At 33.4% G+C, this 51759-nt stretch overlaps 6 protein-coding genes and 1 pseudogene across 6 annotated transcripts; 4 read left to right on the top strand and 3 right to left on the bottom strand.

The window, feature by feature from the left end:
• Positions 1–6134: 6134 nt before the first annotated feature.
• LOC110010351 (rust resistance kinase Lr10) lies at positions 6135–8500 on the bottom strand. The gene is made up of 2 exons (XM_089716567.1): positions 7733–8500; positions 6135–7383 (listed from the first exon to the last, which is right to left on the bottom strand). The coding sequence occupies exon 2, from the start codon at positions 7119–7121 to the stop codon at positions 6240–6242; it is 882 nt and encodes a 293-aa protein (XP_089572693.1). The 5' UTR covers positions 7122–7383; positions 7733–8500; the 3' UTR covers positions 6135–6239.
• Positions 8501–11454: 2954 nt separating this feature from the next.
• LOC149499246 (uncharacterized) lies at positions 11455–13061 on the bottom strand. Its single transcript, XM_089716632.1, has 2 exons — positions 11754–13061; positions 11455–11646 (listed from the first exon to the last, which is right to left on the bottom strand). Exons 1-2 carry the CDS (start codon positions 12580–12582, stop codon positions 11618–11620), a joined length of 858 nt encoding a protein of 285 aa, XP_089572758.1. The 5' UTR covers positions 12583–13061; the 3' UTR covers positions 11455–11617.
• A 906-nt stretch (positions 13062–13967) lies between these two features.
• Positions 13968–16294, bottom strand: LOC149499245 (LEAF RUST 10 DISEASE-RESISTANCE LOCUS RECEPTOR-LIKE PROTEIN KINASE-like 2.5). The gene is made up of 4 exons (XM_089716605.1): positions 15400–16294; positions 15144–15221; positions 14793–14819; positions 13968–14377 (listed from the first exon to the last, which is right to left on the bottom strand). Exons 1-4 carry the CDS (start codon positions 16181–16183, stop codon positions 14307–14309), a joined length of 960 nt encoding a protein of 319 aa, XP_089572731.1. The 5' UTR covers positions 16184–16294; the 3' UTR covers positions 13968–14306.
• Positions 16295–21612: 5318 nt separating this feature from the next.
• Positions 21613–23732, top strand: LOC105641813 (rust resistance kinase Lr10-like; annotated as a pseudogene).
• A 2138-nt stretch (positions 23733–25870) lies between these two features.
• Positions 25871–30368, top strand: MCM10 (minichromosome maintenance 10). The gene is made up of 11 exons (XM_012226381.4): positions 25871–26078; positions 26393–26570; positions 26878–26952; positions 27142–27379; positions 27484–27605; positions 28926–28959; positions 29051–29097; positions 29238–29378; positions 29487–29551; positions 29639–29711; positions 29812–30368. The coding sequence occupies exons 1-11, from the start codon at positions 25958–25960 to the stop codon at positions 29972–29974; spliced, it is 1257 nt and encodes a 418-aa protein (XP_012081771.2). The 5' UTR covers positions 25871–25957; the 3' UTR covers positions 29975–30368.
• An 8697-nt stretch (positions 30369–39065) lies between these two features.
• On the top strand, positions 39066–45958 carry LOC105641783 (rac-like GTP-binding protein 5). Its single transcript, XM_012226382.4, has 7 exons — positions 39066–39335; positions 42339–42426; positions 42510–42619; positions 42723–42786; positions 45096–45160; positions 45272–45337; positions 45435–45958. Exons 1-7 carry the CDS (start codon positions 39237–39239, stop codon positions 45537–45539), a joined length of 597 nt encoding a protein of 198 aa, XP_012081772.1. The 5' UTR covers positions 39066–39236; the 3' UTR covers positions 45540–45958.
• A 1207-nt stretch (positions 45959–47165) lies between these two features.
• Positions 47166–48589, top strand: LOC105641785 (ubiquitin-conjugating enzyme E2 28). Its single transcript, XM_012226383.4, has 4 exons — positions 47166–47341; positions 47449–47576; positions 47712–47816; positions 48324–48589. The coding sequence occupies exons 1-4, from the start codon at positions 47272–47274 to the stop codon at positions 48465–48467; spliced, it is 447 nt and encodes a 148-aa protein (XP_012081773.1). The 5' UTR covers positions 47166–47271; the 3' UTR covers positions 48468–48589.
• The last annotated feature ends 3170 nt before the right edge of the window (positions 48590–51759 follow it).

The following is a 51759-nucleotide window of genomic DNA, read 5'->3' as shown; positions in this document are numbered from 1 at the left end:
CAAAACAAAAACGTGTTTTATATTTTTTTTTTCTTTTCAAATGTGTGTGGGTCCCACACGTCGGAGGGACCCCACAACAATTCTCCCCCTCCCGACTACATGGTGGGACACTCCATCCCCGCTGCTTTGACACATAGCTCGAACTTCTCCTTCAGAACGACATTTGTCAATATATCTGCAACATTTCTGTCTGTGTGGATCTTTCGCAACTGAAACTGCTTCTCTTCAATGGCAAGTCTAAGCCAATGATATCTTACATCAATGTGCTTCGTCCGTGCATGATACATAGTATTTTTGGTCAAGTCTAACGCACTTTGACTATCACAATAAACTATATATATTCTTCTTGCTGCACACCCAATTCTTGAAAAAATCGTTTTAACCAAAGCATTTCCTTTCCTGCTTCTGTTGCTGCAACGTACTTTACTTCGGTAGTTGATAACGAAACACATTTTTGTAATCTTGATTGCCATGAAATAGCTCCCCTAAGAATGTAAATAGGTATCCTGATGTAGATTTTCTTTCATTAAGATCACTGGCCATATCTACATCTGTGTAACCAACAAGTGCAGCCTTTTCACCTCCAAAAGTTAAACATAACTTTGAAGTTCCTCTCAGGTATCTGAAGATCCACTTCACTGCTTCCCAACGTGTCTTTTGGGGATTTGATAGAAATCGACTCACAACACCAACTGCATGAGCGATATCTAGTCTTGTACACACCATTGCGTACATTAAACTTCCGACCACTGAAGAATATGGAACATTTGACATATCTCCTTTTTCTTTCTCTATTGATGGGTAGGATTTCTTACTCAACTTGAAGTGAGCGGCAAGCGGAGTGCTAACTGGTTTAGCATTCTTCATATTGAACCTCTCTAGAACTCGTTCAATATATTTTTCCTGTGATAACCATAACCTGTAGGACTTTCTGTCTCGAATAATCTCCATTCCAAGAATTCGCCTTGCCGATCCCAAATCCTTCATGTCAAATGCTTTTGACAAATCACTCTTTAACTTGCTAATCATGTGTGCATCTGGTCCAACGATTAGCATATCATCAACATATAAGAGAAGGATGATAAATTTACCATCAGGGAATTTCTGAACATATACACAAGGATCTGCATCTGTCCTTTTGTATCCTTGAATCACCTTGAAAGAATCAAACTTTTTATACCACTGTCGCGGTGCTTGTTTCAACCTGTACAAGCTCTTCTTCAAGCGACAAACCATGTCCTCTTTTCCCTTGACCTTGAACCTTCTGGTTGTTCCATATAGATTTCTTCCTCTAGATCCCCATGCAAGAATGCGGTCTTTACATCAAGCTGCTCTAACTCAAGATTCAAATTGGCTACAAGACCTAGTACAACTCGAATAGAACTCATTTTCACAACTGGTGAAAAAATCTCATCAAAGTCAATACCTTTCTTTTGAGTAAAGCCTTTGACGACCAATCGAGCTTTGTATCTCACTAGGTTGCCATCATCTTTCTTCAGTTTGTACACCCATTTGTTCTTGAGTGTTCTCTTCCCTTTTGGAAGTTTCACCAGCTCATACGTGTCATTCTTTTTCAAAGAATTCATCTCTTCTTGCATGGCCTTTGTTCAATAATCTCTATCTTTGCAAGATTGCACATCTTGGAAGCTCTCTGGCTCCCCCTCGTCAGTAATCAAAATGTAATCAGAACTAGGGTACCTTGTAGATGGTTGGCGCTCTCTGGTTGACCTTCTCAACTGAAGTTCAACTCCTTCTGGTGTAATGGGGTTCTCTGGCTCCCCCTGCTCAACACCCTCTGCATCACTGTTATCATCTACAATTGTCTCTTGATCCCCTACGACTGGCTCTTCTTCTTCTTCTTATTCTGATTTTGGCATTCCTCCTCCTGTGGCATCATCTGTAGGAATGCTTCCTAGTGTAATATCAATAACACCATCACTTGTGGATTCTTCACAAGTTGTATCTGCCACGATCTCATTCTCGTGGAATACTACGTCTCGGCTCCGGACAACTTTCTTTTTCACTGGGTCCCACAACCTGTAGCCAAACTCTTCATCTCCATAACCAACAAAAATGCAAGGAACTGACTTGTCATCAAGCTTTAATCTCTGCTCCTTTGGAACATGCATAAATGTCTTGCAGCCAAATACCCTCAGGTGAGAGTATGAAATATTTCTACCTGTCCAGACCTTCTCCGGGATATCAAAATCCAATGGTGCTGAAGGTAGTCGGTTGATTAGGTAGATAGCAGTATTGACAGCTTCTCCCCAAAATGGCTTAGGTAAGTTGGCCATTTTAAGCATGGATCTGACTCTGTGATTCATCCGTTCAACAACGCCGTTGTGTTGAGGCGTACCAAGAACTGTCTTTTCATGCCTGATACCGTGCTGACTACAATAATCTCTAAACTCCTTAGAGATATACTCACCACCATTATCCGTGCGTAAACACTTCAAGACCACTCTAGTCTCCCTTTCCACCATAGCATGGAATTGTTGAAAGTGCTTGAATACTTGGTCTTTTGTGCGCAACAAATATATCCATGTTATCCGTGAGAAATCATCAATTATTGTAAGAAAATACCTACTTCCTCCAAGTGATTCTACCTCCATGGGACCACATAAGTCAGAGTGTACCAACTCCAATTTGTTGTCTCTCCTTTTAGAGCTTTTCAAAAATGAGACCCGATGTTACTTCCCAAATAAACAATAATCACAAGGGTTTATTTTACCTTTGGCTAATGGTATGAAGGACTTCTTAGCCAACATATTCAACCCTTTCTCACTAACGTGCGCCAGCCGCCTATGCCACAAATTTGGTGAAGCATCATCTGCAACTGTATTTAGTTGTTTCGCACATATTATTGCATGCGTCTTATATAGCGAGCAACATAATTTTCCTCTCGCCATCACCAAAGACCCTTTGGTGAGTTTCCAATTACCGCCACCTCTATGATGGTGATAGCCTTCCTTGTCCAGTACGCTCACAGATAACAGGTTCAACCGAAGATCGGGAATATGTCTCACATTTTTAAGTGTTAATGTGCACCCGACACTTGTCTTTATACAGATATCACCGATTCCCACCACTTGCGAGACACTATTATTTCCCATTTTAATAGTGCCAAAGTCTCCTGCTTTATAATTGGAAAAATATTCCCTTTTTGGAACACAGTGGTATGAAGCACCGGAGTCTACTATCCACTCGGTATCTGCATCTCCAACATGACAGCAATCTGCATCATGAGTGACTAAAGTCACCTCACCATCTTCTCCTGAGACTGTAGCAGATGTATTTCTGTCATTCTCCTGTCTTCGGTCTGCATTATCCTGTTTGAGTAAATGACAATTTCTTTTGAGATGACCCTCCTTACCGCAATGGTAATATTTTCTCATCTCTCTAGACTTGGATCTACCACCTGACCTTACATGTCTTGGACCTCTACTCTTGCTCCGGCCCTATTCTCTGCGACAAGGGCTTGTGAACTGGTACTGGCAACATCTCTTCTTTGTAGTTCTACATTAAGTAGTCTATTCTTTACCATAGACATCGTTACCACACCATTTGGAGCTGAGTTACTCAATGATACCATAAGAGTATCCCAGCTATCCGGTAGAGATCCCAACAGTAGGCATGCTTGCATATCGTCTTCTAAGGACATACCGCTAACTGCTAACTCAGTTACGAGTCCTTCAAAATCGTTCAAGTGTTGTGTAATTGATCGTCCCTCTGACAGCTTCAAGTTCATGACTTTACGCATCATGAAGACTTTTCCTTGAGCATTCGTAGCCTCGTACATATTCTCTAATTTCTTCCAGAGAACTTGGGGATCTTTTTCATTTCTCACATGGTTGTACAGGCTAGCATCTATCCATTGGCGTATTGTATCCAATGTCTGCTTTTTTAATTTCTCCCACTGCCTTTCTTTCATTTCTTCCGGCTTTACACTGTCACCTTCAATTGGATCATACAGATCTTTGCAATTGAGGGAGTCCTCCATTCTGGATTTCCACATTGAATGGTTCGAATCGGTCAATTTGATCATTGCCCCGTCGTTAGCCATGCTGAATTCTGAATCTGACAAAATTTCACTATTCACGAAATTCACTATTCACGTGAATAGTAACTTTGACAGAATTTACCAACCAAAGACTCTAATACCAGTTGTTAGGATTATAACTGATCCTGAGTGGGGCCCACGGAAAAATACCGATGGTAAAAGTAAAATAAAATTACTATTACCACATATACCTCCAATAATTAAATATTGACGATCGAATCCACCAGAAATAATAATCACGGTAAAAATTAAATAATTACCGTAAATGCCAAATAAAAAAAAATAAGAACACCGAGATTTACGTGGTTCACCCTTCAACTGTTATGGGCTACGTCCACGGTACAAAAACTCCGAATAATTCTTCTACTAAAAATAGTAGGTACAAAAGAGATTACAAAAAATAGTGGTACTCTAAGTGTTTAACAAAAACACCCCAAAATTTCAATCCTCACTATTTTCTCTCTTTCTCAATTTTAGGAACACTTTCCTAAAATTTTACACACTCAATAGTGTATTCCTATTCTATATATTTTGTTTTTGTACACATTAATGAAGGAAAACCTTCCCCTTTTTATAGGAAAAGGGGACGCAGTGGACGCGTTAATCACGTGTCCACTTTTCCTTTTTTTTTTTTCTTTCTTTCTTTGGCATCGTCCTTTGAATAACAAAATGACGTGCTTTTTTTTTTCTTCTTTGTTCAGCAGTCTCTCTTTGACTGCCATCAAAACAAAAACGTGTTTTATATTTTTTTCTTTTCAAATGTGTGTGGGTCCCACACGTCGGAGTGACCCCACAACAATTGCAATCTATCATCCTTGAAACAGACTCAATAACTCTTGCCCAGCATGTCTCGACTCAAATCATCCCTGAAACAGAGTATGTCACTCGAGTGTTGGACATCCTAGCTATGGCCAACAGCGTTCCATCCTTCCAGTGCTATGATATCCGACGAGATCTTATTGGGGTTGCTCATGAATTAGCAAAGCTTTCTATTTCTAGTATTCTAGACGAAGCTATTCGGGTAGTATTTACACAACTTCCGCGTGTATTAAAATTTTCGGTAATTATTTTAATAAATATTGTATAAATTGCTAGCTATTTAAATTAAAAGTGTTCGATCAAAACAACAGTTTAATTAGTAGTTTAACCTAGAACGATGATAAAAAGGTATTAAATTTTTAATTGGCTGAATTCGGAGAAAAAATAACGGGCTTAATTATCAAAAAAAAAAATTTTAATTAATCTCTGTAAAATATTAAATGTTTGAATGCTAAAGTTATTACGTATATAATTGATGAAGACAGGTCAAAACACTGAAAAACTAGCTCAAACCCATTTCATGTGTACTGAAACTTTGTCTTGTGTGTAACCCAATATCATTGAAGAATGAAACGTTTCAAAAACGATGCTCTGATCTGTTGTAATTTCCATTTTCATTTCCCTCCAAAAGATTCAACATTCCATCCACAAAATCACAAACATTTTTCTGGTTCTGTAAAAATTCATTTTTCTAACTCCATGTAACACAAGCACAAATCTACAAAGCCAAGCTATCAAGAGGATCTCGACGTCGTCTTCTCTCTTCAAGATCGAGTCTTGGAAACCCTTCCTGCACTTCCACCATTCCATTCAGGTAATATACGTATTCGTTGGTTACATATATTGGACACTGTTGATAGAGTTTATAATTTCCTTATTAGTTTACTGATTTTTGCTTCTATTGAGTATTTGTTGAATCTTAATGTGGGTATCTTTTAGTTTCGTGTAATTATTTCTGTAATTGTACATGGCTATTGTTTGAAAGCTGGATATGACCTTGATTTGTAGTGACAAGTAATACAAATGCTGAAATTTTTACACCAAAATAGCTTTAGAATCTTAGTTATGAAAAACTAAATCATGAAGTTCAGTATTTTTTTTTTTTTTTTTGAATTTTCGCCTCATCTATTATTTGTAACAATTCAGCAAATGAATTTTCAAAGTTGTATAAATTTTAGCCTTTAGCCACTTTAACAACCATTGAATCCCTTTCAAAAAAAAGAAAAAAAACAAAAACAACCATTGAAGGAAAAAGGAAAAAAAATACAAAAGGAATTATATTGGCATTCTTACCTCAAATATATATATATAATCGTTTTGTAGTGTTGCTAACATTTTTAGATAATACATATTATGTAGTTTAGCGTCCATTTACCATCCAAGAGATTGAATCTAAATAACTCTTTGGTATATTTGTTAATCCACCACTTGCCTTGATCTCAAAATCTTCTTTTGGCATCTCATGTGGTGAGAAAGAAGGCTTTGGAGGCATTTCTATGCTTTCAATTTCACTTTCAAGCATTTCTACCACTTTATGCATTGAAGGACGATCATTAGGCTTCAATTGTACACACCATAGTGCTACAAATATCATCTTTTTTGTTATTTTCCTTTCTTCCTCTGTTACATCTCCTAATTCAATATCTCTTCCTTCATTAATTTGCTCATAAACCCATGAAGGATAGTATATTCGGCTCATATGCTCTTCAGATACATTTGTATTCTTTCTTCTTACAGCCATTTCCATCAACAATTTTCCAAAACTATAAACATCAGCTTTGTACGAGACATTTCCGATACTTTTGAATACTAACTCTGGAGCCATGTAACCTAATGTTCCTCTTGCTGCAGTGAGAGACACAATACTATTGTCGGTCGGATATAGCTTTGCAAGTCCGAAATCTGAAACTTTTGGAATGAAATTTTCATCGAGAAGAATGTTGTGAGGTTTTATATCAAAATGCAAAATTTGCATGTTACAACCTCGATGTAAATATTCAATTCCACGAGCTATTCCAAGAGAAATCTCATACATTTTCTCAATGCTTATTGTGGTGTTAGCTTCATGAGAAAATATGTACTTTTCAAGAGATCCATTAGGCATGAATTCATAAATAAGAGCTCGCTTAGATCCTTCTGCACAAAACCCAATAAGTCTGACCACATTAACATGGTAAATTCTTCCAATTGTTGCAACTTCATTGATAAATTCCTGACCATTAGCTTTGGATTTCCCTAGCATCTCTTTATTGCAGCAAAATATCCACTACGAAGTTTTCCTTTATACACAGAGCCAAAACCTCCTTCACCCAACTTGTCCTTGAAACCTTTAGTTATCTTCTTAATATCTGAGTAAGAGTACCTAATTGGCATGAGATTATTATGGCTTTGCAAAAATTCTTCAATTGTACCATACTCTGATAAATGCCTCCTTCGCCATTTATTAATAAAAAATATGATTCCACAAAGAACTGCACCTAGAAAGAACGGACTACGGAACAACACTGTAAAGAAAAATATAAAAGCAAAAATATAATAAGAATCATCCATTGTAGTTTGGCTATCAGCAGCAATAAGGATATGTGATTTTGTTGTAGTTCATTGAAGCTCGAGTACATGTACGTACCAGATACAAATGCTATTTCATAAAAATATTAAATGAGGTCCATTTCTTAAAAAGTAAATCATTCTCTAGAAAATTTTGCACTGATATGGTTGAAACAATGTTCAATAATAATATAATAATGTGGAGAAACTCTTGTAAAGAATTAATCTCAAATAATTCAATAATAACCTAGATCGTGCAAACCACTAGATTCAACAAAATAGATTGAATAAAAAAAGGTTGCGTACCTGACATCGTTGTTCGTCGATCTTGATGTATAGAATTAGGTTTGCAGCCTTCCAGAGAATTGAAGAATCGATTTTGCGGAAGCAGTATGAAAGGAACGTAAAACTGAATCGTATTCAACTCCTCTGGGGACCACGACCTTTATATACCTGTAGGGTTAGTACAATTCCTATTTCGGTCCTTTAACGAAATAGGAATTATATAATGGTCTCTACACTTAATATCTATAATTAGTTGATACCTCAATAGTCAATTATTCACAATCAAGACCACATTTGAAATTGACTTTACAATTGGACTGCTGTACATATTTAATTTTACATATTAAGCCCACAATAGAAAATTAAATCCAACAATCTCCCACTTGGGCGAACATATGTTAAATAAAATACATACACCAAAATGAGCTCAACAAACGCAGTCATACAAGGTATCCAAAAACAATCTCGTCCATTAGTTATATTGATAAAGAGCTGAAGAAACATTTGCCATAGATCTCATGACTAAGTTCATCATCAACTACATTACCAATACCCCTAAATGACATAGATTCATTATAGAAGTGTAGCATGAAAACTACATGTAATGTGATCATCATGTCTGTTTCCAACTGGTCACCAACAAAAGTGAGATCAAGCAAAACAATAATAATAATACAGAGTGTAACCATCAACCAAAATGAGTACTCAACAAAATTTCATAATAAAACATATCCAAAATAAAATAGAGCATTCAAAAACATAATGTATGCATAAAGAGCAAACTCCCACTAAAACTAGACAGTCTCAAACAAAACGATACCCATATGAGCGGTGTGCTCATGGAAAACTTTCGGTATCACTGCCTTTGTAAGCGGATCCGCAATCATAGAGTTTGTTCCAATATGCTCTAAGGATATCTGTCCACTCTGTACCCTCTCCTTCACAGCCAAGAACTTAATCTCAATGTGTTTTGATCGAGAAGAGCTCCTGTTGTTGTTGGAGAATAAAACGGCTGACTTGCTGTCACAATACAACTTCAGTGGTCTTTCTATTCCACCTACTACACGCAGCCCAGTGACAAGGTTTCTCAGCCAAATAGCTTGATTGGATGCCTCATAAGATGCTACAAATTCAGCTTCCATGGTGGAGGTTGCCACTAGAGTTTGTTTCACACTCTTCCAAGAAATAGCACCGCCAGCCAATAGAAAAACGTAGCCAGATGTGGATTTTCTACTATCTTGGCATCCAGCGAAATCAGAATCAGTATACCCAATGATCTCAAGCTGATCTGATCTCCTATATGTGAGCATATGTCCCTTAGTCCTCTGAAGATATCTCATGACTCTTTTGGCTGCTTTCCAATGATCCATTCCTGGATTGCTGAGATATCTACCTAACATGCCAACTATAAAAGAAATGTCTGGACGAGTACAAACTTGAACATACATAAGACTTCCTACAGCTGACGCATAAGGAACCTTTTGCATTTCCTGAATTTCAAGTTCACTCTTTGGACATTGTTGATTACTAAATTTATCACCTTTTGCAATAGGGGTATCCAATGGTCTAGAATTCTGCATACTAAATCTCTTGAGCACTTTATCAATATAGCTCTTTTGTGATAATCCAAGAATACCTCGAGAACGGTCTCGATGTATCTGAATCCCTAAAACAAAAGAAGCTTCACCTAAATCTTTCATCTCAAAATGCTTTGAAAGAAAAACTTTGGTTTCATGCAACAAGACTTTACAATTAGTAGCAAGAAGTATGTCATCCACATATAAGACCAAAAAGATAAACCTACTCCCACTGAACTTATGGTACACACAATTTTCAACAACATTTGCCTCAAAGCCAAACGAGACAATTACTTGGTTGAACTTAAAGTACCATTGACGAGAAGCTTGCTTGAGTCCATAAATGGATTTCTTTAATTTGCATACCAGATGTTTTGGATCTCCAATTACAAAATTTTCTGGTTGCACCATATATATTGTTTCATCAATGTCGCCATTGAGAAACGCAGTCTTAACATCCATTTGATGAAGCTCAAGATCAAGATTTGCAACTAAGGCCATGATTGTCCTAAAAGAATCCTTCGAAGAAACTGGAGAGAAGGTTTCTTTATAGTCAATCCCTTCCTTTTGAGTAAAGCCTTTTGCTACAAGACGTGCTTTATATCTTTCCACATTACCTTGAGAATCCCTTTTGGTTTTAAATATCCATTTGCAACCAATGGGTTTCTTTCCTTCAGGTAATTGAACAAGATCCCAAACTTGATTGTCTTGCATAGACTTATACTCTTCGTTCATTGCCTCAATCCACTTATGAGAGTCAGAACTCTGCATGGCATGATAGAAACTAACTGGATCATCATCTATCATGTCTACAGTATCCTCATGTTCCTGAAGAAACACTATATAATCATCTGGAATAGCACTTCTTCTCTCCCTAGTAGATCTCCTCAAAGGCATTTGAACAGGCTCTAATTCTTGAGGTTGTTGAATTTGTTCTTGAGGAAGAATAGCATTGTCTTGAATTGGATCTTGAATAGTTACAGGAGCAACTGGAGTCTGTACGCTATCAGAAACAACAAAAGGAATGAGAACCGAATCATCCTTACTTGGTTCCTCTTCAAAGACAATGTTTCTTTCTTTATTTCTCCCTCCAAAATCAACATCCTCAAAAAATGTTGCAATTCTCGTTTCAAAAAAAGTTCTAGAAGTAGGATTATAAAACTTGTAACCCTTAGACCGCTCAGAATATCCAACAAAGTAGCTGCTGATAGTTTTGGAGTCCAGTTTTGTTTCATTCGGCTTGTAAGGCCTTGCTTCAGCTGGACATCCCCAAACATGAAGATGCTTTAGACTAGGCTTACGTCCAGTCCAAAGTTCATAAGGTGTTTTAGCAACTGCTTTAGATGGAATCCTATTGAGAAGATAAGCTGCTGTCTTTAACGCTTCACCCCACAGAGACTCTGGTAAAGTAGAATGACTAATCATACTCCTTACCATATCCATAAGAGTCCTATTACGTCTCTCAGATACACCATTCATGCTGGGAGTACCAGGCATTGTATATTGAGGGACAATTCCACATTCCTGTAGGAAAAGCGCAAAAGGTCCTGGACGTTGTTCGCCTGAACCGTCATATTTACCATAATATTCACCACCACGGTCAGATCGAACAGATTTAATCTTCTTTCCTAGTTGATTTTCAACTTCGGCTTTATAAGATTTGAACACGTCCAAAGACTCAGATTTTTCATGAATGAGATATAAGTAACCATAACGAGAATAGTCATCAATGAATGATATAAAATATCTTTGGCCATTTCTAGCTGCAATATGGAATGGACCGCAAATATCTGTATGAATCAGTTCTAAAACATTGGATGACCGAATGACACCTAGTCTCTTTTGTTTAGTCTGTTTTCCTTTAATACACTCAATACAAGAATCCAAACCTGTGTAATCAAGTGTATCTAAGATACCATCAGAAACAAGACGCTCAATTCTTGATTTGGATACATGACCCAAACGTCTATGCCAAAGTACAGCTGAGTTATCAATATTCAACTTTCTTTTGGTACCTCTTGTAGTAACATGCAGGGATTCATGATAACTAGTATCAATGTCTAACATATATAGATTATCACATTCATTCAAGCAACCAGTACCCAAAACTTTTGAATTCATAGATAAAGTGAATATACTGTCTCCAAAAGAACAATGAAAACCAGATTTGTCCAAAAAGGAAACAGAAATCAAATTCCTTCTAAAAGAGGGAATAACAAAAGTATCTATAAGATCCAAAAAATAGCCAGTACTTAAACATAATCTAAAATGTCCAATTGCCTCTACTTCAACCAGATCGCCATTTCCTACATAGACGTATCTTTCACCGTCAGTTGGCTTTCTGTAGTTGAGGCAGCCCTGCAATGAAACACTTATATGAGCGGTAGCACCAGAATCCATCCAATAAGTGTTTTTAGGAGCTGAAGTTAAATTAACTTCACAACAGACTAAAACAAGGTACTTACCCCTCTTTGCAAGCCAAATAGCAAATTTAGGACAGTCCTTTCTCAAGTGATCCGTCTTTCCACAAAAGAAGCATTTTGGCACATAAGGCTTCTTTTGTACTGGATCTACAGCAGTAGCAGCAGCAGGTTTCTCAATAGCCTTTTCAACAGTCTTTGCAAAAGGCCTCTTTCTTTTCTTGTTCTTGCCCTTCCCAGCTGAAGAAACAAAATGAGCACTCTCTCTTTTGTTAGAATTCATCTTTTCCTCCTCATCAACACAATGAGAAATGAGCTCGTTAAGAGTCCATTTATTCGGCTGACAATTATAGGAAGTCCTAATTTGTCCATACTGAGAAGGAAGAGAATTCATAACCATATGGACTAAAAGGTCATCTGGTAAAGCCATACCCAGCGCCTTCAGTCTCTTTGCAATCTGAGACATGCTAAGAATATGCTCCCGAACACCACCATTGCCAGCAAACTTCATGGAGGTTAATTTTCCTAAAAGTGTTCCCACTTCGGCTTTGTCATTCTTGACATAAGCCCTCTCCAGCTCGGCAAGATAGTTTTGAGCATTGTTCTTTTCAGCTGAGACAGAGTCTCGAACATGTTCTGGGACTCCTTTCTGCATGATCATCAGACCTAAGCGATTAGAACGCTCCCACTTCTCATACTGAACCCTTTGAACATCAGTGCTCGTATCAGTAAGAGGAGCAGGTTCGTCCATCCTGAATGCAAGATCCAAATCCATACAGCCCAGAAAGATCATAATGTCTGATTTCCAAGACTCAAAATTTGATCCCTCAAGTTTAGGGACACAATCAGGATTAAATGACATGTTAGCTGACATCGGAGAAAATAAACAAATAGATAAGTATAAGCTCACAATCCACAAATGAAACAATTCACATAAGTAGAGATCAAAAAATGGAAATAAGATACAGACACAACATTAATATTCTCATCTTTGGATGTAAAACATTAACTTGTAATTAGTATCTCAACGCAGCAATCAAATATTGATAACATAGTCCTGACAAATAATAAATCTTCCTTTGGGCCGATATATCATTGTCATGAAAATAATCAAACAATTATCACATACTTATTGCCAACATGTATTCAAAACTCAGCCAGATAGCAACCTTCCTTTGGGCCGATTAACTATCCGCAACGAATTCTAATACACCTGTCTAATATTCTAAAATAAATCAATTCAAGCAATAGAGGTCACTTTGGTGACTTATTGATCAAATCAATTTATTTTAACAAATATCAAACACAATAGGGACTTAATCACTCCAAAATTTAATCTCAAGTCGATAAATTAATTCATTTAATTGTAATTAAAACAAAACAATTGCAATTAAATGAATTGATTGTCTAAATATTTAATAATCTAAAATTATTTAGCCCAAAAAAAATTATAATCTAGTCTTTAAGTCACTAAATTTGAGACTAAATTATAAAATAGGACTAAATATATATGAATAAATAAAGTTCAGGGTCTAATCGAAAGAAAACAGAAAATTAAAGCCTAATCTGGAGTTACAGAAAATTTAGGGCCTAATCTGAAATTACAGAAAATTTAGGGCCTAATCTGAAATTACAGAAAACTACGGCCCTAATCTGAAGTTACAGAAAATTTAGGGGCTAATCTGAAGTTACAGAAAATTAGGGTCCTAATCTGAAGTTACAGAAAATTAAGGGCCTAATACGAAAAAAAATAAAATTAGGGATCTAATATGAAATTTTCCAGGGACCTAACTGTTATTTTCCATCCCTAACCTAAAAAACAAAACGATAAGGGACGGAAAATAACAGGTTCCAGCCCCTTTCCGCCGCCAACAATGGAGGTTTTTTTTTTTTTTTTTTTTTTTTTTTTTTAACAAGATCCAGCCAGCAAAGAAAAAAAAAAAAATACCAAACGAACAATTAATCGTTAATGGCGTTAGTTCAAAACCTCTAACCTGTTCTTGGGAATCCGAAGAACAGTGAGAACAAAAATATATATATACATTTTTTTTTTTATTAAACAAAACCCTCAATCTATAAACAGTAGGGTAAACAAATAAATAAAAAAAAAATACGAAAATCAATCTAAAATCTAGCAATTATGCACAAGGCTCTGATACCACTTGTAAAGAATTAATCTCAAATAATTCAATAATAACCTAGATCGTGCAAACCACTAGATTCAACAAAATAGATTGAATAAGAAAAGGTTGCGTACCTGACATCGTTGTTCGTCGATCTTGATGTATAGAATTAGGTTTGCAGCCTTCCAGAGAATTGAAGAATCGATTTTGCGGAAGCAGTACAAAAGGAACGTAAAACTGAATCGTATTCAACTCCTCTGGGGACCACGACCTTTATATACCTGTAGGGTTAGTACAATTCCTATTTCGGTCCTTTAACGAAATAGGAATTATATAATGGTCTCTACACTTAATATCTATAATTAGTTGATACCTCAATAGTCAATTATTCACAATCAAGACCACATTTGAAATTGACTTTACAATTGGACTGCTGTACATATTTAATTTTACATATTAAGCCCACAATAGAAAATTAAATCCAACAACTCTTACCAAAGAGAAAAAAAGGATAACGAAGAAGAGCAAGTATATAACCCTGCAAATCTGTAAGATCAAGAAAATAACTTAATTAATGATATCATTAAGTTACCATTTAAGTTTGGGGAGTTGGTAGAATTTCAAATCCTTTCAGCTTACTTGAGACATGCTCCTAATTAAAATCTATATTGAAGCAAGATCTCAGCCCTAATCTCATAGCTGGTTTCAAAGTAAGTTTGGGTCTTTATTCTGTTTGTCTTCATCTCTGGTTTTCTTTTTGTTACTCTTTTTTATCCTTATAAGTCTACTCAAAAAACAGAGTTTGGAATATCGATATGAAATTCCTTCCATTTGCAAAAGAATTTTCATTTATGAAAAAAAAAAAAAAAACAAGGGAGGACATTCTCCTAGAGTACTCAATTTCGGCATCTAAAATAGACTCAATTAAATCTATTCTCAGATCGAAAAAGTTCACACTCACCCAAGTCATAATAGAGTGGTGGATTCCCTGCATTGGCAAAAACAAGTTCAATGTTAGCTTACATTTCTCTCCTTCATTACTTCTTATTTAATTAAATAAAATTACCATAGAATGCATCATCATTTAGAGACAACTTTCAATCAATTTGGTGTGTCATAGGCTAGGAACTAGATCATCCAAAGCCGCAAAAAGAACTTCCAACATAAAGTAAATTGGTTTTGATTACTATTTTATATGACTGGATTTTGATACCTTTGTTTGAACTCAAATGCTTGAGCTCAGTTTATTGACCAAGCTCAACCAAATATGAAAAATATATTTTTTCACAAAGTAAAATCTAGGGGTTCTTACACTTGAGTCGAATGAGTATACGACCGAGGGCAGTTTTTTCTAGTTTGAGAAGGAGAGAACGGAGATAACCATATTGAACTGTGACAAAAACAGAGAAAATTGAAGAGTCACACATGCAGCAAAATATTGAATCCAAGAAATATTAGAAAAAGCAGCACAAAAGAATTATAAAAATGATAGAAATAGACACACTTTCATATTAAACAAAAAATTTTATTTAAAAAGAGGCAGTTAAAAATAATTAGAAACAACATACTGATGGAGATTCCAGTACTGCAGTAGTACTCTGCCATGGTGGCAGCATCAAGTTTGCATCTGTTTTCTGGGTAATACGGACAGCAAGCTGAATAAAAAAATGAAAGCTCAAACCCATACACTAAACTCTGGCGAATATCTGCATAGGAAACGTATTTTACATCTTCTCCAAACAAAGATGTGACGTAAATTCGATTGATAGTGCACAAGGGCTCCAAATCCTTCACATAATCAGGCCCAATCTTGACATAGGAATGGCCTTTCAATTTCAAATTGGAAACTGAAGAAGAAAAAGTAGCATTATACGTAATGTAGCAAGGAGAAGTATTCACATAAAGTGGAGAAATTACTGGTTTCGGACAAGTTAGGAAAACTATGCTCTGATATAAAACCATGGAATTTGGTACCAGCCAAGAATATGAGTCGTAAACCCCAGGAAACAGAAAAGAACAACTGCTGGTTGAAGACTGATTAGGGAGAGAACAGTAGTCATTGCTAAGCACGTTGGTGTGTGAAAGTCGGATGGTGAAGTTATTGTAATTGATTTCTTTGACATAAAATTTCAGTTCAGAAAACTGTACTACTGGGATGTTATCTTCACAAGTAAGTTCAAACTCTTCAAGGCCACAAATGGAAGGATCAGTTTTCAATCGAAAAGGATAACTATTGTCGCGGAGATGGCCACAGGAGGACGGAACGCAGGAATCGTTGTTCGCAGCATAGCAAGTCTGGTGTAGTAATTGCAATAGAAAAAGGAGCATGCCATATGTGGTACTATTTAGCATTCTGAGGAAGAGAGAGAGAGAGATGATACTTGAGCTAAAGAAAAATTTTGTTCAGTTCTTCTATTATGGTTTCAGCACCTTGTTTTTTAGTCAATGGTCAAATTATTTGGCTCTGGCATATAATCTAATAAGTCTCAATTATTCAAAAAAATAATTCGGGTAGACTTTATCGTGTAGAAAAAGTTTAAGTACTAGCAATGAACCTTCTGTATTTGGAACAGAAAGTAACATGGCAAGGCGTGATTACTGGGCTCAGAATTAAAGAATTGAAGGAAACAAATTCAGTCCAAAAAAGTTGACTTTGACCATTGCAAGTTGCAAGCTCTATGTTTATTCCTTGAGCTTTCCATTGAGAAGGAAATGTAAGCTATAAGCGTTACTTCAGTCACAGCCTTCACACATTAAAAACATCACAGCACCATTAACAAATAACCATCACAGCCAAGTACACTTAGCCAAAACCTACAGTTAGTTACGAAAGATAGATCATATATACTTTTGTATAAAACAGTTCCAGAACAAGATGAAGAAAATAACAGTTCAGAGCAGAGGTTGAGAATTAAAAACTCTGCTGCTTCCTTTTCATTCTTTCTACTTTTGGGTTCTCCATGATTGTGATTGTCCATTGTTTTCTCAAGCTTGCCTTGTCCTGTTCATGGTATCAGAGCAGGTAAATTGACTTGTCCTTGGATTTCTACAATTCAAGAGCAATTTTTTTTTAGATCTGGTTGAACATCAATATGATGACTCCAGAAGATGTGGCAAGGCTTATCGCTGCAGTTACTAGCAAGAATCATGATTGTGATCCTTTACACGTAAACAACTCAGAATCTCCCGGATTCCGGTTGGTGAACTCTCCATTAAAAGGACCAGAGAACTATCTTTCGTGGAACAGATCAGTAATGGTAGCTCTCAGGGCAAAGAACAAGCTAGGGTTCATTAATGGAACCATAGCTCAACCTGATCCACAGTCAGAGGAGTTCGAGAGATGGTTACAAGCAGACAGCATGGTAGCCTCGTGGATAATTAACGCTGTGTCCAAAGAAATATCAGATGCATTTGTATTTTGCAAAACTGCAAAAATACTTTGGGATGAGCTAAAACAGAGATATGGAGAGTGTAATGGCCCGATGATATATAAGATTGAGAGAGAAATTGCAAGTTACAAGCAAGGAAACGAGTCCGTAACAAGTTTTTATACAAATCTCAAAAGGAAATGGGATGAATTACTGTGTTTGGCACCTCTGCCTACATGTTGTGGCCAAACAAATGCAATTACAGAGTATGACAACAATAGAAGGCTAATGCAGTTTCTAATGGGACTAGGTGATGAATATGACAATGTAAAGAATCAGATCCTTTTAATGGATACGTTTCCTTCAATTAATAAAGCTTACTCCATGATTTTGAGTGTTGAGAAACAAAGAGAGGTAAACACATTGAATGTGGAATCCAGTGAAAATTCAACAGTACTGTTGGCTAGAAGGAACTATAACGGAAATTACAACAGCTTAGGCGCAACTGGTAACAGGAGACCATACTACAACCAAAAGGAAGATAAGAGAGACAAGTATTGTTCCAAATGCAAAATAAATGGTCACACCATAGACAACTGCTTCAAAATCCATGGATATCCGGACTGGTTTATTGAATTACAAAAGAAAAAAGGAGCCAACATGACTGGAATAAAAACGGTGAATGCAGTTCATATGGATGATACGCCTTTGCAGCAGCAGCCCACACCTCTGCAGCAGCAAACTGATTATCAGATGGAACCAATTAATGCCGACATCAGGAGTGTTCACTTTGCAGGTACCTTACTCAATTCTGTCATTCATAGCATTGATTTTAACTGCAAAAGTAACTGGATATTGTACATAAACTGAACCCTCCCAAAACCATTAGACTACCTGACAACTCTACCAGACAAGTTACTCACATTGGAAACATCAAACTGAATAATAGAATTACTCTGTACAATGTATTGTATGTTCCCTCTTTCAGCTGTAACCTCATCTCAGTCAACATACTCACCAAAACATGTCATCTGTCTGTGCACTCATTTCCTGACTATTGCTTATTCCAGGATTTACAGACTGAGGAATTACTGGCAGTGGGAAAAGTGTATGAAGAACTATACTACATGACAAAAGACTCTTTCATTCCAAATAAGAACCAAAACATGATAGCTCAATGTAATAGCCACAATAAACATCTAGCAATGTTGTGGCACGCTAGATTAGGCCATATCTCTAATAAGAGATTGAAAAATGTGAGTGATGTACATGACTGTGATTTTGTGGATATGGCATGTCCTGTTTGTCCTATTGCTAAACAAACCAGATTACCTTTTTCCACTAGCCAAATTTCCACCTTAAAGCCTTTTGAGATTGTGCATATAGATTTATGGGGACCATATAGAGTTAAATCTGTTACAAATGCAGTGTATATGTTGACCTTGGTGGATGATTACAGCAGATATTGCTGGACCTACATGCTAACAACAAAGATTCAAGTACCATATGCCTTAAAATCCTTTTACCAACTAATTCTTACCCAATTTCAACAACATATCAAGATCTTCAGATCTGATAATGGCTCAGAATTCACGAATTCTGAATGTCAGAAGTTTTTTCTTGACAAAGGCATTATTCACCAAAGAACTTGTGTGTATACCCCTCAGCAGAATGGAGTAGTGGAAAGGAAACACAGAACCTTACTGAATATTGCTAGAGCTATATTTCACCAAGCCAAATTCCCAACCCATTTCTGGTCTGAAACCTTGTTATCTGCCACCTACATATCCAATAGAGTCCCTTCTGAAAATCTTGAATGGAAAACACCCTATGAAAAATTATATCATAAACCGCCCGATTATTCTCACTTTAGAGTAATTGGCTGTTTATGTTACTCAACCAATACCCTGCCACACAAACTGAAGTTTGAGCCCCGAGCACATCCTTGTGTCTTCCTTGGTTATTCTCAACAACATAAAGGGTATAAATTGTACAATCTCAGTACCCAAACCTTATTCCATTCCAGAGATGTGATTTTTATTGAAACCTCCTTCCCTTTTCATCACAAAACACCTGAAACCATAACGAATTTCACACTGCCAGCTTGTATTTCTGATGCATATCTATCTCCAATTTCATTTCCTACAACAACACTTGATGTTTCTCCACACAACCCACTCCAACACACTTCACAAATCACAGAACATGTTCCAGATCCTCCATCTTCAGATTCTAGAACATCTATTCTGTCCCCACAAGAACCATCACAGCCAAATCAACAAATCCACCCAGCCAATACGCACCCCAACATTCCCGACTCATTATCAACAAATCAAACTCAAGCTCCTGTTTTAAGAAGAAGCATAAGGACCAAACATACACCAACCTGGCTACAAGACTTTGTGGTTTCTCACCTCTCCTCCCATCAAACACCAGCTTCCATTTATTTCACACCCTCACATCAAACTTTTGTTGCACATGTTTCTAAAATCAAGGAACCTAGTAGCTATAATCAAGCTAAAAATGATAAAAATTGGGTAGATGCCATGCATATAGAGTTAACTGCTCTTGAAAACAATAATACATGGACACTAACTGATTTACCACCTCATGTAAAACCTGTGGGATGTAAGTGGATATACAGGATAAAGTATAAATCAGATGGAAGCATTGACAGATACAAGGCCCGACTTGTGGCGAAGGGTTACAACCAACTGCTGGGTCTCGATTACAACCAGACCTTCTCTCCTGTGGCCAAGTTAGTAACTGTAAGAGTATTCTTAACTGTGGCAGCAACTAAAACCTTGCCTGTTCACCAACTGGATATCAACAATGCCTACTTGCATGGATCCATTGATGAAACTATTTATATGCAAGTACCTCCAGGTTATGACAAAGCTCACAAAGGTCAAGTATGCAAATTACAGAGGTCTCTCTATGGATTGAAGCAAGCAGGGAGACAATGGAATAAGGAACTTTCTGTCAGCTTACTTTCTCAAGGTTTCCAACAGTCCATGTTTGATAACTGCCTGTTCACAAAGGGCAAAGGAGAATTTTTTCTTGCTATTCTGGTCTATGTTGATGATTGCATTATAACAGGGCCATCCGAAAAGCTCATTCAGGACCTCAAAGACTATCTTCACCATAAATTTACTATAAAAGACTTGGGATACGCGAAATATTTTCTTGGCATTGAAATTGCCAGATCACATGAAGGCATTCTTCTCACTCAACACAAGTTCATCACAGATATTATCACAGATTCTGGATTGCAGAATGCAAAACCAAGCCCTAGTCCTTTCATTCAAGGACTGAAGCTCAGTTCCGACATGGGATCCCCTCTTCAAACTCCAGATGTTTTCCGAAGACTTGTTGGTAGACTTCTCTATTTATCACTAACCAGACCTGATATTAGCTTCGCTGTCCAGCAGCTAAGTCAGTTCATGCAAACACCTGCTCCACAGCACCTTAAGGCTGCCTTACAAGTAATCAAGTATTTGAAGGGCACCAGTTATAGAGGTCTATTCCTGCCATCCCAAAATGACATGAAGTTAAGGGCCTTTTCTGATGCAGACTGGGCGTCATGTACTGATACCAGAAAATCTACCACCGGCTACTGTATTTTCCTAGGCACTGCTTTAGTGTCCTGGAAATCAAAGAAACAACCCACCGTAAGCAGATCTTCTGCAGAATCTGAATACCGATCCATGGCAACAACAGTTTGTGAGATCAAATGGCTTCATTCTCTTCTTTCTGACTTTCACGTTGAAATTCCAAAACCAATACCTCTTCACTGTGACAACAAAGCGGCAATTCATATCGCTGCCAACCCAGTTTTTCATGAAAGGACTAAACACATTGACATTGATTGTCATGTTGTCAGATCCCATGTTCTTTCCGGCTTCATTAGCACTCCTTACCTACCTTCAACAATGCAACTAGCGGATGTTTTCACTAAACCTCTCTCCACAACCATATTCCAGTCTTTTTCTTCCAAGCTTGGGTTGGTTGACTTCTCCCCAACGCCAGCTTGAGGAGGGGGTATAAGCGTTACTTCAGTCACAGCCTTCACACATTAAAAACATCACAGCACCATTAACAAATAACCATCACAGCCAAGTACACTTAGCCAAAACCTACAGTTAGTTACGAAAGATAGATCATATATACTTTTGTGTAAAACAGTTCCAGAACAAGATGAAGAAAATAACAGTTCAGAGCAGAGGCTGAGAATTAAAAACTCTACTGCTTCCTTTTCATTCTTTCTACTTTTGGGTTCTCCATGATTGTGATTGTCCATTGTTTTCTCAAGCTTGCCTTGTCCTGTTCATAAGCAACTGTGGTAACTACAAGTAATAGATTCTGAGGAGAGCTACCATAAGCCAATAAGACTAAACTGTCCAGAGAAATGAATTATTAGAAATGAGCATAGCTAACTTTATCTTATTTGTGCTCGTCCTTGTATACCATGGACAAAGCCTTCCAGATCCTAACTGTTCAGAATCAAGTTGTGGGGCTGGTCCTGTCATCAGATTCCCCTTCCGGCTCAGAGATAAGCAACTCGAGCACTGTGGCTATGCTGGGTTTGATCTGTCTTGCACAGAGAAGAATCAGACATTACTGGAGCTGCCAAATTCAGTGAAGCTATTTGTCAAAACAGTTGACTATCAATCTCAAGTTATTAATGTTTCTCATCCAGATGATTGCTTTCTACGACAAGCTTTAAACATCGATTTTTCTGCCTCTCCTTTCAGTTTCAGATCAGATTCCTTGGATGATTATACGTTATTCAATTGTTCAACATCAATACAGAGAAATAATATAGATGGAAATATAAGTTGCTTAAGTGTTCCTGGCTATGAAGTCTATGCATAAATAATCGTCGTACTAGCGACATTCCCCTCGTATCTTGTACCAAGATGCATGACAATTTCTTAATTCCATTCGAGTACATGGCCCAATATGAATCTCCCTACACATTAACTGGCCCAAATAATATTCAATTGAAATGGTCTGAACCAGCCACTGCATCATGTGAAGCTCATGGCGGAAAATACAGATATCAGTCAAGGGATGATGGTCATGAAGGTGAAACTAAATGCTTCAAGATGACCCAAGATGGCCAGAGAATGAAAGGTACTCTCTATTTATACATAAATATATAGCTTCTATTTTATACTTGCTTGGACCCCACCACATATTTGATGGTGCATGGTAAAGCACAGTTAAGGCTAGAAGTTTCCATTTGTATAAATGTTTAGTGCTAATGAAATATTTTCTTTTACAGGTGCCTCCAAAAAATTAATAATCCCAGGTGTGTATGGTGTCCTAACAGTTGACTTTATTATGTAGAAAGAAGATGGATGTTCTTGATCTTGACTGGTAATATTTTATATGCATGTGCAGGAATAGGTTTAGTTTTGCTAGTTATTGGAGTATTTTTCGCTGGGCTTCGTCATCTCCACAGGTCTAATAAGAAAGAAAAGGAAAATCAAGCGAGGATAGAGACATTCTTGGCAAACTACAAAGCTCTAACACCCACAAGATATTCGTATAATGATTTGAAAAGGATTACAACTCAATTTAAGGATAAATTAGGCCAAGGAGCTTATGGAACAGTGTTTAGAGGAAAGCTTTCTAATGAGATCTTTGTGGCTGTGAAGATCCTGAACAGTTCAACTGGAAATGGAGAAGAATTCATTAACGAAGTTGGAACAATGGGAAGAATACACCATGTGAACGTGATTCGCTTGGTTGGCTTTTGTGCAGAAGGATACCAAAGAGCCTTGGTTTATGAATTCTTACCAAATGAATCATTAGAGAAATTCATATATTCTAATGACGGTGATAATAATAATCATCATTCCCTTGGCTGGGAGAAATTACAAGATATTGCTCTTGGCATTGCTAAAGGAATTGAGTATCTTCACCAAGGGTGCGATCAACGAATCCTACATTTTAATATCAAACCTCATAACATTTTGCTTGATCACAACTTCACCCCAAAAATCTCTGATTTTGGTTTGGCAAAATTATGCTCCAGGGATCAAAGTATTGTATCCATGACTACAGCTAGAGGGAAAATGGGCTATATAGCGCCAGAAGTGTTCTCCAGGAACTTTGGGAACGTGTCGTATAAATCTGATATTTATAGTTTTGGAATGCTATTGCTAGAGATGGTTGGAGGAAAGAAGAAAGTGGAAGTTAATTTTGAGAACACTAGCCAAGTCTCCTTTCCAGAATGGATATATGATCATTTGGATAGAGGAGAGGAGATAAGAATCCGAATTGAGGAAGAAGGCGACACAAAAATAGTAAAGAAACTGACAATTGTTGGATTGTGGTGCATTCAGTGGTTTCCAGTAGACCGTCCTTGTATGACAAGTGTGGTTCAAATGTTGGAAGGAGAAGGAGATGATTTAGCAATGCCTCCTAATCCTTTCAACTCTACAGGCCTTAACAGAATGGAAGCAGCCATGCCTTCAGGGAGTCTTCTTCACCAGCAGTTGGCAGTCATCTCTGAAACTGAATAACTAGAGTCAACGCCACAATGCAAGTTTATCTAGAGTGACTCAATGTTCATATATATATATATTTTTTTTTGTCAAAAGTACCCTTATTTTAATAAAATTTCCTATTTTTATTGTTTTGATCCATGGACGACAGATGAATCATAAATCCGATCTAAACAAATATTTTCCTTAATATGTTTACTGTTAATCTTTAGCATAAAGAACTTCAAATACATCTGTATAATTGACGCGATCAATTTTTCGTTCTAGAAAACACATTATATATCATTTTAAATACCATCTATATCTATTTATATAAATGCTATATAATTTATAAATCATAGATGTTTATAAATCATGGATATTGATTTAACTATTGCAATATATGAAATGGTTTTCCTAAAAAACAATTAAATAAAACATGAAATACTGATGTGGCATGCTATCTTTGCTTCATTATGATTAATATTTTTTTTTTTTGCATTTAATACGTATTAAATTTTTTTGTTAAATCATCGACTTGTAAAATTTAACAGAGTAATAATAGATTTTCATTATAATTTTTTCATTTAATAAATATTAAATTTTTTATTAAATACTGGAGTTACGTACGAATGGAATTTGATAGAGTTATAATTAATAAACATTGCTCCTTTCTTCTGTTAAATTCGATAATTGACTTTTTTTCTTATTTCATTTAGATGACATTTAAAAAAAAAAAGAAAATAAGATTATTTATTTTATTTTAACTTTACCTTATCTTACACTAAATTTTGTCTGAACTAGATGTATATTAATCAAAGATTAATATAGTCTATTTCTAAAATTGGGGTGATTCAATTATTTTCTTTATCCTTATAAAAATTAAAAACCGTCAAATTTAATAAAACGTTGCGAGTAACTAATTTATTGAGTTATAGAGTTACAGTGAGTAAATATTAACCAAACAATGGAGTTATAACAATATGGTCAATTAATAGAATTAAAATAAAATTTCAATTAATTAAAATTTATATCATTACAATTAAATCTTCCTATATCTCATTTAATTATAAAAACTTAACTATGATTTCAAATACTTGTCACATTTGAGTTTTCACATTCTTTAAGAAAATTATTTAATTACAATAAATTATTGAGTAAATCGACTATATTACTCTAAATTTGTCTAAATTATAATAAATTATTGAAGAAGTAAAACAATCAATATTGATTGTATACAAAAGGTAAAAATAATAAAAAATTATTATTTATGAAATCTCAAATGTAATAAGTCTTTTGAGAATATAGTATTTTCGCAAATGTGACAAGTATCTGAAAATGGAAAGAGTATTTCAATTGAATATATGGAATTTTAAAACAAAGAAAATATTTATTATCTGTTCCATAATACTTGTTACATTTGAGAAAATAGTTTGTTCCAAAACACTTGTCACATTTATGGTTTCAATGAGTAATAAATATTTTTTTCCATGTTTATCCTTTGTATATAATCAATAATTATTACTTCAGTTTAATGTTTTCATGGAGAATTAATATTAAATTAAGAGTAATACAGTCAATTTTTTCTGTAATTTCTTATAACTTAAACACATTTAATGATTTTTTTAAAAAACGTGAAATTTTAAATGTGACAAGTATTATAAAATAGAGATAGTATTATGCTAATAAAATATTTTAATTTATCTCATTTAGTTGAATTAATTATAATAATTTATTATACTAATAAATATTTTAATTTATTATTTGAGAATTTCAAAATGAGCACATATATATATATAATTTAATTTTTATCATTTAATTATATTCAATTTTATAAAATTTAATTCTTCATTTTTTTTTATATTGATAAACTAATTCCATAAAATTTTGTGAAATTTATTTATTCTAAACACTATAACTTTTAAAGGCAAATCATGTCATTTTATCTGTAATAATACCTACAATTATAGTAGATTTTGTGAGGAAAATGGAAATCATTTATATTCTGTTTTGAGAAAAAGAAAAAAGAAAAGGATGGATCCTCCTTGATATGGGCCTAAACCAAACTGGACCTTTACTCAAGCCCCATTTTGTGTGGGCTGAAACTTTTCTGTGTAATCAACATCATTGAATGAAACGTTTCAAAAACGGTTCTCTACTGCAATCTCTGCTTTTCAGTTCCCTCCAAAAGACTAAAACATTCCCTCCACAACAAAATCACTAACACTTTTCTGGTTCTGTACAAATTTCATTTTTCTAACTCCATGCAACACAACAAATCTACAATGTCAAGCCATCAAGAGGATCTCGACCTCCTCCTCTCTCTCCAAGATCGAGTGTTAGAAACCCCTCCTGGCTCTCCATCAAATCACCATTCCCATTCGGGTAAATAAATGTAGTTGTTGGTTGTATTTATTGGGGTTTACTTTTCTTGAAGTTTTTCAAGTTTCCTAATTATTTTCATTGATTTTCGCTTCTATTTGTTGATTCGTAATTTGGGTATCTTTTAGTTTCGTGTAGTTATGTGTGTTTTGTATATCGCTATTGTTTGTTTATTTTTTCAGCTGAAATTTGTCCAAATTTCTAATGGCTTTTGGCTTTAGAAGTTGTTTCTCATTCAGTCAATTCCAGATTTCTCAGTCATGATTTTTTTTTGGACAAGTAATTATGGGTTTTCTCTATTTGCTTTCATCTTGAAGGGTATTTATCAGATGAATCGCCTAGACGACATGGGCAGGTAGATTTATCTGTCTTTAGAGATGCTGTTCAAGATTGCCTTGATCATGACGCAAAACCAGTTCATAAATCTGAAAAACTGAAGCAAGCAAGGAACTCAAATGATGTTCAAGTGGAAAAGTATTCGGGTTTAAGGATAAGGTTACCTTCAGACTAACTGTAATTCATGCCATTTATATGTGGAGTTATAAGACTACATTCTTACTTGAATAATGCCTATTATAAGCAATCTGTTTTAATTAACTTCTACAATCTACTTATGGTACTGAAATAGTATGTTTGGTCATGTTTATAGGTTCACCATCCTCTTGTAACTTGTAAGATTGAAGACATTTTTTTTATTTGAAAATTTTCTCAGCTACCAAGTGAAAGTTAAAAAGAAAAAGAAGTTAAATTAGAAAATATTGCCTTGGATTTTTTCTAAATCTGTTTAATGTTTCTGTTTCAGGAATCAATTGGTCACTCCTGCAGAGCTCAGTGAGCGTTTGTCAGATATCCGTTTTGTCCGGTTACCAGCTATTAAGTAATCTTCTTCTTGCTTATCGTGATGCATGATCTTTAAATGGTTATAATTTTGGAACTCATGAAGTCTCCTTCTTCTAGGAATGAAAAGATTTTTTTTTTCTTACTCTTATATGACTCATAATAATGACTTCATGTACTTTGCATTGTGTATATTGATTTCATGTGATGGGTTTCTTTTTTTTTCTAGAAATTTATTGGTAGGAGACACTCTTTCTGGATGCTGGGCAACTATTGGAGTGTTAACTGAGAAAGGAAATCCGAGGACTAGCTCTGTTGGAAAGAGCTATTGCATATGGAAAATTGGGTGTTTAGATGAAAACACAATCTCTCTGTTCTTGTTTGGTGATGCTTATCAGCAGAACTGCAAGGAGCAGGCTGGAACAGTTTTTGCACTATTCAATTGTACTGTGCGCAGGGACAATGCGGTATGGAATTGTTATTTGCTCGTTGTCTAATGGATTTTCATTTTTCTTTTATAATTTTTTGTGCTTCACAATGGATTTTGATTTTTTTTTCCCCTCTTTTGCAGGGAGGTTTTTCATTGAGTGTCTATTCTCCAAACCAAATAATAAAGATGGGTACTTCAATTGATTATGGAGTTTGCAAAGGGAAAAGGAAAGATGGGATGTCCTGTACAGTAATCATAAATAAGTACGTTACAGACATTTCCAAATTCTAACTTGCTTTCTAGGGTCAGTAGGGTGAGATGTCAAATGTCATGAAAATTACTTTTACCTAGTATTCATTTATCAACTAATACATTATCAAAAAACAAGCTTTATTCCATTGATTTTAAATAAATTTTGGCCTTGGCTTGTAGTCAATATTTTACCAAAATGTTGAAGTTGCAAGTTGCAACAGATCAAGCCAATGAACAAGTAAAGGAAAAAGATTCTTGTGAGATATGTGGGTTGCCATTTTAAGTCACATAAAAAAATTTCGGTTTGATTTTAATAGCCGTTAAACATTAAGTTTGGCATATTGTTTATTTCCCATGTTTGATCAACTGTGATTTTCATTTGGGTACCCATGATTGTGGGTATATTATGTTACTTTAATGCAGAGATTAGCTAAAGAGTTTTTGAAAAAATTAAGCTGGCATTTAAATCTTCAAATTTATAACTTGGTTTGTGAGAGGAAGGATTTAAAAAAGAATGTTGAAACTTATTAGCATTGCCTCGAAACATAATTGAGTTTGCCACTTTAATCAGCTACTCAAAGTTGGATACGATTGCAAATAAATACTGTTGATCCTATTCACTATGAAGGTCATAATTATCATATCTTTGCCAGTTAGAAATTCATACAAAACTTCCAGTCATGTTTTATATTTGGGTGAGTTGTAAGAAAGCTTTTCATTTTAGTACTTCCAACCTAGAAAGACATTAAATGAAGGTAGTTGTGAAGTGAGTCTGGATATATTCTATTCCATTAGTCTTGTATCCATGAAAGGGTGAATCTCATGGCCCTTCTAATAGGCTTGCTCCTTTCCATCACACATCATTGCATCATCAACACTATATGTAGAGTTATCAATCCTAGTATCTAGTCATCTAAGGGTTTACCCCTTGCCTGAATTATGTTAGATGCAGTATAATATAGTTGAAGGAATTATTCAGCAGTTTATCAGTACATGTGAATGCTCACTATATTATTGTTTTAAAATGTCAAGGATTCATTAGGATATTAGTGGAAAGTAGGAACATTTATAGAGATGAAGATCTTGGAAAAAATTTAGAAGTGAAGATGGTCAAATTTTCAAATTTCTTTCTTTGATTGGTTTTGAAGTTACCAAATGGTATCTGGAAACTTAGTCAAGTTTGATACTTTCATTTGTCCTCCCATCAGTGGCTGAACACTCGTTTTCGTAATGAAATCGATTGTAGGATTCTGCATTCTATTATGAAAATTTTTCTGTAATATGCAATGTGATTGTTTGATATTCTAACTCTAGTCATTATGTTATTTCAGACGTCAAGGTATATATTGCAGATATCACAAATCTGTGAGTATACCTTCCTAATGCTGCCATAGTTCTTTCCTTCATTTTATCTTCAAATGAAATTGAATTAATTGTATCGATTTTACTGCTACAGAAAGCATCAGAAGTATATTCAACCACACGAACTGAGCTCAGAGGAGGGTATGTGATCCGAGTTTGGCATCATTTGATAATTTGTAGTTTCTACTGCTTAATAGTTGCATCATACAAAGAACTTATCTGATTCACATGCGTACAAAAACACCCACACATGTTTTTAATTTCAAATCTTTGTTTTTCAGGAACTTGAAGACTGCATTTAGAGATACTCTTAAGTCACAAGGCATTTATTTGGTTGACCCTTTATCTGACAAAACAAACATAAATAAACCTGTGCAGCCATTGAAATTACTATCTGTAGAAGGACTTAAGAAGGCATTGAGGTTTGTTAATACATAGCATAACATTAATTCTGATAAGTATCTAAACCTGCAAGTTTTCTGGTCACAGATAATGAGAAATGACTTTGAATTTTGCACTCAAATGAACAGCAATGCAGATAAAGTGACTACAAACACATTTTCACAGGGCATAAGATTTCTCAATGAAATAACAGGTTTGATATTATTAACCCTTGTTGTGGATACCAACTCTAGTTCTGGTGCAATGTCTTTCCTGAATACTTATTCCATTGCATTTACAGGAAAAATGAGATCAAAGAATACAAATAAAGCATCTGCAACAGCAAAGCAGCCAATTACTAGCTTAGACAAAAGGTAAATCATTTATTGGATTCTTTTAATCTTTCATTTTCTATATATTTGTTTTCTTTAGTTATCCTTCCAACCCACTGAACGCTTGTTGGTCATTCCTTAGGAAATTGTCTACAATGAAAGTGGATCCGTCTATATTAAAAAAAAAGAAAATGAATGCAAAAAAAATGAAAACTGACCAGGGGCAAGTTTCAGCAGAGAAAGCAAAACATGGAAAAGGAAAGATGATTGAATTAGATATCTATGGCTCAGATGAAGAAATATGAGTCATTTTCTATTGCTTCCCACCTCCATATACTATTTTCAAGCTTACATCGTGTAGATGTTACATGAGAGAGCAAAAGCCTTTCAAATGGTGGATGCATATGGCTGATTTTTCTCCTGGAAGCTTAATCAATCCAAATATGCTATCTGATTTCTTAATGGAGGAAAAGACGAATTTAGCAAATTGAGATTGAGTCTGCAGTCATCATTCCATTTTAATAAACTCTTGCTAATATCATTGCATACCTTGTTTGTAGGATTATAAAGTCTTAATCTATTTATATTTCATTTGAGTTAATTGGTTATCCTAACAAAGAAATTTGTCCAATTGAAAAATGTCAGAACACTTGTAAAGCATTAAGGAAGTCACATGAGATGATTCTTTTTATCTTCCAATTCAATTTGTATCTTCTCTTTCAGTTTTCCTATTTGTATTCATCTTTAGCACTAAGTTAATCCAAGATGGGCATTATTTTTATCGTTCTTTACGGGGAAACGCTTACTTACAATCACTGAAAAAAATAAAAGAATAAAACAGTAGTAAATTGTTATTTTTTCAATATTGTTATTTGAGTTGCAGCTGTATTAGCCGGAGACTATTAAAATTTGTTTAATGGAGAGGATAAAAAAAAATACTGTGGGTAAAAAAGAAAAGGGAGAAAAATCCAGTCCTTCAAATAATCTCCAAATTACAAGATAAGAGAATGGCAGATGGAGACAAGCACAGCTTCTTTGCAAAAGGAAGTGTTTATTTATGGATAGACGATAAAAGAAGCACACAAAAATGTCTGTTTACAATTAAACAAATACAGTAACGGTGGTGACGAATGGTGACATGTCAAGAAAGAGCCTGTTTCTGTTTGATGTTCATTTCTGAAAATAACAAGAGAAGAGGAGGAGAGGATTGATCGGTTTCTCCCATGTGCTGCCCAAATGTCTTTGCTTCGTTAAATAGTATTCCCATTAGATATTAAGATAAGGTACTCACCCTAAAACAAAATTCATATCAGTAAAATAAATTGATATTATAGGTCAATTTTGATTATATTAAATTTATTATATTTCTTATTTTCTCTTTTATACTGTAATTTAGGATTTGATTCATGGAGAAAAGACTTGGAACTGTTTATTGTTGCATGCACAAATATCACAAATCCTAAGGTCTCGTTTGATTGGCTTAATGGAGAAGTAAGACATAGAATAAAATATCTATTTTGTACTCTTAATAAAATTTATTTTTTATATATTTGAAAATTACCTTTACATATTTAGAAATCCAAATAAAATATAAAGTTAGAAATTTGCTATTTATAGAATAGTTATTTCATATCTCAATTTGAATCAAAATAAAGAATAGAAGCTATTCACATGCAATAACTATTGTAGTTTTCCTTTAATTTCTGTTATTCTGTTAATCAAAAGACGTTTAAGATTTAATTTAATTTATAAAAAAATTTATTTTCTATTCTGTTAATTGGGGTTCGATTCTTTTACAAATCTTCTAATCTCAGTGTGAATTGTTTACGTTTGATCCAACTAAAAAAATGAGCATACTATAATATAAGAACCGGTCGGTAATATCAATTTTAATTTTAAAAAAAAAGAAAAAAAAAAAAGAAAAGAGAAGAAGAATGCACATCATTACTAAAGCAAACCATAACCTCAGACTAACTAACTTGTTAATGGTTGTGTTAATAAATTATAAGAAATTTGGTAAGAAAAAAACAAATCAAAACATCAAAATCTTGAGAGAGTTTTAGTTGTAACTACTAAAGGGTTAATATACACTTACACCCTGAACTTGGAAGTTCGTTGCACATACACCCTAATTTAAACTTTGTGACAATCATATTCTCAAAATGAAAGGCTAATAGTGTTTTCAAGTATAATAAATATATAAATTAATACACAATACCACTTGTATCTATCACCGTATATATAAACATATGTGAACTAAAATGAAAGAAATTAACATACCAATTTTGAAGCCATTATCCGAACTCGAAGTGCTTTCTACGAATTAACTGCTTTCTGAAAAGCAATATTTTGCAATAATTAATGATGTACTCGAGTGATAGATGAAAATTATTTTAAATTAAAATTTTTTTCCTCTTCAACGGTGTGGGTTCGAGTTTGAATTTAAGTTTTAGTTAAATTAACGCAAACTCTGTTATGGTCCCATAAAAATATATATTTTTATTGCAAATCAACCCTTAATTTAATTGTGGGGTGTAAATATTCTCAAATTTTTATTTTAGGGCATGGTTGTTAGAAAGTTCAAATTATAGTGTAAATGCAACGATCTCTAGAGTTAATGTCACAAATGTATATTAAGTCCTACTGCATTGTATCTTATTAGGCAGATGAGACAACGTACTAATTAGTCAGAACCTGTGAGAGCAACTGCACATAAAATATGAGAGATGATTGACCAATCAGAGGGTTTAGTTGGCAATTTGCATATGTAAGCCTAAGAAAATTAAAGATTAATAATAATAATAATAATAATAATAATAATAATGCTCTGGCAAATTGAAATCTTGAGTTGTTAGCTTTCAATTTTCAACATCATAGGTTGAGGTTGGCTTGGTTTATTCCACGCATGTAGGTCAAAAGAGTATTTCTGTGTTTGCTCTAATTGCTGGCTGGTAGTTTATATATACAAATGGGACCTCATTTCATAAAATAATTCTATTGGTAGAAAAAGTAATGGTTGTCAACTAAATTGTTGTTAATTTGTCAAAAGCTTTAATGATAGAGGTAGCGTTCCGTGATAACTTTTTAAGTTGTTTTTAACGTTTTTATTAAATGTTAAATATTATTTTTTATAATATTTAGTAATATATTGTTTAAAATAACTTTTAGAAAGTTAAAATAGCCTTTTATAAAATATTAATTCCCTAATAATATCTAACTTTTAGTGCTTTATGAAAATTTACCAAAACAGTTAAACGCTAACTAATAGCCATTAAAACAATTAATTTTATTGAACAGATCTAAAATAAGTTTTGATTAATGGTTGAGTTAACTAATATAATTGTTTTTTATTATAGGAGTATACTCACTGACGTACCCAAAAAATTTAGTCAAGGGTCCATTTAAAAATTTAGTATGCGTGTTTTGTTAAAATATGCAAACAAACTGAGACGAATAGTATATAAAATAAATATAAATAACAACAAATCCTTAAAAAAATTATTATAATTAAATTACATTAAACCTCGCCCATTTTTTCGTTGTGTGAAATCTCTTCATAATAGTTTTAATGTTTTTTTTTTAAAAAAACTTAATAATTGATTAATAATGAATATAAATTGAGTAGATCCTAATATTCTATAGGAATAAGAAACAAGAGAATTGAAATTTTCTTTTTGGAGATGTTCTTGATCTTGACAGAAGATGTTAATCTTCCAGGTAAAAACTGGTCCATTGTCAAATAGGACGACAAAAGAAACTTTCCATAATATTGTCCCAAATATTGTTTTTTTGAAAACTTATTACAACTGAAACCTATAGAAGAGTTTAATATATCAAATATTAATGGAGAAACAGGCTGCACTATCATACTCCATTGATAAAAGAAACTTACCTGAACTTGAAGATTTGAAGTTTCCAACAACATGCAACTAACAATTCATCTTGTCTTTCAAACTGCCCAAGAAATAAAAGATCCATATAAAAACTCCTCAAAAAAGAGGGACAACCCCATGAAAGGAGAAAAACTAATAACCCTTCTAAGAGGGTGCAAAAAACACTTAAGCTCTATCATTTGAGAAGCTAAATCTAAATTTTATTCCAAACGATTATCGATTTGAAAATTATTATAAAGAAAACTAAACAAAATAAAGAAGAATGATAGAGAGAGACGAAAAGCAACCATCGTCGACCGTCAGTGATTTAGAAACAAAATCTAGAAAAACACGAGAGAGAGAGAGAGAGAGAGAGAGAGAGAGAGAGAGAGAGAGAGAGAGAGAGAGAGAGAGAGAGAGAGAGAGAGAGAGAGAGAGAGAGAGAGAGAGAGAGAGAGAGAGAGAGTGTCACGACCCGTTTCCGTGGGCCGGACCGGCACTAGGGCCCAGGTAAGCTTAAGGCCCCCGAAGCCCGTAGTAAGCCTGAAATACTAAAACTTTACCAGGTCAAAATAATATTAAACATTCAGCCCATATAATTATATTGTTTATCATACACGACTAATTGTATATAGTTTCTACAATTGCGAAGTCACTAACTAATAGCCATACATAGATTCTTATACATCTAGATACATAGCAAAATATTTATTGGTCTAGGAAAATTTTTCTTTCTAACTCTGTGACGAAGGAACATAGCTTAGTCGAATTAAAGAGAAACTTTCTTCCTGAAAAATTAAACAAGATATGTGAGCTTTCTAAGGAGTAATTATTATTGCACAACACACACATTCACACAGATGTATAAATATATATATATATATATGTATATGTATATCAATCTAGTCCTCCGACTAGTATATGCTCACGCAGCCAGTCACACAAAATGGCATGTCACCAGCACTCACAAACAATATCACCTTCAAATAATCACATCACGTGGAAATTAGTCAGTGGCGTCACCTAAATCCCCGACGAGCCGTCCTCTCAAACAGCCCATCCTCTCAAACATGTGCACCCGGGGAGCCAATCCCCCATATCTGGCCGACCGGTCTAATCCTCACTTGACCAGTCCTCTCAATATTTTATTTTTACATTCTCTCTTTTCTTTTCCATATCATCAACATCATTTCATCAGTTCATCAGGTGCACACGGGGGCGCCGATCTCCCATTTACCCGGCCGACGGTCCACTTTCATCAGTTCATCAGGATCGTTATTTATCGACCGTCCTCACAAACCCATGGTGACCCACTTCATCCCAACTCCACACAAACAGAGCACAGTATATACACAGTACAATTAATCAAGCATTTCAATTAGATGCAGACATATGGATCAGCTGAACATTGTAATGCAATGCACAATCAAACATCCATTCTCAAATGCAATTAAATAATTAAACAAATAATCTTAACAATAACAACAACGATAAAATAATAATAATAATAATAATAATAATAATCATAATAGACTATGATAATGATATGGTAGTTAAAGCACTTTATTTATTATGTATCGAATTGTAAAAATTATCTAATTAAACTTATTTGTTATGTTATCAATTAAAATCAGTCTAAAGTTCTACCGAACTTTCGGCAGCACCTCCCCTAAAAATGGGACTATCAACCTGTTTAAATATCCCAACAACACTAAGTATCATTCAATCAATACACACAGCCCATCCATCGGGCAATTAAACAAATCAAATTTCCCATCCTCCTTCAATTTCAACATCACCGCACAATCAAAATTATAATTTACAATAACATTATATCTAAACTACCTTAATCCACACTTAAATTCTATTAGATTTATTATTATCAAACTTTCCTAACAAATTTATGCAGTACTAGAATTAAATTTAATTAGTCAAATATTTTAATTAATCAATAAATCAACATTAATTCAAATTAATTTAACTACTCCCAATGACTAAAATTAAACTAACTAAAATTACTACATTCAATTAACCACAATTCATTAAATTAAATTAATTAACTAAAATTATTAAAATTGATTTATACCCCAAAATATAATTTTCTTGCAGGATTGGGATTTTACGCGTACCGGATTGAAACTACACGTGCTGGAAGCGATTGGACCACCTGAGATCAACGCAGGAGGGGCTGACTTGCAGTGGTGGCGCGACCTGGTGGCGGAGCAGCTGGCGGCGCAACTACAGGCGCGACAGATATGCTCCTGGTGGTCGGAGACTTGCTGGATCGACGCTCACCTGGACAAATCGGAGGAGCAACCTTCTGTCCCTGCTTGGCTTGAACGGAGAGAGGCGCCAGCGATGGCGGAGCTACTGCAGCGTGGAGCAGCGGCGAGGTGGCGCGACGTGGCTGAGCTCGTGATGGTGGCTCGCATTTCTGCTGGAGCTGTTGGGGCGCGACGCAGATGCAGTCACAGAGAAGAAGAAAGGGAAAGAAAGAAAAGAAAAGAAAGAAAGAAAGAAGAAGAAGAAGAAGAAGAAGAGAGGAGGAGGAGACGGCGGTGGCAGTGTCGGTGGTGCTGTGTGGGTGGTCAGGAGGCGCAAGACTGACTTAGTGAGGGAGATTAGCGTTGAAGATAAAAGGGGAGGAGATGTTTTTAGATGGTTTGGGCTGGTTCGGTTCGATTCGGGTTCGAATCAGCCCAAATCTTCGATTTCCAACTGGTTTTCGGCTTTTTCAATTGGTTTTCGGTTCGATTCCTCACAGTATTCGCACTAAAATATTAATATAAATTTCCAGGCTGTCGATTTATTAAATTTAAATGAAAAAAATCTTTGAAAATAAAAATTCGGGTTATTTCAGAGAGAGAGAGAGAGAGAGAGAGAGAGAGATGGCTAGGATTTTTTTTCACTCCCTAGCATCTATAATAGTTTCATACAATAATTCATCTCCCATTTTAATACGAAGTCTACTTTTAATGATTTGTCATTAAATAATTAAAATTCATGCTTTTATTGTAAAATTAATTAATTTCTTAAATTGCTATAATTTGGTTGAATACAATGTGCAATTATGTCAAATATTGTAATTCAAAATTAATTTGTTAAATTCCATAAACTGTAATGCATTAGACTAAATACTGTAATTATTAGCGTTGAGAGGCATCTAAAATATAATTAATTTTGGATTTTTTTAAAAAAATTAGTTTATAAATTTCTAAAAACTTTTGAATTTTATCTTTTCTATTTAAATAGAGAAAACTGAATTCTCACAAGATTAAGGAGGTATTTTAATTGATATTTGTTGTTGTTTTTTTTTTTTTTTAATTTACCCTTAAAAGACCATTAACCCTTAAGTTCTAACTAAGTTTCTATCCAAACTCACTCCTGCATGTGAGAGAGGAGGGATGCATTAAATTTTTTAAAGAATAAAGAGTCCCCTCAACTTTCATAAAACGACCTTATGTAAAATGAAGAAGAAGAGCTCACAACTTGAATCCAATCATCCAAAGATTAAGATGAATCCACAAATGCAATTTAAGCTCGATATTGTCTTTGCAAATTCGCTTTCAACAAAAGATGTGTCCATATACACTAATGTATTCTTAGATTTGAACTCTTTGCCCACGGAAAAATAACTCTTTTCTATAGACAATCCAATCATACAACTTACCAATAGTTTTCTAGAAACAATAAAAAAATGAAACAAAAGAAAATATTACTCAAGAAGTTAAAATATTATTTGCTAACATTAAAAAGGGTGTCAAATGTGTGCAGTATTCAATAAGTTGCAGAAAACTTTTCTATTTCTATGAAGTCAACTTCTCTATTGTTTGCTTTTGTCTTATGTTTTAACTAGTTGTGCGCGTGTATGAGCCGATTTTGCTCATTTACATAGCTAACTAATTTTTAAAATTAAAAACATGTTAAAACTAGTGCACAAGTTTGCAATAATTCCCAAAAAAATAATATAAATTTTTGCAGTCATTTGAAATTGTTATCTCAATTGCATCAATACTCGTACAATGAAATAGTGCATGTTTACTAATCGAGAGGGGATTGAAATTATAAACAGATGTTTTTTTGGTAATATAAACTCATTACATGACTATTCAAATTTTTCTTCTACCACTACCTTATCATTCTTACACACTTAAAGCTTACAAGGGCAATATGGACTATTTATTTTGACATGCTTTTCAAAGTTACTGAATTAAATAAATTTATCTATATAAATAGAACATCGAAAAAGAAAAATTTTCTCTATCTAAATAAAACAAGTGGAAGATTTTTTTTTTTTTATTTTACCCCTTTTAATTTTTGAAAAAAAAAAAAATTTCCCTCCTTTATCTTTTATTTTACCCCTTCAGTTTGTTACTTAAAACTCCTTAATCTTTTATTTCAGTAACACTAAACTCCCTTTAATCAATTTATGTTCAAAAACATACCAGATGTGGCAATAATGAAATAATTTTAAAGCTTGTTTTTATATCCATTTGTTTCATTTGGAGATGAAGGAGAAGCTTTTATTATAGACTAGGGAGGAAATGAATTTGGTGATGTTTGATTTAGATGGGGATAAATTTTCTATTGTGATAAAGGAGAAGGTTGGGATTTATTAAAGTGAGGAAGAGGAGAGAGAAATCGATATGAAAGTTGGTGACTCACCAAGTTGACATGGCATTTTTTTTTTATTTTGACAAGACACGTCATTTGTCCAAAAATATTTTGGATGGAAATTAACTAAAGGGAGCTTAGGATTACACAGGTGAAAGATTAGAGAGTTTTAAGTAACAAATTGAAGATGAGTGGCGATGAAGTGCTTACCCCTAAATTGAGGAACACTATTGAAAATAAGCCATTATATTTCCTCTTGTATTTTGTCATTAGATTTTGGAGGATGTGTTCCACTTCAAATAAAAACTAAAATTTAATGATTAAAAAATAACAAATTGGAATTAAGTGTAAAGTTTATTATCATTTGATGTAATTTTTTATTGTTAAAAATAAAATAGTTATATATATATTTCCTTTGTCTCATTTAATTTGCATGGTTCGATAAAAACACACATATTAAGAATTTAGTCCACACACAAAATCTTTTTATCCTTTTTTTACCCTTAATTCATTAAGATATTAATAAATACCATCCATTTAATGGACAATCATAAATGCTATTATAGAAAAAATAATTATTTAAGTATATAAATTTAAAATCTTGTAAATATTTTAAGATATTTTAAAAAATGAATAATAAGTAAATAAAATGAGACCGATAAAGTATAATTTTTTAATATAATATAAATAAACAAGGGAGAGAAATTTGAAAATATAAATAAACATACTAGAAATTTATCCAAGATTATTAAATAAAAACAAAACAAATAAATAAAAGGGAAAGGGATGGGTGTGGGTGGGTGCTGAATGCATGTTGTTGAGTAGAAATTTGGGGACCCGGAAATATAGGTTTGTTTTGTATCATTTATAGCTGGCAGAAGCTGTCTTTCTTTACCTCTTTCTTTCTTGGCCCAGCATCCAATTTCTTGGTTTCTTGCTTGTTATCGCTGTTTCTCTCTCAATTTACCCGACTTTTACTTACTTAGAGGGGTCCCTTCTTTTCTCTATGTTCTTGCTCAGGAACCGAAATTTGGGGATTTCTAATTGAAACAAAGAACCAAGAAAAGAAAGGAAAACAAAAATGAGTGCTTCTAGGTTCATTAAATGCGTCACAGTTGGTGATGGTGCTGTTGGCAAGACTTGCATGCTCATCTCCTACACCAGCAACACTTTTCCTACTGTATGTATAACCAACTATGGCTTTCTTTTTTCTCTTTTCCTTTTTGGGTTTGTGTTTGTTTCTTTGAGAAAATGTGCGAAAATGGAAAGTAATTGCCTGGTCAATTGGGCTTTGTAGTAAAAAATAATTGATTATTGTCTTCGAAAATAAGTTTAAAGTTTTTTTTTTTTTTTTCCTTTTCCTCCTTTGGTCCTTTTTCTGTTTGTTTGTCGAGAAAATGTTGGAAACATGAAAAGAATTTTATGCTTTCTTATTTTGGGTATGTCCTTGTTAAGTCAACCATGCTTTGTTGAAGTAATTAGGGGTAGTCAATTTGTGTTTACTTTGTTTTAGAAGTTTTCCATTGAAAGGTCAAGCTTTAGGGTTATTTTGTATCTGATAAAAGATTTTCTTTCTTTCCTTTTTTTTTTTTTTTTTTTGGCTGACGTTAATTCTGCTTATGTTAAGAGAATTGGTCAACTGCCTGTATGTTTTGTCCAAGAATTTAGTCTAGTGAAGACATGATTTTATTTTTTGCTTAATAAGAGTTAATTGAAGCCTCAGATTGGGGTTTTTCTTTGATTCACTAGTTATAAAATGTGGGAAACAGAAACAAAAGAAATGTTCTCCTATCTGTATTTTGCTGTTGTTTTGAAATGGATAAATTCAATTGAAGGTTCAACTAAGCCATGTAGAAGCAAATAGGTTTTATGGTGGTAGGTGATTTGCAATTGGAAGACAACATCCGAATGAACATTCAGGCTGTCTGTTTTGTGGGTCTATGTGATTCGTTAAATCTATTGAATAAAAAGTTGTCCAGAATTTTAACTTGAACGGATGGTCTTAATTGAATATTGAATCTTTAGAATTACGGTGATAATTGGTAGTCTATAATGATAAAGATGTGGCTTTATTTTCATGTATTTTTGTTATGTAACATCATCTAATCCTATAAATTTTGGGAAACTGACTTACGGTTATGTTTTTGTTAGTTTTGAACTGAATCCGGTAAAAACAGGGGTCTTCATTGTTATGTTATCTGAATGTTCTCTGTTGTTTGGTTTCCTCAGGAAATTTTTCTTCTAGTTTTCTGAAAAACTTTATAATTTGAAGATATGATGCTGTAATAATGTTTTTTGTTGAGTAAACTATTTCTTTTTCTTGGTCTATCTGTTGGTTCTGGCCTTCTGCACAAATGCCTAAAGGTTCTTGCTTTCTTATTTTACTTTGCACTTTGAATATTTGTTCTGTTACTTCTTGGAATGCTGAAATCCTGAAATGAAATAAGTAGAATTTTGTTACTGGTTGTCAACATTGATAATTATCTAGCCTTTTTGTGGTTCTCAAAAATTTTCATTTTTCTTCTTGGTCCTCCTTTTTATCATTTTTTCATTTGTTTACATTTCTAGAATAAATGATTAACATTCTTTCATTTGTTTACATTTCTGGATTAAATGATTAACATTCTTTCATTTGTTTACATTTCTAGAATAAATGATTAAATTTATTTAGTTTATTCAAATAGCTGCTCGAAGCCGAAACCTTTAATTTTCTTAGTAACCAAGATACTTGTTATGATCACACAACCAGGATCTCATCACGGACTTTTTAACAATATAAAATCTGATTCAAAAAGCTAAAGCTTTTGTTTTACCATGATTCTTTTCTTGACCTATTGTTGCTCAAAATTGTGAGCTCCTTAAAAGGGAGCTCTAACCTTAAGCTCGTCCTCAATTTAGTTGAAAATAATTCTACTGTAGATAAAATAGGAAACTTCTAAATGGGAAGAGTACTAAATAGGAAGATTACTAAATAGCAGATCTCCTACCAAAAAGAAAAATAGGAAACTAGATTACTAAGTAGGAAGACTACTAAATAGACTCCTAAATAATAGAACTTAATTTAGGAAACTGCAAATATCATAATTGCATCTCTAACATTACTCACCTCCTGGATAAAGAGCTTGTCCTCAAGTTTGAAAACTGCTTCCAAGTTGAATGTGATGCTTGCCCCTCAATTCCCTTATTTTGATATCTGTTTGATCTGCTAAGGAGTTTCTGCATCTGGGTTTCAAGTCGAGATTTGATTTTTGTTTGCTCTACTAACGAGTTTCTGCATCAGACTCGTTGAGTTCTACAGCTGGGTTTCAAGTCAAGATTCAAATTGGCCGCTCGAGCTTCATTATGATCTGTACTTGTTGTAGAAGATATTTGATCTCACTGATTGTATCTCCCATGACGCTTGGTTCTGATACCAAGTTGTTATGATCACCACAACCAGGATCTCATCACAGGCCTGTTAATAATAAATTCTGATTCATAAAGCTAAAGCTTTGTTTTACTACGGTTCTTTGCTCGAGCTCTAACCTTAGGCTCGTCAAAAGGGAGATCTAACCTTATGCTTATTAGTGAGAGTCTAGATCTCAATTTAATTGAAAATAATTCTGCTTGTTTTGTTCAAGATTAAATCCTTCAATTCATAGAGGAATAGAAGTACTACTTAAAGTAATTCTACTATAATGAGATTTAAATGGGAAGACTACTAAATAGAAATACAAAACTAAATAGGAAGATTACTAAATAGCAAATCACCTACCAAAAAGAAAAATAAGAAACTATTAAATAAGAAGACTACTAAGTAGTTTATCTCCTACCAAAAATAAAGTAGGAAACTACTAAATAAAATTTCTTAATTTGAAAACTGCAGATATCATAATTGCATCTCTAACAATACCTTTGTCATTATAGAAAATGATGTTATGGAAAAGTTTCCTTCTCCAGAGGCTGACACTTGTGATTGATGATTATAGCCTGGGCTTTACTCGAACTTATAGAAAGTTATACAAATTATTGATCGTTTCAAAGAACCTTGAGTATTCTGTTTATAGTTTTATAGGAGTTCTGTTATATGATTGATTTCTTGCTGATTTCGTGTTACGTACTTCTATCAGTGCAATTCTGCTTAAACCAATACATATTTGAGACAAAATTTGACAAAAAATTTCTTTACCATTTTGTGGAACAGGACTATGTGCCTACTGTGTTTGACAACTTCAGTGCGAATGTGGTTGTGGATGGGAGCACAGTCAATCTAGGGTTGTGGGATACTGCTGGTACGTTTACACTTTGTAACTTTTCTGTTCTTGTCTTTGAATATTTATGATAATGAGCTTCATCTATTTGCTTAATGGGACAGGCCAGGAAGATTATAATAGATTAAGACCTTTGAGCTATCGTGGGGCTGATGTTTTCTTGCTTGCTTTCTCTCTCATTAGCAAGGCCAGTTATGAAAATGTTGCAAAGAAGGTGTAAACAGCAGTATATTTTTAAGCATTTTTTGATCTTTTTATTTGTGGATCGATTCTGTGATGTGCTGATGAATTTTTTATACTTCTTTTCCAATTTTCAGTGGATTCCTGAATTGAGGCATTATGCACCTGGAGTACCAATTATCCTTGTTGGGACTAAGCTTGGTTAGATATTCCTACTACACCTTTTAATTTTTCTTTCCTTTTTCCCTTTGCAAATGTTGATAGCCTCTATGCTTCAAATGAAAAGGACTTGAGTTTTCTAGACAACGGACTCCATAATAGTATAATCTGATTGGTAGTTTTTGCATAACCCGTTTACTCTTGGAGTTTGCTCTTATTTGTCAGTTAAATCTTTAATTGTAATTTTTCGGCTTGTTAATCCTGTTGGAGGTTGGTTTCTCTTCCACCACCCAGCTATTTTGTAAAGAATTTACTTCTTGTTTATCATTAATTTCTAGGTTATTTAGGAGGCTTTCAAATATATTTATTACAGAACTGCGGGTGTTATGGTGCTATTGCAACGTTTTTCCTTTGGAGTGTTTAATGTGTTTGAATGCTGTTGTGTTTCAATAGAATCATAAGGATGAAAGAGCTTTTTAATCTTCCCATTTGGACATTAGTTTTAATTTCTGTTACGTCAATCAAGAGCAAGAGATAATTCCTTAAGGATATAGTGTAAGGAATTATATCCATCTGGAATTTTATTTTCATTTGCAAATGAATTTCATTAAGAAAATTAAATTTACATGTTTGGATTAACTATAAAATTTGTTTTAAATGAAGTTTTTTTAGTTTGTACTTAGAATTCATTTCACCCAGTTAATTTTACCATGGAAAAACCTTGAATTCTGTTACAACTTCCATTTTCCTCACCATCACTTACTTTTGGTCCTAGTTATGGATGGTTAGACAGCATCTAATAGTACTGTGAGGTTCTACATGTGAGAATCTTAGGCAATGATGCTTAAAATCAGTACAGATATTTATTTAATTCACTTTTGAAGAATCAAGGACTGTTTAATTCACTTTTGAAAAATGATGATATGAGAGTGAAAATTTTTGTTCAATATCAGGGGAATTCTCAGTATGCTCTAACTTTTTGTCAAGAAAATATTGCGCTAGAATCTGATTTCATTTTTCTTGCAAGAGACTTGATCAATTGAATTCTGTTACATATTCCATTTTCCTTGACATGATCAACTGTTGGTCCTAGTTATGGATGGTTAGACAGCATCCAACGGAACTGCATGGTTCTACATGTATGAATCTTAGGCAATGATGCTTAAAGTCAGTAGAGATGTTTAAGTTCTTAGCATTCGCTCTCCCTACATAATTGGGAAATGGCTAAAGAGCTTTATAAAATTAAATGACATGCATGAGTGCTAAATTATATATTTCTTTAAAGTAACAATTGTCTACATCTGAATACATGCACGTAAAGTCCATTTTGATTAAATTCAGAATAACTGGAAGGAGTGTAGTATATTAAAGAATAAGGATGACCTATGTTACCAGGACCAAAATAGAGCATGGAATATTAGTACGCTGAGGGGCAGGCTTTTTTATTTTGCAAAATTTTAACAATTCTGACTTATTTCAAAGATGTCCTTGTTTTGTGTATAGGCATCTTAGTGTAAATAATCCATATGATTATAGGATTACAACTTGAAGAAAACAAAAACTAGAATTGAAACATCTACAAGCTATTGGTAATGACCTTAGAAGATGGTCTAGTGATATGCAGATCAATTAATCTTGTTAGATTCTCAAAGCTATAAAATTAGATGGGGTATTAGGAAAAATGGACTCAATAGACCTGCTAAGGTTACATAATGGAAGGAAACTAGCAGTCCCTAACCTTCTTGGATAATGACCTAAGGGAGCCATTGAAAAGATTGAAAAATTAAAACAATTGTTTTATAGTAACTTCTTTTTTGATAATGGTAATAAAATTTCACGGAGATGTCATTTTGAAAGTGAGTATTTTCATGGAGATATCCTGAAAGTCTCTTCTTTCTGTGGTGCTGCAAGTAAATACTTTTATGTACTCTTCATGCTTAAAAAACACAAATTCTATGACTATTCTTTGATGAATTTGAATTGGAGCCTCTCTTTCTCTTCTATATTTGATTTTAATGAGAAATGGTGACTATTACCTATTGATCTGATTGTTTGATCTGGCATATCTTACAGTTTTTACTGATTCTGCTGGAATTCCACAATCATATGCTTGTCGATGTAGTTGGATATGTGCATATCTTTTAAATAAAAATTCTAGTTTCTCTGATCATTAATATGAAAAAAAATTTTGAAAAAGAAAACTTCCATGATACTTGATCCTAGCTGATGTTAGTTGCCAAATTATTCTTAATGGTTAGATGAAGCCTTTGATATGCAATGTATTATTACTCTTTTTAGGCTTCATCAATAAAACCAAGTTTCATTACAGCTAAATTTGCTTCTTCTTCTAGATCTCCGAGATGATAAGCAATTCTTCATAGATCACCCTGGTGCAGTGCCCATCACCACAGCTCAGGTACTATTTTCTATTTGTCTCATTTTAAACCTGTTACTTTCTTGCTTCTTCATGTGTTTGATCACTGTCATCTCAGCCCATATGAGAATGATTTTCTCTCTTTTTTGATAGGGGGAGGAACTGAGAAAGCTAATTGGAGCTCCTGTTTACATTGAGTGTAGTTCTAAAACTCAGCAGGTGTATAAATAATATTCTTCTTTTTACACTCTTTAAGGAAGGGTAGTGCTTACCTCATTGCTGATGAATTTATTTCCCACACCCTTTTCAAATACAGAATGTGAAAGCAGTCTTTGATGCAGCCATTAAAGTGGTTCTCCAGCCACCAAAACAGAAGAAGAAAAAGAAAAGGAAGGCACAAAAGACATGCTCCATATTGTGATCGTGAAACAAAATTGTGGAAAAGAAAATATGACCAACTGTAGGCATTGATCCCGTTAGTCATTCACCATCTCTCTTACATTTTCCGACCTTGACTCCGCAACGGGATTTGGTCGTAGTATTTACTGACAGAAATAGGAAGCACATTATAAGCATCAAGTTGTGAGTTTGTTGCGTTATGGTTGCGTTTCAATCTGTATATTGAATCATTATATTTGTTAACATGCATGCTCCTGTTTCTTTAGGTCAATCTGCATGTATTGATTGGAGATGGGAAAGTTACTTTTGGGAAATATTAAACTGTTTCCTCTTGTATTATGTATCTGTAACTTGATTTAGTGCACCTAAAAAACTTAATATAGTTATGGTGTTTGTTAAACTATAGAAAATATTGCCAATATATATTCTTCTTCATTTTCATTGTTAGCTTATTTCTTCTTTGCATGTATTTTAAATGATGAGTTACAGGAACTTTAAAACCAGGAAGATTGGTCTGGGGAAAACAAGAAAGAATATTATGTGTCTAGAAGCAAATCTATAGTGGAGAAAATATGGTATACATTTTCTGTTCAAGTGATATTACATATAAAATTCTGTGGTTCAACTTCAAAGCTTTTTCAGATTCTTGTACCATGCTTTTTTTTTCTGCTAATTAGCTTAGAAATAATATTTCTCCTCTTAGTACATGGTTTTTGTGTCCTGTGGATATTTTACTTCTTGATTTGAATATATCAGATAAGTCATAGAAGAGCATATTGGAAGGTCTTTATGAAATGCAAGTTAAAAGTGACATTTGCATATAGAATTCTATCTATTTGTATGGGTGATCAATGATACTGGGGACAGGACTATCTCTTTTGATGCTTCTTGTTTTAGGATTTGCTAACTGACTGTACAATGAATTATTATTTATAATGTGTAATGAAATGGATTGTGTTGACTAGAGTAAAAAGAAAACATTAAAATTAGAATGAATTGATTCTTTTTGTGATCGTATTGACCTTGTGGTTTATTTAGGAGAAAAGTGCACCTTTGATAGGGATGAAGTGAGTCGAGCTATTCTCGAGTTATTCAAATTTGGGTTGTAAAATATTCGAATTTGAGTAACTCGAATAATGAATCTGAGTGTTATAATATTTGATTTGAATAGTTCATGATTTTAATAACATTTAAAATTCATATAATTCTAAATATTTTTTATATTATACATAATAATCTGCTAATTAGAACTTGAATTCATATTTATTCAAATTGTTATTTAACAATAATAAATATTCATTTTTTGAATAATAATCAAATCGAGTAAGTTGGGCTCGATTGTTTCAAGTATCAATTAAAATCTACTTTGAGTTTGAAACTTAAAATTTAATTGAGCTCGAATATAATTTCGATTTGAGTTTTGAGTTCTCCAATTAATTGAAGCAGATACTCTCCTAATAGATTTCTTATTATAGTCGGAATAACAAATATCTTTCAACCTTTTTATTTCAAAAATGCCAATTATTCTTTACTTGCTCCTTTTCTTTTTATTCTTTTCTGGAATTTATACTGTGCCCACTTTCATCAGTCTAAAAAGAATTGGAGGACTGCCGCATTTTCCATCTCCTTTCCTATCTCCATTAAATACACCTCTTCCTTTTCATAGGGTATGGTATTCTTCATTTGCCTTGTATTTTACTCATCCTCCTCAGAATTTCAAAACTATATCGAAAATAGTTCCATTTGTCACCTAAATGGCATCAAAAAGAATACTGAAAGAGCTGAAGGACTTGCAGAGAGATCCTCCAACTTCATGCAGTGCAGGTAAGGGGAGGGGATAGGAAGGAAGGTTTGAACTTTTTAACATCTTGGTTCTTTCTTTTTTTAAAGGTTATAATATAAGTTACTGCCTATCTTTTGTTATGTTTCAGGTCCTGTAGCTGAGGATATGTTCCACTGGCAAGCTACCATCATCGGTCCGAATGACAGTCCATATGCTGGTGGTGTTTTCCTTGTCACTATTCATTTCCCACCTGACTATCCTTTCAAGCCTCCCAAGGTATGCAAAAAGCAGAACTTTTTCATAATTTTTTTTTTAAAAATTTTTGAAAGGGAAAGAGGGCTTCAGAATATGAATTTCATAATGTTTTGATGTGATTAATTTCTTGTTTCCCTGTAAATGAGTTGATTGCAGGTCGCCTTCAGGACTAAGGTTTTCCATCCAAACATCAATAGCAATGGAAATATATGTTTGGACATACTCAAAGAACAATGGAGTCCTGCACTCACCATATCCAAGGTTTTTATATTGGAAGACTTGTCTGACCTTCTCGACATCACATGAAAGACTAAATTGACTCTAACCAAATAGAAAGACTAAATTAATATTATAAATAAATTCAAGAACCAAATGACCCCTTATACATAGTAATAAAATAACAAAATATTTCTGTTCCAATTTTGTCCTAGGTTATAATTGCAAAAAGGGTCAGAAGGACTTTGAGCTTTTAAGTTAGTAAATTGAAGCCATAAGGTAAAATTATAAGTTCGTACACTATTAAACGTCTCTAGTCTCTGCATGGGCTCGAAGAATTAATATTTTGCGTTTGATCTCCAACCATTAAAAACTGTTGGATAAACCTAATGGTTGGAGTTCAAAATTTAATGATTGATGATTCATAATTATAAATGAAATGCTGAAAACAAATAAAACAAAGCGAATAAAATATTATATTATATTATAAATCATTGTATTGAATATAAATTTTTAGTTTTTCCTAAAGATTTTGTGATGTTATTGGTGTAGGTTTTGCTGTCCATATGCTCTTTGCTTACAGACCCAAATCCTGATGATCCACTGGTTCCTGAAATTGCTCATATGTGCAAGACTGACAAAGTCAAGTACGATTCTACTGCTAGGAGCTGGACCCAAAAGTATGCTATGGGATAAACCTGCTTCAATTGCACCTTTCTTCACTTTATACAATTTTTCCATCATCTATTTGTCATATTGCCAATGAGATTATCTGTACCAACTAAATATTTGTGGAATAATATTATTCCTTTTAATAACTTATAGTTTAACATGTTGCTGTCAGTTGGCTCTTAGGTTCTTCTTTTCAATATTTCTTTCATGGCTTCCTTTCCCCTGTCAACTATCTCTGTATATATGTAGGCAACTGCTGAAAAATGAATGGATGATAAATAAAAATTTTGAGATATGAAAAATGAATAAATGAATGAATGGATGATTATGTTTCCTTCATCTCAATACATGTAGCAGGAGCTTTATATTTTCTATAAAACCCAGGAAAATTTTAACAGGAACAAAGAAGATAACAACAGAAAAAATGTCAGAATTTGGTTTAAAATTTTTGTGAGATTTGAAACAGTTGGCCGAGCCTTGCGGTTGGCACATATTTCCGTTTTTTTATAAAAATCCAATCTAAGATTTTTATTTTAGTCAATATATAGATTTGAATATATATATATATATAAAATTATATTTTAATCAATTATAATTCTATTAGTGCTGCGAAATTGTTTAAGTTGTGTATTGACTGCACACCGTCACCATATCGAAGTGGTTGATCAATCTATCATCATATATCTAACCCAAAAAGACATATTTGAGTGGTTGATATAATTCAAAGTGCAAATAATTCTCTAAAGTACCTTTATTTTATATGCATACATTTGTATCATTACAAAAGTGGATGGTTTATTTATTTTTTTTTATATGAATAATAATAGTTATATTTCCATTTTATTTTTTGCTTTTAACTTGATTCATTTACTGAATTTTGATTTGTAATTTCAAATATTGTTAATTTTAATTAAATTCAAATTCTTTTCAAAATATCAATTTATAAAGTAAGGTTTCTTTTTTTTTTTTTTTAATATATATATCAAGTGCCAGGAACCAAAATGAAGTTGGAAGTATCCCCAAGTTATATAGCTTTTTTGAAAATTTAAAATAAACTATATATACACTTTCCAAAAATTATAATTAAACAGTCCAAATTTTCCTCATTTGAAAAATACTTATTTCTTTGAAAATAATTATTCAAACACTAATTATACGAATAAAAAGTATTTTCATTTAATTCAGATTTTGAAATATCGAAATTAAAATTTCAGGACTATATTTTTTTATTGCAACACTTGCAAAACCGGATCAACTCAAGAACTCCATAATTCCTAAAATAGCATTACCAAGTCTAAGCAAATTTGCCTTTTGATTAAATAGACGTTTGACCAACAACTAAAATGATAATTTTTCTCAAATTGGATTTACAGAATACTTATTCTTTCAGGAATCACAAACTATAATCCAAAGCAGTTAGAAATGAGCTATCGAAGTAGTATCATTATGTCTTATTTAGTTCATTTTTGAATATTTAGATTCCTATATATATATATTAAAGAGTAATGGATTGCGTTGCCAGACGAATTTTATCAGCAAAGTCAAATGTTTATTTTATAGAGCCGCTACTGTTTGAAAAGTTACTATAGAGTCGCTACTGTTTGAAACATTTTATCTGAATATATCTTGGCTCGAATATAAAGAAATGTACGTAACTCAAAAAAAAAAAAAAAAAAAAAAAATTACAAGTAGATAATGGGAGGTGGAAAATTTATGAAAAATTAGAAAATTGTTTGGTAATAATTTTAATCAATAGCTAATGAATATTTTAAAATTTTATGTTTGGTTAATATATGGAAGCTAAATATTTTAATAAAAAGGTTAGTTTAGAATATATAGTCTCTAATTTTTTGTTCTAAATATTTTAATAAAAAGGTTATTTCTAGAATATATAGACTCTACTTTTTTTTTTTTTTTGGGTTCTAAATAATGGAAAAGTTAATTATGTTCCCATAGAAATGTGAGGTTGAAAAAAGTTATTTTGAGACTAAGACCCTTAATTTAGAATAATAATTAGCCAATTATAGTTTTCTATATATTATTTTTTACAAAACACAAAAATACATTATCTTTTGAATTTTTTTCCCGTGTTAAATATTTTGTAAAATTAATTTCTTATATTTCTCAGATTACTTTCAAATCTAATTCGGCAACAATTTTAAGATAGCATCTAGCATTTTGAGATTAGGCGCTCATTTCAATCGAACCTAAAACGACTCGACTTCTATCCATTGAATAAAAATTGATTCATTTTATAAATAGAGCAGATATGAATATTTTTATTAATTCGATCCGAGCTAACCCAAACTTGATCCCATTAATTTTTTCTCTTTTTTATATGAAAAAAAAGGCTCGTTTTAGTAATTAATTTTATGTATATTATTCGATATGACTCGACCCAAATCTGAACCCAACCCTATATACTGTGGGGCAGATACTAGATGGATATTATTTTTTATTATTGGATCAATTATGGATAATGCAAAATCTTTCCTGAAATCGATCCATGATTGTACTAAATAGGTTTAAACACTATCTTTATTAGCTATATTGTTCAATATAGACCTAACCATCAATCCGGAACTTTTAGAAAGGTTATAAATTCACCCTAAATTGATATTATATTTTGGACATCCTGAACTTCTCAACCTAGTTGTGATTACACCTTTATTGCTTTCAAGGTGCAATTACATCCTAAAAGCGAATTAAACACCATGAAGTTATTGATATATTGCAATTACACCTTAGAAACTATTAACATTATGATTATGATTAAGATAATGTACAAGGGGACTCCATAAAAGCAAATGCAAAATGTAATGTTTGAATTAAAGGAGAAAGAAGTGCTATCACTCAAGCATTTAAATAATAAATAAGAAAATCAAACCCAAATTAATATTCATATGATAAAAAAAAAAAAAATCAAGATTAGGCTTTTGATTTTAAAAGTGAATAAATTTTAAGATGCAAAAATAATGAGTTGCGCACTAATATAAGAGTACTCTTCCTAGAACGACGAACAAATATGTTACTAGCTACCCATCATTCAATTTCTTACAAGAGGAAATAAATAATTAATAAGATGAAAAACAAAAGGGGCAAAACAGATAATTCTTCCTTTTAATTTAGATAGTATGTTTTGTGATAGGTGTCATTTTTATAGTATTTTTAATATAATTTTTATTTAGAATTTTAGTAAATTTTATCACTTTAATTAATTTTTACTTCGATTTAATTATAATTTTGTTCAAAGCTTCTTTGAATCATAATTCACTTGATCTTAAAGAAATTTGCAGGATTTTGGCATAGAAAAGAG

Source organism: Jatropha curcas, chromosome 1 (genome assembly GCF_041381405.1).
Source record: "Jatropha curcas cultivar XTBG-Jc1 chromosome 1, XTBG_Jcur_1.0, whole genome shotgun sequence".
In the NCBI taxonomy this organism is placed as follows: Eukaryota; Viridiplantae; Streptophyta; class Magnoliopsida; order Malpighiales; family Euphorbiaceae; genus Jatropha; species Jatropha curcas.
Note: the sequence above shows the minus strand (reverse complement) of the source record. Positions and strands in the feature narration are given on the sequence as shown.

Excerpts from the sequence above, each read along its gene's own strand:
- LOC110010351 (XM_089716567.1), bottom strand. The coding sequence starts at position 7,121 with ATGCTAGGGAAATCCAAAGCTAATGGTCAGGAATTTATCAATGAAGTT.
- LOC149499246 (XM_089716632.1), bottom strand. The coding sequence starts at position 12,582 with ATGTCAGCTAACATGTCATTTAATCCTGATTGTGTCCCTAAACTTGAG. Across the intron at positions 11,647-11,753 it reads TATTTGGCTTGCAAAGAGGG|GGCTGCCTCAACTACAGAAA; the intron begins GTAAGTACCTTG and ends GTTTCATTGCAG.
- LOC149499245 (XM_089716605.1), bottom strand. The coding sequence starts at position 16,183 with ATGCTAAATAGTACCACATATGGCATGCTCCTTTTTCTATTGCAATTA. Across the intron at positions 15,222-15,399 it reads CAGTACTGGAATCTCCATCA|TTCAATATGGTTATCTCCGT; the intron begins GTATGTTGTTTC and ends TTTTTGTCACAG. Across the intron at positions 14,820-15,143 it reads TATACTCATTCGACTCAAGT|GGAATCCACCACTCTATTAT; the intron begins GTAAGAACCCCT and ends TTGCCAATGCAG.
- MCM10 (XM_012226381.4), top strand. The coding sequence starts at position 25,958 with ATGCAACACAACAAATCTACAATGTCAAGCCATCAAGAGGATCTCGAC. Across the intron at positions 29,552-29,638 it reads ATTTCTCAATGAAATAACAG|GAAAAATGAGATCAAAGAAT; the intron begins GTTTGATATTAT and ends TTGCATTTACAG. Across the intron at positions 29,712-29,811 it reads ATTACTAGCTTAGACAAAAG|GAAATTGTCTACAATGAAAG; the intron begins GTAAATCATTTA and ends GTCATTCCTTAG.
- LOC105641783 (XM_012226382.4), top strand. The coding sequence starts at position 39,237 with ATGAGTGCTTCTAGGTTCATTAAATGCGTCACAGTTGGTGATGGTGCT. Across the intron at positions 42,620-42,722 it reads ATGAAAATGTTGCAAAGAAG|TGGATTCCTGAATTGAGGCA; the intron begins GTGTAAACAGCA and ends TCCAATTTTCAG. Across the intron at positions 45,161-45,271 it reads TGCCCATCACCACAGCTCAG|GGGGAGGAACTGAGAAAGCT; the intron begins GTACTATTTTCT and ends CTTTTTTGATAG.
- LOC105641785 (XM_012226383.4), top strand. The coding sequence starts at position 47,272 with ATGGCATCAAAAAGAATACTGAAAGAGCTGAAGGACTTGCAGAGAGAT. Across the intron at positions 47,342-47,448 it reads TCCAACTTCATGCAGTGCAG|GTCCTGTAGCTGAGGATATG; the intron begins GTAAGGGGAGGG and ends GTTATGTTTCAG. Across the intron at positions 47,577-47,711 it reads ATCCTTTCAAGCCTCCCAAG|GTCGCCTTCAGGACTAAGGT; the intron begins GTATGCAAAAAG and ends AGTTGATTGCAG.